Source organism: Neovison vison, chromosome 2 (genome assembly GCF_020171115.1).
Source record: "Neovison vison isolate M4711 chromosome 2, ASM_NN_V1, whole genome shotgun sequence".
Taxonomy (NCBI): Eukaryota; Metazoa; Chordata; class Mammalia; order Carnivora; family Mustelidae; genus Neogale; species Neogale vison.
Genome location: NC_058092.1, coordinates 31726719 through 31787666, shown reverse-complemented (window position 1 = coordinate 31787666; position 60948 = coordinate 31726719). Strand labels below are relative to the sequence as shown.

The 60948-nt window shown below is 50.7% G+C and overlaps 2 protein-coding genes and 1 pseudogene across 4 annotated transcripts; 1 reads left to right on the top strand and 2 right to left on the bottom strand.

Moving 5' to 3' along the window:
• The first annotated feature begins 2782 nt into the window (after positions 1–2782).
• Positions 2783–6495, top strand: SLFNL1 (schlafen like 1). The gene is made up of 4 exons (XM_044236376.1): positions 2783–3166; positions 4909–5379; positions 5603–5746; positions 6373–6495. The coding sequence occupies exons 1-4, from the start codon at positions 2783–2785 to the stop codon at positions 6493–6495; spliced, it is 1122 nt and encodes a 373-aa protein (XP_044092311.1).
• A 3144-nt stretch (positions 6496–9639) lies between these two features.
• Positions 9640–40412, bottom strand: CTPS1 (CTP synthase 1). Of its 3 annotated transcripts, XM_044237952.1 has the most exons (19): positions 40216–40412; positions 35723–35901; positions 34695–34865; positions 32146–32246; positions 31304–31420; positions 28802–28885; positions 27918–27998; positions 23612–23763; positions 22191–22323; positions 19205–19293; positions 18378–18472; positions 17631–17693; positions 15627–15670; positions 14122–14218; positions 13059–13114; positions 12862–12958; positions 12259–12403; positions 11668–11759; positions 9640–10531 (listed from the first exon to the last, which is right to left on the bottom strand). In XM_044237952.1, the coding sequence occupies exons 2-18, from the start codon at positions 35886–35888 to the stop codon at positions 11675–11677; spliced, it is 1776 nt and encodes a 591-aa protein (XP_044093887.1). In that variant the 5' UTR covers positions 35889–35901; positions 40216–40412; the 3' UTR covers positions 9640–10531; positions 11668–11674. The 3 variants fall into 3 exon arrangements, with proteins under 3 accessions (XP_044093887.1, XP_044093889.1, XP_044093888.1); XM_044237954.1 differs by lacking the exons at positions 34695–34865; positions 35723–35901 and having other exon boundaries at positions 40216–40383; XM_044237953.1 differs by lacking the exons at positions 34695–34865; positions 40216–40412.
• Positions 37740–38367, bottom strand: LOC122899826 (annotated as a pseudogene).
• Positions 40413–60948: the final 20536 nt, after the last annotated feature.

Genomic DNA, 60948 nt, shown 5'->3' with positions numbered 1-60948 from the left:
GCCTGGGTGGCTCAGTGGTTAAAGCCTCTGCTTTCAGCTCGGGTCATGATCCCAGGGTCCTGGGATCGGGCCCCACGTCGGGCTCTCTGCTCAGCGGGGAGCCTGCTTCCTCCTCTCTCTGCCTGCCTGCCTCTCTGCCTACTTCTACTTGTGATCTCTCTCTCTGTCAAATGAATAAATCTTTAAAAAAAAAAATTCTTAACTTGAAGTTCGAGAGTTGTTTCCCTCTGGTGCAAAGCAGAATTTGTCAGAAAGGTCACGGGCATCCAGTGAGGGGATAAAGGGACTGCTTACCCCATAACACTGAGCCTGTGTCTGCCCCTGCCCAGCGGCCTGTTAGAAAGCCCAATGCCCTAAATAACCCAGTTACACTGCAGTACGTTTCAGTATTTGAAATATTGTGTAAACGTATTTGGTGCCCCTCCAGTGACCGTTTCCACCCCTCCCCACGGAAGGAAGGGGAACTAACGTGCATTTCAACATGTGCTGGTTACAGGTCCCAGGGAAACATGCAATTCGGGGGTTTGAGGACACCCCCAATAGGAGTGGGAGGAGTGTGGGCGGTCAGATCAGCGTGGAAAGCCTGGTGCACAAGGCGGCCAGACAGCAAGGCCTCAAGAAGGGAGTCCTGTTCTCTGGGGGTGCTTACATGCCTGGTCTGTTGGGGCCCCTCTCCTGACCGGCCATTTCGGGGCAACTCAGCCCAATTGCACTCCACCTGTCTTCTTGGGCAGCTACAGCCCCCGCCTTGGGGTAGTCCTGAGAGCGGCCCATGATGGCCGGGGCTGGACAGGCCTGAAGAGGGGTGGGGGAAATGCATGGGGAGCTCGCAGCCCTCCTCCTCCTCACTGCCTCTCCCAGAGCTGCACACCCCAGTCCAGGCTCTCTCTGCCTCGTCCCTAAGGGCAACAAAACTCCCTTGGCCTCTGCAGGTTGGCTGCCCAGAGGAGGGGGCAGCTCCCACGGCCCAGCAGCTTCCCCAGCCTGAAGCATCTGCCTCTGCCCTCCCTCCTCCCTCCCCACCTCAGGACTTCCAGAAGGACCCGAGCCCCCTGCATCTCCCTAAGGAAAGCATTTCTCCTAGCCCCTTACCCCACCCAAGAAAGGATTTCTGTGTTAACAAAGGCTGTGTATCACCCATGTCCCGTCCCTGTTAAACAGCAGGCAACAGCCCTGTCCTTGAAAAGGGATGGCAGCTCTTGACTGAGCTCTGGCCAGCAACTTCCGTGGCGGGTACTCAGCCAGGCCTACTGCCCAGGGCACCCCCGAGTCCAGCCATGTGTGCTCAGATTCATCCTGGGAGTGTCCGGGCTGTCAGTGCTCAGCGGAGCCTGGGTTTGGTGACCGAAGGGGAAGGCGGGGATTTGTGGCACCAGAGGCCTTGTGTGGCCACGAGGGCCAGGAGAGACATTACAGAAGAAGGAAGTGTGTCCTTGGCCCCTTGACTCTGGAGCAGCCCAGAGGGAGCCACACAGCCAAGCTGTAGTGTGTGTCTCTACCTTGGGGTAGGAATAGGAATAGGATTGACTTCCCAGCCCTGGGCCTCAACCCAGCCAAGAAGGCATTGTTGACACCCGTGAGATCACAGAGGTGGTTGCACAGGCCCCGCCCACTTCTCCCGCAGCTTCGGTTCCCCTGCCCAGCCCCCAGGGGACACCCCCCACGCCCCCCTTCTAGGGAGCTGCTGGTCAAGGGTCAGGGGTCTATGGGAGCTGAGGGCTGGCATCTCCCACGCTCCCTCAGCAACCATCAGGATATGAGGGTCACAGGCCTCCCCTTTCCTCCTGTTCCTGCTTGTCCGGAAGGCCCCCACCCCGGCTGTGCTGGTCCCCAGGCCCTGACTATCTCAAGGAGCCAAACTGAAAAGATGCAGGCCGGTGGTCACTGCCCCACAGAGCGGAGGCCGGGTGTGTGGGGGTGAGTGGAGGGGCCGCTGGTTGCCAAGGGCACACAGTCAGGCATGAGGCCCCGGCGGAAGTGGGCGTACTAAAGGGCCCTGGCTTGGCACTTCCTCACTTCTGCTCTCTGGACTCTGTCTAGACCAGACCATGAGCCTCCTCAAATTAGCTGTAGACGTGCGAAGGACATTTTTCTGGGGGAGGGGCCGAAGCCTTCATCTGTCAGGGGGCCTCTGTTCTAAAACTCTCCGGCCCAGCCCTGCCTGGTTCAAAGCCTCCACTAGGCTCGCACCAGCTCGGACCGGGTGAGAAGCAGCAGCAGAGTGACCGCTGCCAGTCCTAAGAGCCCTAGGTGACACCTTCCTCACCAAAGACCCCTAAAAAAGGCTTCCCTGGGGCCTGGAGGCAGCAGTCATCTCTGATGGACAGGAAATCCAAAGTGTTTCCTCCCACCTGTGGACTGGTCAGGGGGGATGACAGGAGGCCTGAGGCCCAGAAAGGGAAGTGGCAGGGCCCTCAGACCTGAGTCCTGGGCCCCTCTTCCCCTCTTGAGACACATTCCCCTCGGTCTTCTCTTCTGTGGAATGGAGGGGCAGGCCCCCACCTCAGCACTGACTCCCCTCTTCCCTGCCCTAGGCCTTGGGTTGGTGGCAGGTGCCTTCGGCTAGCCCTCTACTCTCCCTCCCTCTCTCTGGCCCTGCCCAGACCCTGCCCATCTGTGAACCTCCCAGGAGCCTCAGCACCCCCTGAGCCCCCTGGGAGGCCCCGGGAGGAACAGGCGGCCGTGAGAACTCCCAGAAGCCCTTCTGAGGGAGACCTCTGCAGAGACCCCGAGGAAGAGATCCCGGCAAACCCAGGTGCAGGAGCCCCTCATGGAGCCTCCCATGGAGCCCCCCATGGAGCCCCCAGGCAAGCAGCCCCCGCAAGAGAGCCCACCCGAGGACCCAGCCCCTGAGGCCGCCCCCAGTGCGCACATTCTCTACGTGGACCACTTGAACCCCCAGTTCTCGGTGCCCGTGCTCGCCTGCCTGCTGCGGGACATGCTAGAGCGGCTGGAGCTGCCAGTGGCACGCGAGCACATCGAGGTGGTGAGGCGCCCACGGAAGGCCTACGCGCTGGTGCAGGTGACGGCCCACGAGGCCACTCTGGCCGCCCTCCCCTGGCGCCTGCAAGCGGCCCTGGAGGAGCACCAGATCCCCAAGGAGCTGGTGGCCCGCGGGAAGGAGCTGGTGCTGGGTGAGGGCCCAGGGCCCTCGAGCGGCAAGGAGGTAAGTGAGGCTGGCCCGGAGCACCCTGGCCAGCGAGCCCCAGAGCCTCGGGGAGCGGGATAAGCCTGGGCCAGGATGGCCTGTGCTGGGGTTGCAGGGTAGGGGCAGAGGTGTGTGTCTGAGGGCTCCGGAACAGATGGGCAGACTGGCCAGCAGCTGCTGACTGCTGTCCGCTCACTCCCAGAAGCAGCTGCCGCTTACGGTTCGCCTCCAGGCTGGAAGCTCAGGAAGAAAGGCCAAACTGTGGGGCGTCCTCCCTGGGTCCTTCTGAATCCCATCCTCCGGGTCTGGGCCAGCCGGGGCCTTTCCTCCCCGGCCCCCCTCATTCCTGCAGTTGACAACATCGGTATCCACTCCGGGCCAGGCAGCAAAGTGGAGAGCAAAGGCTTGGCCGTGCCCTTGGGGGGTCCGGCTCTCTGGACAGAGCCAGGCACAGCCAGTCACTAAGCTGCGGGCTGCGGGGACAACCGCACAGAAGAGCTGAAATCCCAGCTGGGATTTAGGGAGTGGAAGGATGTTCTAGGCAGGGGGAGATGGTGAGGGGGGTGACGGCCCATCTGCAGAAGGTCAAGCCATTTGGGGGCCCTGGAGTTCCAGCTGAAGGCTGCTGAGGAGCTAAGGAAAAAAGCTGGGCCAGAGGGCAGGGTCCAGGCCCCCAAGGGCCGCAAGACCAAAGCAAAGCAGGGAGGGTGTTGGAGGGGGCCAGTGTGGTGGCCTCCATGGGGGATGGGAGAGAGCACCAACTCACTGCGGCTATGGCTGGGCCCTCCGTGAGACAGGTGGTCTTGGTTTTCCTTTTCTTTCGGGATGAAAACTCTGTGGTGTTCAAATTGTTGCAGAACTGAGCAGCTCTGTGACTGACATTTCAAGACCTGTGAGCCTGACTTCATGTTTGTGTGACCATTTCCTCATGTTTCTGATAAACTGTCTTCTCTGGGAGGCATGGGGCGCTTAGGGATGGGCCCCTCGCCACCGTGCATCAGCCCTCATGGCACCCCCAGCCCCCACAGTGCCCCCAGCTGCAGAAGCCACTGCTGGAGACGGGGAGACAGCAAAGAGCCTGGGACAGCTGCAGAAAGCCCAGTAAAGGGGGGAGTGAGCGTCATCCTGTCTCCAGGGTCAGCGAGGAGTGTGGATGGGATGGGAGGAGCCTGGAGGTGGGGAGGCAGTGATGAGGCCCAGATTCGGCCCCCATGGCCACGAGTCTGCTCATGCGCAAAGCCCAGCAACAGAGCAGAAGCCATGGAAGGGGTCTCAGGAGGGCTGGAAGAGGGTTGAGATTCAGGAGGACTGGTCAGTGGTCTAGAAAGCGACAGGCAGGCGTTTCAGGGAGACCAGGAATGGCATGGGTTTCTGGAATCACGCCTCATGATTCAGAGACCTGTCACGGGCAACCTCAGGTGCTGAGATACGTCCTGTTGTGAGCTGGCCCCGGGACTCAGAGGCCTGCCTGTAACTAAAAGGGAAGACATTGGCCACAGCAGCTCCAGCTCCCAGCTCGGGGAAGGAGAGCGAGTCAGACCCGCCAAGCTTCCCACCACCGGGCAGGAGGGTGCAGTGGCGGTTGAAGCCCTTGGCTCGGCGGGTTTACCGCACTGGCCCAGGACGACGGGCAGAATTAGGCCCCTCCCCTGGGCGGGGCATCGGGGTGCCTGAGTGTGTGGGCCCCGGGCGGAAGGAGGTGTCCTGTCCCTCTAGCTGCCAGGTTCGGGGCTTCTGACTCTCGGTCCCCGTCCCGGCAGGAGGAGGACAGCGGCCCAAGTCCCCGCTCCTACCCCAGCCCCGCCCACAGCACCCCAGCGCGGGCCCGGCGGGCGTCCCGGGGCCAGCCCGGCGGCACGCGCTCCGACAGCGCCATCGTGCGCCAGGAGATCGAGGGTCAGGAGCGCCTCTTCCAGGGCGCCTTCCTGGGCAATGAGACGCGCAGCGTGGAGTTCAAGCGAGGGGGCGGCGAGTACCTGAGCCTGGCCTTCAAGCACCACCTGCGGCGCTACGTGTGCGCCTTCCTCAACAGCGAGGGCGGCAGCCTGTTCGTGGGCGTCGAGGACAGCGGCCTGGTGCAGGGCGTCCGCTGCGGCCACCGCGACGAGGACCGCGTGCGCCTGCTAGTGGACTCCATCCTGCAGGGCTTCCAGCCCCAGGTCTTCCCCGACGCCTACACGCTCTCCTTCATTCCGGTGGTCAGCGCCTCGGCCGGCAGCACGCCCCTCAAGGTGAGCCGCCGGGACGGTCTCGGGTCTGTCTGGTCCCGGCGCTCAGCGAGGGACGGCCAGCCGCTCCTCCTCCGAGCAGGGATGGGCGGGGCCGGGGTAGGGGCACTGGGGGGAGCTCTCTGAGGAGAGGCGGGAAGCCCCCTCGCCAGGCTGCCCCCTGGAGTGAGTGACTTGGGATGTGGGGGCCATGGTGCCTGCCAGAGCCGCTGTCGCCCTTACCAAGGTGATCCGCCTGAGCGTGCACGCCCCCAAGGCCCAGGCTGAGCCGCAGCTCTATGAGACCGACCAGGGGGAGGTGTTCCTGCGGCGGGACGGGAGCATCCAGGGCCCGCTGTCCGGCCACGCCATCCAGGAGTGGTGCAGGCAGGTGAGTGCCCCGGGCTGGGGTCACTCACTGCGCGATCCGGGGGCATGCCATCAGCTCCCCACCCCACCACGTCCCCACCGCCCGCTGTACTCCATCACCGGGGAGAACACCCCCGAGGCTGTGAGTCCGCCCCCACCCCCACGCAGCTGGGGGACTGGGAGAGGACTGTATGGGGAAGGTTGAAGACTTTGAGGGGAGCCCCTTACGATGCGGAGGCAGTTAGCGCTAGACACGGTCCCAAGAAAAAGCCTCTTACAGAGGGCCACACCAGGTGGCCCAGAAGCAGGGCAGGGCAAGGACGCTGCGAGGCAGCAGCCAACCCGCCAACCCGGGTCTGCCCCGGAACTCGAGGAGGCGGCAGAGGATGGTTCAGCCCGGGGCTCTGGGATGCAGGCGGGCCTCAGGTCAGCCGGCTTCCCTCAAGACCCGGGGCTGACTGACTTGTCAGGGGCGGCCATACAGCCGGGGGCCTGGCTCCCATTGGCCTTGAGTAGCCCCCTCTCCCAGGCCCTCCTGCGTCTAGTCCTTCTCGGTGGATTGGACGGGGGGGAGGGGTCGTGGCTCCGGGCAGAGGGGCGCGGCCTGGGCGGCCCCAGCGTGGACCTCTGCCTCTGTGGTCCCGGCAGAAGTGGGCGGCAGAGCTGAGCAAGCTGGAGCAGAGACTGACGGCGCTGACCGCGGAGAAGGAGCAGCTCCAGCAGCAGCTGCAGCAGCGCGCGCCGGTCTCCTGCACCTGCTGCGTCCTGTGAGCGCCCGGTGAGTGTGCGGGCCTGAGGGCTGGCTCCACCCGGCAAACATGGGACCTGCCTCTTTTTGAGCCCAAGGTGTCCCTTCAGAGCTGTGTGCGCTGCTCGGAGGCAGATGCGAGCAGTACATCCGTCCTCACTTCTTCAACAACTGCTAGTGTGCGGGCTTCGATCCCGAGCAGGCCCCGGTCTATGGAGCTGAGAAACGGCTCTTAGCCTGATCCCCCAGGAACCTTACTTCCAGAAAGAACTGGTAAAAGCTCGGCCAGAGCCCTCCTAGGGCCGAGCTGTCAGGGACTGCTCTACTTCCTCAGATGCCCATTTTGCCCAGGCTGGGGTCTCTGACCCAGTGGCGAGACAGGCCAGAGAGGAATGTGTCCTCTTGGGAAAGCGCTTCTGCAGATGGCCAGACACACTCAGGCCACTGTGGCTATGGGGCAGACAGGCCACCACCCTGCAAAACCCACCCTGGGCTTGCCGGAATTTATGATTGTCAATAAATTACATGCACCTGGGGCAAGGAAGGTTCTTTCTAGGCCTCTTGGTCAGCCAGCTGGATGCAGTTGAGTCCTGAGTCCCATGCCCAGCCCATCTCTCTGTCCAGGAGGCTGAGCCAGCCAGAGGTTCCTCCCACCCAGAGCTGTGGGGCCCAGACAGTTGCACTCTGTTCTAGCTCGGCCTTAAAGACCAGGTCCCTTGGGGGCAAACTGCTACCTTTTTGTTCAGTTCTTTGTCTAGGAGACAGTGAAATGGACAGGAAGCAGGGGCACTTGGTCATCATCACCCTGACACCGTGTCTCCCCAGCACCCACCAGCACCTGCACAGGGTGTGACCTCCAGCCCAAGCACCCTCCAGCCACTGGTGAGGACTTCTGTTCTGGCCATTCCCCTCATCTCTACCAGAGAAACAGACACACTTGAGCCAGTGTCTGATCATGCCATACTGGGCTCAAAGCCCTGCAAGAGCTCCCCATTTCACCAGTGGCAAATTCCGAACAGCAGCCTACACAGTTCTGCACAATCTGGCCCATCTGACCTCAGCCCCTTCTGCCCCTTGAGCGGGTGTGCCCCGCTACAGTGACCCTTTGTCTCCTGGACACACCTGCCGCAGGGCCTTTGCACTGGTTGCTTCCCTACCTGGAAGGCCGCTCCCCCAGAGCTGCAGGATGGTTTCTTCTGGGCTCCACCTCTGAGTGGAGGGGATAGTCAGTTCTCTACCCGCCCTACTGCACATAACACCTCTCTCCCCTACTTTCCTGCTTCCAGCTTTGCCACACTCCATAGCTTTCCTTGCTGTGCCCTCCCTGCAGTAGAATGTACCCTTCCAGGGGTAGGGATTTGGGTCTATTTTGCTCATTGTTGACATTCAGAACCAAAACATGACTGGCAGGTCGTAGATACCCAACAGCTAACTGCTAGGGAAACAAGCAGGGACACTCAGCTTCAGGTCTGAGCCACTAGAAAACCGTGGAACCTGGTCAAATGGGGCTTTTCCCGGGAGGGTCCACAACACACCTGCGCATACCTACTCTCCCTCGTTGGTCTAGAGGCCCTTGGCCGTATCCATGGAGTAGATGGAACAGCTCCAGCCCCACAGCCCCTGGTTCGTCAGCCAAGAGACCCCGCCTGTGTGTCTCAGCTGCTTGGCGACTCGCTCATCCCACTTACCCACAAGCTAATCAGGGCGGCCTGTCTCACGACACGTTACCTACCAAAGTTCTGCTCCTCGTCCACTGGGCCCCTCAGTCACCCAAACATAGGGCCCGAACCAAGTTTTCAGAGGCTCCGTGAGAACCTCACAGAGGATGTGCTGCTGAGGCGGTCCGAGGGGGGTCAATTGTGGGCAATTTCCATGTGCCCAGCATAGGCCAGATGCTGGTCTGGGCAGTATAGTCCTCGGAAGTGCCCTTCCTGGGACACAGCCGATGGTGACAAAGAGCAGCCATGTTGCTGAGCTGCTCCAGGCTGCTAAGCCTGGCCCGGACCAGCTGGCTTGAAGGGCTCTGGGCCCCCTGCCACAGCTCTGGGTGGTCAGGGCCGCTCAGGCTCCACCAGCCCAGGAGAGCCAGCAGGGTCCCTTCTCCACAAGGTCATCCAAGTGGCCAGCACTGAGCAACAGGTCAGCTGAAGCCACTGGACATCCGCAAACCATCCCACACACAACCAAGTCCTCACTGTTGTAGGGAGCGCGGCTATTGCCCTCCTCAGTGCCCTGTTTGGGGAATGGCTCATACAGAAACGATTCAGACCGTGTGACCAGCCGGGAACGGTGATTAGAACCCACCCCATTAGCCGCATTCCAGGTAGCAAGACAGGCATGAAGAGCCCTGCGAGGGACCCATTTTACTTCGGTCCACGAGAAGCGGAGACAAAGGGGGCTCGCTCGCTCTTGCTGGGTCAGGGCAGGCACCCCAGCTTCTGGGCCCCAGTGCGGATGGCGGCCTTGAGCCACGAGCACAGGCACACAGGGAAGCCCGCTTCTTCTCCGGATCCCCCTGACAGGAAAGCTGGGCTAAATCCTGAGAAAGAAACATTTTTCTCCCCTCCCTGGTTTCTCGAATGTCCGTGAGGAAAGGCAGTTGACCACGGACAGACAACCCAGCCTGAGCCTCCACCTTGGACTGAACGGAGCTGGCTCACGAGGAGGCGAGCTTGGCGGCCGGAGGGTGGGTGGGTGTCCACGGCAGCAACGGGCCCCTCACTCTGGGGAGAAAGCCCTCGGGACCCCTCGACACACAAGGCCGGGGGATGGGAGGACCAGCGGTGGAGAAAGTGGTCCTGCTGGCTGACAGCGGTTGGTCTGCCACTCCTGGGTCACATGTATGAGGGGCCACATCCATGGCCAGCAGAGGGAGGGACCCCCATGAATAACACGCGCCACCCCCCCACCTCCCAAGACCAAGCAGCCCCCATGCTTCTTTGCATCTCTATATGTTGGGAATCTGAATTTGAAGCCTTCAGGGGGAAACTGGTTTCCCACAAAAAAAGGCTCCTCTCAGGTTCTGTGCAGATGGTCAGCTCATGCACTTCAGGCCGTCCCACCAAGGACAGCCGGGTGCTGGCCACTGAGGTGACGCAGGCACGTCCCGGACTGCACTGACATTGCCCACCCAGCTGCGACATCAAGAGCACGACACACAGAGCATGTCTCGTTCTGCGTTATTTATTTCTTAAGTTAGAGGATACACGGAGTCTCGGCCAGAGGAGAGCGGGCCCAGGGCAGTGCCTGCGGTGACACCACGGTAAGAAAATAGCTTTTCAGGTTGCATTTCAACTGCAGTAACACCATTCTGGAAGGACACACTGGCCTCGAGCAAAGCGGTCTGTATAGCAGAGGCTTTGAGAGGCAGTTTCCCCAAAAGATTCTTTGTTCTTTTTTTTTTAAGCAACCCCTTGATACAAGGAGTACTTCCCAGCCCAGGGAGGGACGCGTGGCTGAGGACAGGCATTCTGAAACCACACTGCAAAGGGACAGACTAGTCACCATTCACGGACACCAAACGAACTGTTCCCTTTGGCCACCACATCCCCACCGCCTGTGGGCAGCGAGGGGCCCTGGGGAGTGGACCCGTGCCGAGGCTGCTTCTGGTCTCACCGCTCCTGGTGGCAGGCAGTGCCCTCGGGTTCCCAGCACCAAGCGTCGCCGGCTCTAACACGACCCCTCCTCGCATGTGGTCCATGGGGCACATGTCCTCCAGGAGGAGCGATGGGCTGCACGCTTGAATCCACGATGACGGGAGGTAGTTGGAGATGACCGACGGGCGCTCCCCCGGCGTGCGCATCCCCCACCCCCACCCACAGGCCCCCCTCCCTGGCATGGTGCCACGGGGACCACGTGGGGTGTCGACACAGGGCGGCACCGGGTAGGCGCCAGCACACGGGATGGGACATGTGAGTCACAAAGTCTTCCAGATACCTTTCCCCCATAATAAAATAATCTTAATAAAAACATAATTTAAAGGAAGTGTCAAAAGCTGAGTGTAAAATCAAAGCTGTAAACTCTCAAAGTCCGAAGGCTCTCCTGAAGAGTCACAGGTACCTGTTTAGGAAAAGCAAACAACACGGAGCAGTTACAGGAGGTATAGGCAAGTGGGGGAAGTTAGAGTGTGTAGTCGGCTGCGACCACAAACGAGGCCACTTTCCTGGGAACACCAGCAGGAGGACCCGAACAGGATTAGAAGCTAACTTTGTAGCTCCTGCACAATCCTACACTTTCCAGACCAAACAAGGCTTCTTCCCCCACCCTGTTGTTGTCAGTGCACCCAGCGTCTTCAGTGCACCCAGGGCTCCCGGCAGGGTGAGACTTCAGACTTCACCGACTACCCGGGCCGATGGGAACGTTTGCTTTCTCTTCCGGGCGCTTGCTCAGACTAGGAGGCGGCCGGCAGCAACAGGAGAGATGGAGGAGGGCATCCGTGCTCGCACACCACCACGGCCCTCCTCCAGGCGGGAACCCACATCTCCCACCAGCCTGCTGGGGCCCCCGCCTATGGGATCACACCACATCCCCGGGTCTCCTTTTGGACCCCAAAGATTGGACCCCCCCACCCTCCCTCGACACTGGCATCAGCAGGAGGTGAACACAGTTCACTCAGTGATCACAGTCCTACTGAATGTCATTTAAAAAGTTAGCGCCCGCAGCCCTGTGCCGCGTCATAACATACAGACATTATTACTGTCAGGACTGACATTCCAAGTTTGCCCGAGAACTGCTCGGAAATTAGGGGATTTCCAGAATAAACAGCAATCAACACAACAGTTGTACACTGTGTCCGTTTTAAAGCACTTCCTGATGAAAGCCTGCGTTTCTGCAAATGTGACCATGTTGTCACACAGGTCACCTTCAAGATCTCAAGTTTATGGCTGCATGAGATAACAGGGTCTGAGAGCCCAGCTCCCCCAGAGGCAGTCAGACTGGCTCCTGAATGTCGCAATCGGCGACAAGACAACTGCCCCGTGGCTGGTGTCCCCTGCGTCCTGTACTGGAGGTCCCGAGGCCCGGGGACACCGATGTAACTCAGGGCCCTGTCCACTGGGGGCCACACTGACCTTACCACTTACACACTCCGGCACATAAAATCCTCAACGTCAGACTTCCCTGCTATCTTACAATTCTAGTGTAATTGCCATTAAAACACACGAACAAAAATACAAGAACCGAGAAACGCCACTTACATTCCCATCAGTCGTGATTTATTGACGGGAACTTCAGTTCGGTGATTTCAGAGTCCGGGGAACTGCTTCCACTCCTGTCACTGTAGGTGTCCCTGTGGAATTCGGATGCTTTATTCATTGTCTCCCACCACAGACCCACTTTCCTTCTCTGTGTTCCTAGCCACCATCACCACAGGACCCTTGTCCGCACACAGCAGGAACAAGAGATGCTATCCTGCCTTATGAACTGAGCACAGAGCCCTAGAGGGATTTTCTTCTTCCAGTTAGAAAGGATATAGGTTCGCTTTATACTTCACTCCTGGAACTCTAACCCCCAGCGCAGAGTGAGGAACTGGCTCCAGAGGAAGGCAGCGGCGAGGCAGGGACACACTGGGCCTGTAACCACCAGCCTGTGAAAGCCAGCGCCCCACAGACCCAGGGCCCCACTGTCACATACGAGCCCAGGGTCAGGTGCTGCAGTGAGGGCTCAGCCCCCGCACTGGGGAAGGTCCTGGCGGCACACAGGCAGCCTGAGGGGACCCCAGGAAGGAGCGCATGCCCACTGCGATGAGCCGGGGGGCTCCCCGACGGACTAGAGAGGAGTGACCGCACCTGGGCGAGAGCCTGCAGCCCTTCTGGAGGTAATGCGGGAGCCTCCCCACGGAGGCCAGCAGGAGGCCAAAGTACGGAGGCGAAGGCTTGATGGGCCGGGACAGGAACTCAGGGTGGTACTGAACCCCAACAAAAAAGGGATGGTCTGAAACAGAAACAAAAAGCAGTACTTTGGTCATATGCATAAAATAAAGAAGAGCACACCCTGTCAGGTGTTTCATGTTTCTATAAACCCTAAAATTCTCACAAAATAGCATCTTAACCAGAACCCAGGTTAAGGCAGCCCCAAAGCTAGGGGGAGGAGATGCCCTTGCCCCACAAGCTGTCACCCAGCTAGGCCTCCTCCAGGGTTCCCGCCTGGCCAGCCCTGCTCCCCAGCTTCCCCAGATCAGAAACAGGGCTCAAAGACCAAGGGCGAGCCCTCATTCTGGAAAATGAGGACCAAGGCCAGAAGGGCGGCGCTGCCCGCAGGAAGAGGGGCTCCCAGGGCTCCAGGTTCCTGTTCCCCAAGAGCACCCCCAGCAGGGCAGGGATGCTTCCTCCGGCCACCAGGTCAGCGCTCCCAGCCGCCCCCCTGCACCCCCACAGCTGCCCTGCGCTCACCCTCCAGCTCCACGATCTCCATCCTCTCGCCCCCAACGTCCTGGCCGACGAACTTCAGGCCCTGCTCCTCCAAACACTTCTTTAGGACTGGATTCACCTGCGGACACGCCAAGAATAAGGCAGCTGACCTCCCAGCTTGCTGCGATTCCAGAGTCGCCAGCAGACAGGGTGAAAGGTCACTGAGCTCAACTGCTCACCTCAAATCTGTGGCGGTGCCTCTCTTCCAGGTAATCTGGATCTCCATAGAGTTTCCCTGGCAAAAGAAAGCAGACTGATGCAAAGAATTCTGATTGCTTCCCAGTGTACTGTGCAGTGCCGCCGCGGCCCTGCCCTCTGAGGGCAAGCTCTGGGTTCTCCTGCCAACCAGGGCCACTGGCAGCAGCAGCATAGCACAGACTCGTCCCTGGGCTCTGAGTTTTCTGACCATGCCAGGGAAGACCGTCACAGAGACAAATGTTTCCATCCCACCCCCCACCCCCCGCTCCCCACAATTACTGCAGTACAAAGCACTGGAAACTGCCCTGGAAAACCCACCAGGACACACGGAACAGGTGAACGGAAAAGGACACTTGAAGAGCTAGGGAGCTGGCCCATGGTGGGGAGCCGTGCAGTTAAGTCACGGTCAGCAGAGCGCGCCGCAGCCCCCACGCTGCCAGGGGAGGGGGGCCCCCAAGTCCACAGAATACAGAGCTGGGAGCACTGCACGGTCACCTACTCAACTGACTCAAACAACGAGACACGAGGGGCCCCCGCTTCTACAAAGAATTTTCCCCGGTGAACAAGAGAATGAGACTAACCGCAATCATTCTCCTCGGGATTTTCCTGCCCCAACTTTCCCTAAATCTGCAGTACCTGTTAGTACCTTCAGAGTAAAACCTATCTAGGTTGGGCCGCACAAAACTGCCTTCCTGGGGACAGTGCCGACACCGGCAGTCTAATCTAGTTCACCCGAGCGGCCTAGGGGAAAGGCCAGGCTGCGGGAGACTGCATGTCCTGGCCTCCTCCTGGGGAGCCACCCACCCCCGAGGCCCCCGGGCCCCCCACCACTGACTACACAGCCTGGGGCCCAAGAGCCACACTGCTTCTTGGGCTATCCTGGCGCATCCTGAAAGAACGTGAGCAGGAAGGGGGAAAAAACTTGAAAGCAAGAATGAAACCCAAAAGGCCAGCCCGGCCCTTCGGAGCCCCAGGAGTAGCCCAGGACGGGCTTCCGGACGAGCCGTGCTGTGCCACTGGGGGGCTGGAAGCGGCAGCTCTTACTCATGACGGAGTTCTTGGTCTGGAACAGGGTTCTCCTCTTGCCCAGCCTCATGGTTCCGCCCATCTGCCCAGGGTTGTGTTCCGGCATGTCTATGACCTGGAGGTGTTGGGAAACAAGCACGCGCTACCACACGCTGCGTCCGTTAGCAGAAGGATCGCCAGCGCTGCGGGACGAGGGCCCGTGAGAAGCTCTAACCCTGGCCCTTGCTCAGAGGGGATGGTCACCACTGAGCAACGGCCTTCCTCTCGTCGTTGAGAGTCCGTGCTGGGTAGGGCCTCGGGCCCTCGCCTTTGGCCGGTCATCCTGAGCCGCGGGAACAGCTGCCCCCAGCACTCTGGATCATGAGGGCTGCCAGACCCCAGCACCTTCTGGAGACTGACACAGCAGCGTGGATGCAAGACGAGAAAGGCCATGATGTGTGTCCCCCGCCCCAGACTGAGGGGCTGCTCAAAGGAAACGGATGCTTCTCAGGGTTTGCCTGGTACACGTGTGGGCTGCAGAGAGGCAGAGGCCCCGAGCCACGAGAGCCCAGCGCACCGCTCAGTCCCCGGCTCCTCTGAGCACCTCCTGGCCTCAAGGACCATCTCAGGGCCCTGCTTTCCCACCACAGAGAGGAGGCGCCCCTCCAGCCCTTCACTCCTCTCCTCCTGAGCAAAGTTCAGTTTCAAGTCAACAAGCATACACTGATGCTGTTCAAATGCCCTGGGATCAAGAGCTGGGTCCACCCTGTTTATCACAGCGTCTCTGGTATCGAGAACAGACCTGTCACCCCCGGGCAGGAGAGCTGAAGATGAATAAAGGCGCCGTGCCTCCCCAGGAGTCACATTCCTCTGACAGGAGACACCACACGAGGGACATGGGCCTCCACAAGCTTTGGTTACTATTAAACACGTTCGTTCAATACCCATGTTCCACGGGTCCTGAAGAACAAGCCCATGTCCCCGGGATGCTGGGGAGGAAATGAACGAGCATCTGTAAAGGGGTGAGGACAGCACGTGGTGCGCAGCAGGGGCCGTCAGTGTTTCCCGTCAGCAGTGGGACGGCGCTCCTGGGGACTGAGGGGAGCGCGGAGAGAGAATGATGCTAAGCGGGAACCACCCTGGCTGGCTGGGGTAAGGCCTGTCTTAAACATTTTCTGTTGCAAACTGGGAAGAGAAGTGAGAAGTTACACAATGAAAAATAAAAGCTCTTCCCATGGGGTGCCTGGTGGCTCAGTGGGTTAAGTCTCTGCCTTTGGCTCAGGTCATGATCTCAGGGTCCTGGGATGGAGCCCCACATCGGCCTCTCTGTTCAGTGGGGAGCCTGCTTCCCCCTCATTCTGCCTGCTGCTCTGCCTACTTGTGATCTTTCTCTCTCTGTCAAATAAAATAAATAAAGTCTTTAAAAAAAAAAGTTCTTCCCATGCTATGGGTCTGAGGGACCCGTGGACAGACCCAGTGGTCTCCCTGAGTCCAAGCCCTGAGCGCCCTCCTCAGCCCTGGGAAGGCTCCAACACTGGACTCACCACAGGATGGTTGGTCTTAGGGTCAAACTCTGTAGAATTGGCATCTGAAAAATGGAAATACTTAGGTTAAGAAAACAGTCACAAACAACACTGATTATTTTCAAGTGTCGTCGTTCTTAAGCTCTTAATCACAATTTCCCTCCCCAGTTCAAAGTGACCGTTCGGTGATTCGAACAAAAGCCAGGAGTCACATTAATACGAGGTACTCGGTGCACACACACGGCTGAGTGTTTTCCATGTGCGAGCACCGGGAAGCCAAGCCGTGGAAAATGGGGGAATTGAAACCAGGGGCACCACCTCATCTTTAGCTCGATACTGCCTCCTCGTGACAGCTCACACGCTGCTGCCTCAACTCCCCCTTTCTTGCTTCAGAGTGTGTCTCTCCAGGACGGGCAACACATTGTTCTCATCCTCGGCATCTTCTGTGTCGCCCTGCCCAACCGCTTCGCACAGCCGCTAAGTCAGGAATTCGCTTATCTCAAGACCCGTACAGCCTTCCTCTCGCTCACTGCACAGATGGTCCAGCCATAAGCAAAACCACTGAAGACTAAAAGGAAAAGAACCCTGTTCCTGGTACCATCCTGTTCCTGGTACCATCCGGCTCCCTATGCGTGATAGGCCTGGTACCTTCCCTCCTGGGCCTGACCAGAGCCAGGTCCCAGCTGAAGGCAGACTTGTCGTCAGGTCACCCACCCACCTGGGGACCCCATCGGGTGACGGGTAGTGGCTGGGAGAGGGTCCAGGGTGCCCAGAGGGCCAGCTCCAGGGTCATGGGCAGCTAGGACAGTGCCTGGCAGGGCTCAGGGACCAAAACTAAAGGGCATGCGGCCCACAGAGCAGCTTGAGTGCTGAGTGGGAGGTGAGTGGGTGAATGAGCAGGAGGTGACCTCTCAGAAACACGTCCAAGGAGCCTAGCCCTAACAGTAAGCTGGCCACGGGAGGGCCACTCGTCCCTCATGGAGCCAGGCCGCTTTCACATGCCTCAGGATGCTCGGCTTCTTCTTCCTACAACTTCTGAGGTCTTCTTAAAAACGTGATGTTTGTCAGCTGGGCTACAGAGTCAAGACGCGCTGTGTGGGCTCTGCCATCAGGGGTCCCAGGGAGCCTCGCCCCCACCGTCGCACTGTACGCTCCCCTCCCCCACCAGCTGTGCAGGCCTCGGGACACGAGCAAGCTTGTTCAGTGTCCGCACACTGGGCCTGTCATTCTGGGAGGTCGCCTGCTGTGAGACGCCTCAACTGAAGTAGTGAATGATGAGCCTTGCTCCAGGGAGAGAACCATCTCGATGTCCCTGCTGGGCAGAGCTGAACGCATAGCAGGGAGATCTGATACACCACAGGGAGCAGAAAGCCAGCCAACCGGGTCCACAAGCCCCACAGCACTCCAAGATGTGGTAAAACCCTGCTGGGAGCCACGGAGTGTCCAGGTAGTCTGGACAGCAAGGCACGGAGAATTTCCTACTGGCCAGGCACCACACTGGGACTATTTACAAGCATAATTTCATTCGATTCGCACAACCAGGAGAAGCAGGTACCATCATCACCCCATTTTATAGAAGAAACAGAAGCCAAGAAAGGCTAAGTAACTTATCTAAAATCACCCACAATAAGGGAGGGTCAGAAGATACACCCAGGTCTGACAGGCTCCAGGGCCCAAGCTCACAGTAACTGCACAGCCTCAGGCCAGAGTTTCCTTGCTCGGCACCAGCTCAGGGATGGTGGCTACGGGGATGGGAATGCAGGCATCCCCAAACTGGAGATGCGGGGACAGAGACCCAGGAAGCCTGGCCAGCTGTGACTCCTCGATCCTGCCATCGGCACAGCTCAGAGGAGCTGTGCTTTCCCTTCGTGCACACGGCACTTCCCCCTGCTGTGCCCCCACAAGGTACCAAGAAGCCAGGCCTGGCCTTCTCCGGGGCCTCCCATCACGCAGGGGGCGCCAGGCTCCACGCCCTCCAGAAACACTTCAGCAAGAATTGTAACAAGTTTTATAACGAACACTTACCTTGCCAGCCCAGCACATTTCTTGAAAACTCAACCACTGCCAACTGCATTCCTAGGCACACACCTTGTTGATGGAAGGGAAAACACAAAGGAAGCTCCACTGAAAAGCAGCTTCTCCATTTCACACCAGCCTGCCCTGACTCTGTGTCCCCTTTGCCCACAGAACAACAATCACAAACTCTCCTGCTTTCCCTGCTACCAACAAGCACCCCCTGCTGTGTTTTATCTGTTATCAGCTTTCAAAAACTGGGTCTAAGCTTTCAAAAAAGTCCTCATATGAAGGGCCAAGTTTTGGAAGCTACTCAATTTTAGAAATACGCAGTAGCGTATTCATACTTAAAAACTCACGTTTTCCTATCCTCTCTCATTAAGTTTCCATTTACAAATGATCAAGCTGAAAATTACTAAAATTTGCAGCTCCAGGAAGCATCCAAAATCACGAGCCAATTTGAAGTGAGAGTGTGAAACTCAGCATCAGGTGTCCTGCCGAACAGCTGGCTCCAGCAAAAGGACCAAATTTCCTGATTGCTTTTCATTCTCCCCAAATTCCACGGCATCTACATGTAGATGTATACGCTCTTAAACTTTTCACACTAAGAAAGTCTGAATTTCTCCCAAACAGAACCAAAATGTCTTCTACTTGAGCTGCTATCTAGAAAGACAGCATCTGCACTTGGTTCCAGTGACCTCTCTGTTTTACTCGCAGGCTCCCACGCGGCCCTTTTCCTTGCTCTTTCCTACTACTTACCCAAAAAAGGCTTCTTCTGTTTTCGAGCCCAGGCGATGGCTTGGATTTTTCCTTCTGTCCCCCGAACACCAAATCCCCCTGGAACCAGCACTCCGCTGTCCAAGAGAACACAGCACATGGGGATTGGCCCTTCCCACCAGCCCAAGACAATGATGCCACAAAGTCACTCCCCCTATATTTTGCTACTGGGGCTATGACGGTGACTTGGGAGACTGCTGGTGAGCTGTAGTGAACACTATGGGCTCAGAAAATATGCACTAAATGCTTACAACGGGAAAAAAAAAAGATGGCACACATGGGTTCTTTCATCATTTTTAACACATGTTAACATAAATGCAACTTCTTACTTCTTGGCTTAAAGAGCTCCCTTGCGTGGGCAGGGAGCCTCTCCCTGTCAGCGGAGAGTGTCGGCTGAGCGGGGGCTTCGGTCATGGTTGTAGGACTCTAGAACATCCCACTGCTCCAGAGAGCTGGAGTTTCCTGCTGATTGTTTACTATTATAAAGAACAGCTGCCAAAAACCAACAGAGAGACTCTGCGGACGGGTCCTCATCAAACATTCCGCAAGAGAATCTTTAAATAAGCCTCATCCGTCGACGCAGGCAGCAAATGTCCGTGAAATCAGAACGTGTTTTCTTTAGATTCAACTATATTGATAAGCTGTATTTTTGTAAGTCTTAAATCTTACAGACTGTAGCCTTTCAACAATTAAAAGATCTTTAAGAAGCAGATTGCCAGCTACAGGCCCGAGAGCACAAGGCTCTGCTCAGTAACGCCTCCCCCAACCACCGAAACCCCCGGAAACCCAAGGCCGAGGGCCCTACTCACTGAGCGCTACACAGCTTCTGCCAGGCTTCGTGGTAGCGCACGGGCTCCTCCTGCAACGTGCTTGGCTCCAAGTCCGTGGAATCTATGTACTGGGGACCATTCGGGCGGGGGAGACAAGAAGCAGTCCATGACTCCAGAGCCACATTCTTCCTAATTCCTAAATGATACTATCAATGTCCCATCTTTCTTCACTTAAAAGTTTTAGGGGCTCAGATGGTTAAGCATCTGCCTCTGGCTCAGGTCATGATCCCAGGGTCCTGGGATCGAGTCCCAAGTCTGGCTCCCTGCTCCGGGGGGAGCCTGCTTCCGCCTCTGCCCTTCCTCCTTACTGCCTGTGCGCACACACATGCGCTGGCTCTCTCAGATAATAAAATCTTTAAAAAAATAAAAAATAAAGTTTCAAAATTATAATCTTCATATATTTAAACCCAATAGTTTAAAAATAAACTTTAAATTCTTTCTTATAGGGATGCCTGAATGGCTCAGTCAGTCAGTCTGCTGCCTTTGGCTCAGGTCAGGATCCCAGGGTCCTGGGATCGAGTCTCGCGTCGGGCACTTGCTCAGCAGGGAGACTGTTTCTCCCTCTGCCTCTGCCTACTTGTGCACGTGCAAGCAAGCAAATAAATAAATATTTAAAAGTAAGTAATTAAGTAAATAAATAAATAAATTCTTTCTTTTATTTTAAAATACAAGTGGTGTATTTTAAAAATCATTGGCCTCCCCAATATGGCTCTCCACTGGCTCTACCCTCAGCCTACTGGAGTCCAAAGTGTTCTCTCTGGGGCCCCTGGGTGGCTCAGCTGGTTAAGTGTCTGCCTTTGGCTCAGGTCATGATCCCAGGGTCCTGGGATTGAGCCCTGAATCGGGTTCCCTCATCAGCAGGGAGCCTGCTTCACCCTCTGCCGGTCTGAGCTCGCTCTCCCCCATCTCTCTGACAAATAAATAAAATCTTTAAAACTAAAATATAATGAAAAAAAAAAATAAAGTGTTCCCTCTGCTCAGAATGCATTTTCCTCCAGCCTGTCTGCCACCAAGACTGCTTTCCATCTTTGCCTCTTTACTGCAGTATAACTTACATGCAATAAAACCCAAGCATTTTAAGTGTACACAGATGAGTTTTGTAAAACATACACACAAAGGTGTGACCGCCTCCTCAACCAAAAATAAGGAAAATGACTGTCATCCTAAAAAAGTCCCTCTGCCCTCCCACCCCCACAAACAACCTCCTCTCGGCCTCCTGCCCCAGACACCCCGGCTCTGCTTTCTATCACCACAGATGTCCCTTTTAGAACTTGATAGAAATAAACACACAACATGCAGCTTCCGTGTCTGGCTTTTTTGGCTCGGGATGTTTCTGGGATTCATCCCTGCTGCTGTGCGTGTCACGGGTTTATTCCTTTTTGTCCCTGAGCGGTTGCCCATCGAGGAAATACAGTACAATGTGTGCATGAACTCGCGCTGGACGTGTGGATTGGTTCCAGATTCTGGCTATTAAGTATCAGTCCTCTCGTATAAAAATATTTCTTGTGGATCTATGTTTTCAGTAGGTATCAGGGAGCAGAAGGGCTGGGTCACAGAGTAAGTGTACGTTTCCCTTTGTAGGAAAGTGCCAGGCTGTGTTCTCACCAGTTGTGCCATTTCCCCAGCCCACCAGCAAGGCGCGGGGTTCCCCATCCTCTCCAGCATGCTCGGCGTCTCCAGCAGGTGTCTGGTCACAGTGTGCATGTATTTCCCTGACAAATGAAGCTGCTGCCCTCGTCTGCCTCCACATACATCAGGAGCAGCTTCGATGGACGTGTCCACTCAGATCTTCTGCCCCCATTCTTATTAGTTTGTTCGTCTTTTTCCTACTGTTTCCTGCCCAGGACCCTGCAATGGCTTCCCTGAACCTCAGGGGAAGAGCCAGCTGTGTGGCCCAGGTGACGGGATTCATGACCTCACAGGCCTGTCTCCAGACATCCTCCAATTCACACTTTCCCATCCACTGAGTTCCCAACTATTCCCCGTCTCCAAGCCCTGGGATACACTCTACCTTCTGTCCGAATGCCCTGCCCTTCTGCCTCCCCCATCTTCCCAAACTCTGCCAGAGACCCTCCTGGAGGAAGCCTGCCCTCCTCACACATCTACCCAGACAGGCTCCCCCACCCCTTCTGTGTGCTCCCCCAACACCTTCGAGACCCCACAGACTCATTCATCTCTCGGCCCCCACCATCCACCATGAAAGGCACAGACTACGGCCACATGGAGACGACAGATGAATGAGCCAAAGAACGAGCAAAAGTCAAGGAAGTGTAATAAGATCCCATAATCCTTAAAATGTATACAGTAGGTCCTTCTGTAGGAAAGTGTTCCTCAGCACAAAGCCAACTAAATTATCACGCTGAGAAACACCCGGAAGAGGAGAAGGCCACTGATGCCAACAGTGAGGACGGCCAGAATCTGAGCCCTGAATCCTCAAGACTCCAGGCATCCGCAGACAACAAGCAGGGATGAAGCCCTAACACTCCGCCAGCTCGGCGTCTGCGCGTCCCATAGTGGAGCGGAACACAAGCAGGACCGCTCACGGGTGCCGCACACGCTCCAGGCACTGGCCGGGCAACCAGACACACACTTCAGAGAAACCTCCCTGCTCTCGGAGGTGGGTATTAGCCCTCCCACCTCCCAGACAAGGTAAGAGAACAGCAGTGTGCCTCTGGCCCACCAGGGCTCCCCCATTCCCCTGGCACAATTGTACTTGGCCACCTGCTACTCAGAATCAACCATCGGCACTTCCGCAAGCACTACCCTGACCACTTCTCCCCTTCACTGTCTCCTGAAAATGCCCTACCGTTCTCTCACTAAGCCAGGAGCCAACCATGAATCCTTTCTAGTCCAAAAAAGAAACTGCGAGTTCCAGGAACATATGGCAGATATGCCTACAGCATCTATGAGACCCCAAAAGCCCTCCCTATCCAGGCCTCGCTATACCCGTGCTGCCCCTCCTTACCTTGATTTCTAACTTGTGGTTGATGGCCAGCGCAGAATGCTCCAGGGCTTTAATGACGGAGGCGTACGAGTCTGAGAACTTGGTGTATTTGCCCACAAGGGCAATAGAGCAGGTCTCCAGCAAGCGATCATATCTATCACACAAAGGCCAGGAGACACCAAATTATTTAGTACACAGATACCACCACAAGATCAAAACTGCTTTCTAAAAAGAAGAAAACCTCTCTGGGAAGCATACAATGGGAGCGGGTATGATCTGAGTTCTCTGTACACAACAGTAAAGAGGAAGCAACTTTCAAATCCATGTGGCAGGTTTTGTAAAGAAAGTAGGATTTTAGAACCTGGCATGAAGAGATGGCTTCCAAATCCCACACAAATTCTTTCTTAAAAATTAAAATCCCAGGGACGCCTGGGTGGCTCAGTGGGTTAAAGCCTCTGCCTTCGGCTCAGGTCATGATCTTAGGGTCCTGGGATTGAGCCCCTCATCGGGCTCTCTGCTCGGCAGGGAGCCTGCTTCCTCCTTTCTCTCTGCCTGCCTCTCTGCCTGTTTGTGATCTCTGTCAAATAAATAAATAAAATCTTTAAGAAAAAAAAAAATTAAAATCCCAAAGAGCTAAAAAAAAATTAACAGACCATTCTTAGGAGTTAATGTGATGAAGGGAATAGTCAAATAAACTCTAGTACATTAACACAATGGTCTATATTCACCAAAAACCTTCATCACAAAGTATAATTAGTAACAGAGCAAAAATGTTTGTAATAGCATATGAAAACGGGATCCTCGAGCTGTGTGCCATTTTCATGGCTGCCTACAGATATACGTGGAAATGCACAAAGACTGGAAGGGCCAACGGCAAAAGGAAAATGCCCCTCACAGAGCAAGGTAAGAGTGCCCCCTGCCCCGCAGAGCCAGTGCCGAGACTGCAGAAACACCTCTGAAGGGAGGTGAGAGCATTACTGAACTGTCCGGAGGAATGGGGACAGTCCTCAAAGCAAGCAGCTTCGGCAGCAGCAGTAATACTAGACCGGACACCCCGCTCATCCTCTTCTGGGCGGTGAGCGGCACATTCCCAAACAGCTCAGCTATCTGGGGGTAGGGGGGGACCTCAGGAGTGCTGGGCCACGGTCAGCCAGCAGGGCAGGCCTCGCGGGACAAGAGAGAGCTCACCCGCGGCCACTAGATGCCCGTTCGCACGGATTTCCTGGTTGAGGGGACACGAGGCCACAGGTGTGTGACCTGAGCTCAGCCCTGCCAGGACTTCCTCAGTCCTGATGCAACAAGCTGAGGGCTAAGAGCCTGTCTCTGCCTCTCTTACCACCGAGTCCTTACCTAGCATGAGCCAACAGCGTGAGCAAATTCCCTGAGACCCTCCCGAGAAGAGAAAAAGGCCCGGACTCCCAGCTCCTCATCACGAGGCAAACCTGTCTGCCATCTCTTTCCACTTCATCAGCATTTTTCGAGGCTGCCTCTCGATCGGAAGGTCAAGTCTCCGGAGAAAATAGTCTACGACCCCCTGCTCCTCTAGCAACAAGGGGACTCGGTAGATGGAGGAGACATCATGGACGCAGATCACCTGTGTAAAAACAGGCAAAGGTTATTTAATAAAAACAAAAACGAACTGGGCTGGCAGCCTCCTACTGGCTCGATCACCCTCAGAAAATAACTTCTACATCTGAAAATGGCAAGGGCAATCTTCTAGAAAAATATACATTACGAAAACTGACTCACGAACAGAATAAAAAATTAGAGGTTAATCTCTTATGAACATGACTGCAAAAATCCTTCAAAAAAGAAAAAAAAAATCAGGAGTGCCTAGGTGACTGAGTCAGTTAAGCATCGACTCTTGATTTCAGCTCAGGTCATGATCTCAGGGTCATGGGACTGATCCCCACATCAGGCTCTGCGCTCGCACTCAGCACGGAGTCACCTAGAGAGTCACTCTCTAAAATAAATAAAAAAAAAAAAAAAAAAAATCACAAACCAAACCACAAATGTAGTTTAAAAAAAGAAAATATTCACGTCCAAGTAGGACTTGTCCCGAGAATAGTAGCTGTTGAACTTGGCTGTACACTGGAGTCACCTGGGTGAGATTTTAAAAATTCACAAGCCCACACCATACCCACCACCACACGGACTAGAACCTCTGGGGGTGGCAAGCGGGGATGTCATTTTCTAGGCTGAGTCCAAAAGCCATAGTGTTAAGATATATATAACAGTGGAATACTACATGAACAGACAAAAAAAGGGAAAAAAAAAGTCACCTCAGTGGATGAAGCTAATAAAAATTCAAAACCAACCCACAGTAAAAATGCTTGGTGAATTAGGACTATTAGGAAAATGTGAAAAACATAAAGGAAAAAAAAAGCCCACAGCAAACATCATTTGGTTCTCAACATGTAATATTAACATTTAATCTTTGAAGTCTGAAACAAGGCAGAACTGGCCACTATTGTACATTCAATTCAGTGATGTATTAGAGATACTACCCATTACAATTAAATAAGAAACATATGAAATGGAAAATAAAAAGCAACTGCCAAGAACTACATTCAGAATTATTTCTCATCCACAAAAACCCCTAGAATTTACATGGAAATAAACAGAACTAGCAGAATTTCAGTGAGGCTGCCAGGCTTGAGATCAATGAGCTAAGGTCAGCAGGGCTCCTATACATGGCCATGTCTAATTAGGAAAAGTAATTTATTTTTTAAGCAGGCTCCACACCCAGCATGGAGCCCGACATGGGGCTTGAACTCACAACCCTGAGATCAAGACCTGAGCTGAGATCAAGAGTCAGGCACTCAACCGACTAAGCCACCCTGGGGCTCCTAGGAAATGTAGTTTTTAAAATTTTCCCATTCATAGAGCTACAAAAATTACGTAAACCTATAAATAAATCTAGAAAAAAAAAACTTTACAAATAAAGAAATCTTAAAAAAGCAACTTTATGAGAAAACACCAGAGATTACTGTTGAAGGATGGTCTTTCCAAGGAAAGAAGCTGGGACAACTGGCTACCCACAGGCAAAAAGACAAATTTCAATTTTACTAGAAAGTTGCTATCCATAAAAGGGAACTCACAATGGATCCCAGGCCCGAATATAAGACCTAGAATTATAAAACTTCTAGAAGAAAACGTGAAATCTTTTTGTTAAGTGGAGTTCTCGGGCAGAATACCTAAAAGCACAACCAATACAAAGAGAAATGGATACACGGAAGTTTATCAGAATGTAAAAGCTTTGGTGCTCCAAAAGATACCACTAAAAAGGTAAGATAAGCCACAGACTTGGAGAAAAATGTGCCAATCACAGATCTGAAAGGACTATTCTTCAGAAAATACAGAGAATTCCTATAACTCAGTAAGAAAAGCAACTCAATTTAAAAATAGGCAAAATATTTGAAATGCAAATTTAAATCTAGAAACACTTGTCACATTTTTAATAGCAAGTATTTTTTAATAACCTATTCTTTTTGTTTTTCATGATTATTTATTTATTTATTTGACAGAGAGAGGGAACATAAGCAGGGGGGAGTGGGAGAGGGGGAAGCAGGCTTCCTGCTGAGCAGAGAGCCCGATGTGGGCTTGATCCCAGGATCCTGGGATTATGACCTGAGCCAAAAGCAGATGCTTAACAACTGAGCCACCCAGATGCCCCTTAATAATGTATTCTATCATGGAATTTAATTACCTTCACTTGCTGGGATAGAAATACCTCAAATAAACGAAATGCGTAAGTAAGAAGGCTGCTCATAACAATGTAGTTATTCTGACGCTCTATACAGACAGCTCCTGACTTTGAGTGGTTTGACTTGATACTCTGGTTTAGGGTGGTGTGAAAACAACACACATTCAGTAGAAAAGATACTCTGCATTTTTTTTTTTTTAAAGATTTTATTTATTTATTTACAGAGAGAGATACAAGTAGGCAGAGAGGCAAGCAGAGAGAGAGAGGAGGAAGCAGGCTCCCCGCTGAGCAGAGAGCCCAATGTGGGACTCGATCCCAGGACCCTGAGATCATGACCTGAGCCGAAGGCAGCGGCTTAACCCACTGAGCCACCCAGGCGCCCCGATACTCTGCATTTTGAACTGTGATCCCCAGGCTAGCAATTGGCCGTATGTTCTCTCGTGTTGTGAGGCCACAGCAGCAAGCCACAGCTTCTAGTCAGCCCCACGGTCACGGGGTAACAACCGATATCTTACAACGGTTCTGTACCCACAACCACTGTTTCCCACTTTCAGTACAGTATTTGATGAATTATACGAGATAGTCAATACTTAACTGTAAAACAGGCTTTGTGTTAGGTGATTCTGCCCACCTGTAGGCTATATTTAAGGTAGGCTAGGTGTGTTAACACATTTTCGACTTAGGGTATTTTCTTTTTTTTTCCTTTTCAAGATTTTATTCATTTATTTATTTGACAGAGAGAGAGAGAGATCATAAGTAGGCAGAGAGGCAGGCAGAAGGAGGAGGAAGCAGACTCCCTGCTGAGCAGAGAGCCTGATGTGGGGCTCGATCCCAGAACCCCAAGATCATAACCCCAGCCGAAGGCAGAGGCTTAACCCACTGAGTCACCCAGGCACTCCAAATTAGGTATTTTCAACTTACAACAGGTTGCCTGGGATTAGCCCCTCGTTAAGTCAAGGGAGATCTGTATTTAGTAGGAAGCAGAATTCCTGACACGGAGCTCCCAGCTTGGGAACTGGGGACACTGATCTCGGGCCCCAGGCCATGCTCACAGCCGGACCCCTGAGTGCCCGCGGAGATGGGGGGTCAGAGGCTGCCCTGCTCTCTTCACTTCAACGCCAGTGACTTTGACTTTTTGACCCGCACGGCCATACTCCCTGTAGTCCTGCAAACTAACTGCTCTTTTTCCAGCGCTGCAGCTTCCTTCTCTCCCCTCTAGGCCAGCCGGGCCCTCCTGCTACACCTCTTGACCCTCAGTAACCCAGCAGCAAAGCAAACCACTCACAACCTCAACACAAATTCCTGGACCTCAACCTCCCTGCTCCTGCCCTTCAACCGGTCTGACCGCAGCCACAGCCTCAACTTACCAGCACCAGGCCTTCCCTCCTGTGCCCTACCCTGGACCTATGACAGGTCCCAGAAGTCTGAATTTCCTATTTAAGAGGTACCCTCCATAAGCACATGTAACGAAAAGACTAAATCAGGTTTAAAGCCTCCGCCACCTTAGACACCAGGCGCCAGTAATTTAAAGCTGGTTGAAGCGGTCACTGCCTTCAAGAAGCCAAGTCTATGAGTAGAGAAAACCACGGACGGATGGATGGACGGACAGACACACACACATACACTCTCTCTCTCTCTCCCCGAGGGGCAGTAGAACATGTCTCACCATGTGAGACACACAGGTCGCCTAAGAAGGGTCAACCTTGAGGCCTGAGGGGGAAGCAGCTTGACAGGTAGAGCTTCTCAGGCAATACTGGGTCCCGGGGGAGCCCTGGAGGGTGAAAATGAATAGGAGACAGCAGGGCTAGCGGGAAGGACGAGGCCATGCAGCCTGGCTGGAGCCAAAGGTACAAGGAGTGGGGAGAGAAGAGGCCAGAGAGGTCAAGTATGTCCAGAAAACCAGAGCCAACAGAATCAGTTCCAGCCAACAGACTCCTGTCTCAAACTGTGAAACAAGCAGCAAGCCTCACGAAAGCGGCTGTGACCCCTTAGGATAACTAGAACAAAAACCCGACTGATGCGGAGATGGAATTTCGACTCACTTGTTCAGGTTCAACGTGGCAGAACATTGAGATTTTCTCTTTCACTGACGTGTCCAGAGGATTTGAGCACCTGCACACAACCTGGCAGGAAACAAAGGAAGGCGTTCAGACAGAAGAGGGATGACGGAGCTGGGGTACTTTCCTGACGGACAGGAAAACAGACATCACCTCGTGAAGCCGGATGAAAATGTGAACTCCAGCCCAGTGTAGGCCAACGTGAAAATAGGACCTGTTTTCAAAACTGAATTCCTAAAGTCCCCGCTCTGGAGAAACGGGAGAGGGGGGCAGTGCAGATGAACATGCCGAAGATGAACTTCGGGAACCCAGTGGGTTTTCCTCAGGTGGAGTCTTGGGTAAGAGGGAGGGGACACTGAATAATGGGCGCAGAGGAGAGACAAGGCACAACCTCACACACGCCCATGAGGAAATCTCTGTAAAAGGCAACCCCTGCTCAAAGCACTCACCCTGTTTCCCCACCAGCATCAAAAAGCAAGCCAACAAAGCAAAGGTCTTATCTGCTGCGGAGCTGAGATTTTCTTTCTTTTTTTTTTAGCTGAACTACAGCTGACAGACGATGTTACATGGGTTTCAGGAGCACAACGTAGTAATGGGACTCTATGCCCTACGCTGTGCTCACGAGGGCAGCCGTCTGCGCCTCTCACCCCCCGGCCTTATTCTCTCCCTGACCCGAAGTCTGCGGCTCCCATTCTGCACCCGCCACCCCCTCCCCTTGGGCAACCACCAGTTTGTTCTCTCTCTTTGTGGATCTGTTTCCGCTTTTTGTCTTTCCGATTCCATATAAGTGGAGTCACATGGTACATGGAGGAGAGATTTTAAATAGATATCCAAGATCGCACTGAAACCAGGGAAACATAAAACCTTACCAGATCTGGAGAAAGCCCGAGGCCTCTGAGCTCCCGAACGCTATTCTGGGTGGGCTTAGTCTTCTGTTCCCCTGTTGAACTTGGCTATTTTACAAAAGGGGAAAAAAAGTTCATTTCTCTAGGATAAAGAATTTTCAGGCATGACTTTTCTCTGAACCCCTTTTATGGATCGGTGTCTAATTTAGTTTTTATTTTTGTCAAAGGCCCATGTGTTTGGATTTTCCACAGGGTCTGTCCTAAAAGAGGTATCAGCACCCAGACTCCTCCCCTTCCCCAAACCCCAGGGGCATCCACTCTCCCATGATCCTTCTGGTATGATTCATGCTGCTTCTTGACATGTGGCCCGAGACATTTCCTACTGATTCCCCCGTTAGACAGCGGGAACTATAGTTAGAAAGCTACGACACATGCTCCCGTCCTGTGCCTACAGCACATCTCATGATACCTCTCGACAGTTGTGTGTGTTTGAGTACTTGAATCCTGCCATCATAAACCATGCACCACACTTTTCCTTACTGTCCAAATTTGGTTTGTTTTCCTTGGTTGGTGTTTGTTTTGTTTTCTTGGCATGCTGAGTTTCCTAAGTACTAAATTAACCCTACTTCCCTCTCACACTTCACAGATTTGCTGGGTACAGTATTCTAGGCTGGAAAGCATTTTTTCCTGACCACTTGCAAAGAAACAGCTTCCCTGGGTGGGGTGCCTGGGTGGCTCAGTGGGTTAAGAAACAGCTTCCCTGTCTTCTAGCTTCTAGTATTGCTACTAAGAAAGTGTAACACCTTACAAATTTTTCGTTTTTCTCTTTACAGCCTTTTAGAGTGTCTGCCCCGTAATTAGGAAATTTCAGTGATGGGCCTTGTTGGGGGTCATGTCCCATTCAGTATGCTGGGCATTTGGTGGGTCCTTTCAATCTAGAAACTAATGTCCTGAAATCTCCTTGAATTATTTAGATCAAAGAATCGGAAAACTTTTCCTTAAAAGGCCAGGTAACGAGTACTTTAGGTTTTATGGGCCATAGAGTCTGTCACAAGGACTCGAACTCTGCTATTTCCATACAGAAGCCGCCACAGACAGCACATACAGAGGTGCGCACAGCTGTATTTCCAAAAGAGCTTTCCCGGAGAAAATGGGGTACACTGATTTGGCCTATGGGCATAGTTTGCTGACCCCTGGTTCCGATGACACATCCCTCTCCATTTCTCTATTATTTTCAGGAAACCCTAACCCTGTCCTCTCCTTCTCTTAACCCTGCTCTCCTATTTCCTCTCTCTTGATCTTCTTATGTATTTCGTACAATAGTTCCTCTATCTTCTTTCTCTCAAGTTTTTCATTCCTGCTATCCCATCTTTAATGGAAATTAATACCCCATTTTAAAATTTTCTGTTCTCTGAATGCCTCTTCCTTAGGGTATCCAATTCTTGTTTCACGGATGCAGCTGTTCTCCCCTCTGAGTCTCTGAGGACACAAGTGACACGCTATTCTAGTTCTGAAGTTTCCTGCTTCCTCCAGATCCCAAACTTCTAAGGTCCCCTATGTCCCGCTGTTTTGATTTCCTGCACATCTAGGTGCTTTCTCCACATGTCTGGTGATCACTGGCCATGGGCTGACATTTCAAAGCCAGCTGGAAGTTCTGAGTGAATAGGGTGGGCCTGTTCCCCTGGGACCCTCACTGTTTCACTGGGGAGCCCCTGAGGGTAGTGTGTTTTCTCCTGGGCTGGTCATATACCCCATCATGAACCTCACATGCACAGTTCAAGCCTGGCTGTGATGATTCTGGGAACTGAGTGGCAGAAGAAGGCAGGGTGTTCCAACAGCATCCAAGTGCACTTACCCCCCTGGTTTTACTTCCATATTACCGCTCTGAACTACTGCTACTATCTGCTCATCTAGAATCCCTCTCTGGAGAAAAAGCTTCAGCCTTCTGCCAAGGTGGGAAAGGGACTGGCACCCAAAAGTGCACATTAGGGAAGGAGATGCTGGGTTCTAGCTGCTTCTCAAATGGCAGTTACCATGAGCTGCCCCCAGCTGCCAATGCACCTGGTGCGGCCCCTTCCTGAGCCTCTAAAGAGGATTGTGCAGGGCAAACACCACTGCTTCTCAGCCGGCCCTGCTGTAGGCTCATGAGTCTGCTCTCTCACTTTCTACACGGCACCTGCTTTCTGGCTTCCTATGTTTCCTTCCCATTGACCCTTTCACATTACCTATGTGACTGTTTCTCTTTAAAAAAAAAAAAAAAAATGCCCATTACTCTAATTGTAGCAGGGCTTCACCATGTAGTAGAGACAAACGGACATTTTCAATCCATCATCTTCAAATGCACCTTCCCTGGCTAGCTTCTAAATGTTTTCCAACTGATCTTTTCAAATAGTACAATTATAATAATTTTAAATTCACAAAGATATTTATTCCCTGCACCTCACATATCTAAAACACGTAAGGGATGAAAACCATCCTCTTCTCTTTCTTCTCCATCCCCCACAAAGTAAAACTTGAGTGCCTTACCTGAGGAACAAGACTGACATGAATATTACAAAAGTTCTCTCTCTTGACCTTGAACTGGAACTGACGGAAGGCCTCAATAAAGGGCATGCTTTCTATATCTCCCACTGTTCCACCGAGCTACAAGAACAAAGTTATTATAGAAGTCAAGCACTAAATTCTCCTCTTGTGGTTTAATTTTCTAACAACCACACCTCATCATCTCAGCCCGGTGACCAGAAACAACATAATGTGGACTCTCTGAGCCCGGCTAATGTCCCTTAGCAGTAACCGACATTCCCTTATGCTGCAAAGTTACTTTTCTGGACAGGCTCTCCATTCCCCCAAGATTATAGATCTGGCCAAGAAAAAGATCAGGTGAAAGATACACTAGAAATTGTATTTGTACAATATCAGAAAGCAAAGAAACCTAAATCTTATCTACTTAGTTAGCTGTAAATAACTTTTGTATGAAAAAGTATCAGTTATAAAGAAACTGCTAGAATTTCTGAGTCCCCTATATCTGCAGGAACACAGATCCAGCAGCTAGAACCAGCAGAACATGAACGTTCCTACCAGAGGAGAGCGGAAGGTCAGCAATGTTCTCAAGGGACAGAGGAGAACGTGTCCTGCCACCATTACTGGCACAGTCCACGGTGAGTGAACGTACACAGGCTGAAGAGGAGAATGGCTCACATGGAGGACTGCTTCAGATGGTGTGGGTGTTCCATGACCGGTACTGTGCCCAGACCCGCCCCACCATGGGGAGGAGGGTCATGGGTCTCATGGAGCATGGTCTTATCAGGTGCTGCTGGCTAAGTAAGGAGGTAAGGGTGTACTCTCGGTTAGAAAAGACTCGTACGAACCTCAATAACACACACTTGAGGTTCCAGGCCATCTTCATCCACAGGTATCAGCGCCTGTCTCATGACCCACTCCTGGATTGCGTCTGTGATGTGAGGGACAACTGGAAAAGAGAAAAGAAATACATACCTTACCCTTTTCTGTCAGCCCTGCTGGGGGCAGACACGCTTACTATGACAATTAAGTCTTTGCCTGGAGTAGTGATGGGTCATAAATATATTGTTGAAATCACTCTTTTTTTTAGATTTATTAATTTATTTGAGAGAGGCAGGGAGAAAGAGCAAGAGAGAGAGAGAGAGCACGTGGGCACATGAGCAGGGGGGAGGAACAGAGGAAGAGGGAGAAACAGGCTCCTGGCTGAGCAGGGAGCCCGATGTGGGACTCGATCCCAGGACCCTGAGATTGTGACCTGAGCCGAAGGCAGACGTTTTAACTGACTGAGCCACCCAGGTGACCCCGTTGAGACCACTTTTAAACGGCATTTAATAATCTCTGGGCTCACACTTCCTGTGGCCCCCCCTCCAGGTTTCCAGGTTGTGGCTGGACGCACACAAGGGTAAGGCCAAGAATGTGTCCGGAACCCACATCAGAGCCCTTGCACCCCATGCAGAGACGACCCCGGCTGCCCCCACACATCAGATCCCGCAGCCACCTGCACTGCTAACTGCTGAAGGCAGCCACTTCACACTGGGTGCTTTCCAGGCCCCTGTTCCGGTATGTTCCAGTTCATGAAAGGATGAACAATCCACGGGTAAGAGAGAGTACGGGAGGGCAGGATGGTGAGGGAGTAGCATCCGGGGCCAGAACGTCTGGATTCAAGCCTGAGTTCCACCACTCATCAGGTACGGATCCTTGAGTGAATTACTTAACTATTCTTAAGCTCAATTTCCCTATGTGCTCAGTGGAGAGGACAGCTTCTACTGCCTCAAGCTGTGGGGAATCTCCTGTGACACCACTGGGAAAAATGCTAAGCAGCGAGCCGCACAGGCCAGTCCTCCGGAAAGCCAGCCACTGCACCGTGTGTTAAAATCCTAGTTGTAGGACTCAGGGGGCGAGCTCTTCGGGGGGCAGGGATTACTGTTCAACTCGCTCCCAATTTAACCAGCAGTGCCTCAGGCACAAGGATATTCATTATTCCACACTGTGCAGCCAACAGGACCTTTTAAAAATGCAAAACAGAGCTCCCCCGCTCCCATGTTTTAAACTCTTCAATGGCTTCCCACGGTTCTGAGTAAAATCCAAACTCCAGGGCCACCGCCCAGAAGGCCCTGTGTCACCTGGCCACAGGCTACCTCCCCCCCACTCCACGTATTGCCCTGATCACTGCGCCCGACGCCCTCTGCTCCCTGAGGACCCGGACAGAGCACCCGCAGCCCGGGCCTCTCTGTGGCCTTGCCCCCTCCTCCACAGGCCCCCCGCTGGCCTCCCAGCACAAACACCCCCTCCTGGAGACTCCCCCTAACCACCTGTCCAAACGGGCCGCCCCACGCTCTCTCCTATTCACTTCCTTCACAGCGCTCATCAGATGTCTTGCTTCAGCTGTTTGTTTGCGTGTCTCCCACACGGTAGCCTCCGTGGGGACAGAAGACTCGCTGGTCTTGCTCGTCACATAGCCCCAGCGCCAGGGAGGGTGTGACGGCCGCGGAGTATTCGAGAAACACGGGACGGCTGAAGGCATACACAGATGACTGCACTGGAGGCCTAGACCAAGAGACTGTGATCAAGTCTGATTCCTAACTGATCCCCTTCCTTTGTGTCGGGAACTCAGAGAGACTTTCTCGCCCTCCTGACAACCACGAAAGGCAGGAAGTTAACTCCGTTTGACAGAAAAGGGAACCAGATCCCAAAGAGGTTCAGTAATCTGTGTTCACAAAGCTGTAAGTGGCAGGGCTACGCTTTAAATGACCCCGTGCCCGGACAGCCCCAGACGAGAGCTGACTGTCGGCATGACCCTCGGCTCTCAGTTCAGCAAAGTCTTAAGCCAAGAGTGGGAAGTTTCTCAAATGCATGTGGTGGGGAACCCCCAGGGCAGCAGACAGACACAAGTGAAGCTGGCTGGCGAAGGTGCAGGAGGACGGGAGCCCCACGTCTCCGGCTCCCCCAGCCCATGGGTGCCCTTGACCCGCCAGCAGGCCGCACAGGGGACATTCTCTTCCTGCTCCCATCGAAGTCAACCCCAGATGCACGACAGACACACAACACGGGGCTCGCTGCCCTGACCTGGCTGCCTTCATCAATCTACATTCATCCCTGCAAAAGGACAAGAGCCCTCTGGACTCACACCCTGCCAGGGGCCCAGGGAGCTTCAGTGCCTTTCATGGGGTCACAGGCGCTTCTTCATGCGCTCCTTTAAGCCAACAGCTGTACAGCTCTGAACTTTCGACCAAGGGCGCATGTCAGTAACAATAACTTGACACTTTCAGGCTGAAATTGCATAGAAAGTAAATTTCTGTACTTTCAGGCTGAAATTGCATAGAAAGTAAATTTCTGTACTCCAAAGAAAGCAAGCTGGTTAAGATTCTTTAGACTTTGAAGGCAAATCCAGTTCTACCTTGGACGGTTTTCCCCAAGTAATCGCCTTTGCGTTCCTTGTTAATGACATACTGATAGATCTTTCCCGTGGTCAGATTATTATCCTTGGTGAGGCGGATGTCAAGGAAGCGCTCGTAGTTCCCCAGGTCAAGGTCGACTTCCCCACCATCATCCAGCACAAAAACCTCACCTGTGACGAACAGCAGACATGGTCAGGGAAAGCAGAAAACCTAAGTGAGGGCAAACTTGAGTCTCAAAATGTAAACACTCGCATAGAATGAAGTCTGCGTTACCTTGATATGAAGCAGAGACATTTATTTCTAAAGAACTGAGTATGACACAAAAGAAAGATAAATCACCAACCATTCTCTAAAAGGTAGTAACACACGTCCAGCCTCTCCACAAGCTCAGTGTGGATCAGGAAGCAATGAGAGAGCATGCAGTGGAAGGAAATCATGGCCTCAGGGCACAGGGAGCTTTATAGGTGTCCTGTCTGCTGCCCAAAAAGAATTTTCAACAAAGCCTCCTAACTTGAGCAGAAAAAAGTTTCAGATGGGATAAAATCATGATTTCCTTCAGAACTCACACTGGGTATTAAAGGCCTGTTGGTTAGAAAAACCGAAGTCTGGGCTACCCTTTAGTCCTAAACAAAGTTGTGAGACTCAAAAGTTTCCCCCATTTCTCTGTTTCGCATTCATTCCTTGAGACATTATTCTTAGAAGTCTTGCCCAGGGTGGTTCGTTCTTACCATCACAATAGGAGATGAGCTCAAAAATGGGAAAGGAGAAAAGGTCTTCTTTCCCCCCTCAGAGAGAGGGTTCTATTACAGAAACCTCTGGACTCTCATCACCAAGATCACTGTCTGGATTTCTGCTCCCTCTCTGTCTAGGTGAGAAAAGTGAATTCTGCTACAACGAAGAACTTTTTAGAAGGCAGGAAATACAAGTCACGTTATACAACACACACACAAGTTCCGAGGGCTGACCTGTTCTTTCACGTACTCCACAATTACTATTTTAGTAAAAGAAAGAAATGCATTGTGCTTACCATGTTCATACGGAGAGAATGTTCCTGCATCAATGTTAATGTATGGGTCAATCTTAATTGAAGTTACGTGTAAACCACATGACTTCAATATTGTGCCCACGCTGCTGGCAATGATTCCTTTCCCGATTCCTGATATAACACCACCAGTAACTAGAATGTACTTCATTTTACTTTTTGACCTGGGAGGGGGAGAAGGAAAAATTACAAGTAAGACAGATCTCCCCAAAGCACACATATCTGGGTTCAAAGGCTAGCTCTGCCCCTTACTACCTCTGTATCCCCCAGGAGCCTGTTACCCTATCTGCTACACGACTCTAGAAGGCTATTATGTGGGACCCTAACAAATACTTCTTGCGATCACTGAATGGCTATAGTCAAACAGGAGTTGAAAAACAACTCGCTAATCAAATAATGCAGCTTTTGTTTAAAGCTCTGACAACGAACAACCTTGAGAGACAACCTAGGAAAAAAATAAAACGTAAAAATTTAAAAACAGCTCTGTTGACAGAACGCTCTGCCCCAAATGTTGGCTGATAGAACCACAGGACTCTGGAGTACGGAAGCAGGAGCCTCATTATTTTCCCTGCACAGAAAAAAAAAAAAAAAAAAGATTTCAATCTTGGGTGAGCACTCCGATTGCCCATGAAAGAGAGAATGTCTCTGGTTAGCGTACAATGTATCACCAAGAACACACAGCTTCTCCCAGTTATGGAAGACAGAATAAAAGAACTTCAACATTTAAAAGGAGTTGTAATGAAGCCGAGAAATCCTTTAATTACAGGTCATTGTCTCCTGTAATTAATAACAACTTACTCCTTGTCAGCAATCTCGCCCAGGTATGCCCCGAAGAGAAACTGTGTGTATTGGAGGAGAATATCAGATACCAAACCAGCCTGAAGCACAGAATGGGGGCAGAACACTCAAAGAGAGGACAGATTCGATTAAATCCAAAGAGCAGTGCAGCTGTGGCCAGGGAGGCAGGAAGCAGATGTGGTGAGAGATAAAGGAGTGGAAGGAGGCAGGACCAGCAGAGGGGACAGCAACAGGTTTGCCAGGGAGGACTGATCACCGGCCCCCAGCTTCAGAGGCCCAGACATATCAGCTGGTCGATAAATCCAAATGGGACCAAAATGAAAAACACAATCTCCTTTGGCATGGTCAGGCCATGTTCCTCCTCTGGGAACACTTCATGTGAAGCCAAATTATAATACAAATAAGCTAAGAAAGGAACAAGGAAACTGGAGAGTTCTGCTTCAAGCATTCCCCTGCCCTACTCCTCCCCAAGGCAGGAATGAATACACTTGGCAAAGGAAGAATGCTCAAAAGGACGTCCCCCTTGGACAGCAAGGAAGACACCAGACCATGACTTGCTCTTTCCATCCTGCTACAGCATTTCCAAGAGTGCGCTCCCTGGTTTCTGCAAAACATGTATGGGGTTCCCATAAAGCCTTTTTACAGACATATAAATCAGAGAAATGCTGTTAAACAGTGAGTTGGTTTAATGCCAGACCTCCAATAGCCTTTAATAAGCTAATGCACACTGTGATCTCCCCAAATGGGAATACAGTATACAGTTTTCCCAAACTCGTTGGACCCCAAGTCCCTAATATTGGGGGGGCGGGACACTACTCTTGTCACCTCACAGTCAAATGGCTCCTTAGGGACACATGAATATCAGACATGGCTACATTTCAGATGGGTTCTAATCAGGTATATCCCTGACACTACACCCAATCTCAGCCTCAATTTTAGATGATCCTAGAAAGTCCTCAGCCTCCCCTAGTGGGTTATGGAGCAGGTTACTTTTCCAGAAGACTCATCTCATCCATTTGCATTTGATTTGCCCCAATTTTACTTTAATAGGGTAACAGCTCTCTTGAGGGAAGATTCCTGGAGTCTCCCACAGTGCCTGGCAGTAAAGATTCCACGGTGCCCAAAGACCAGGTGGGAGAGGCTAAAACGATTCACTCACTCACACTGATGGGCAACGATCTCCTATGAAGGTACTACTGTGCTGCACACTTTGGGGACCAAACATTTTTTTTTTTTAACCTGTATCTGCATTTATTTTATGCAGAATTTACTACCAGGCCATAAGTTTTTGTTTCTTCAGTTTCTTCTGGGATATCTTTTTCTTCCATGCAACCTCCTTTTCTGGTTCAGGGACAGTCTGCTCTTTCTCAGTAAGGACCATCTCAGTATGGCAGGGAGGGCTCAGGTGTGGGTTAATCCAACCATAAGCCCTGTGACACCACATCCTGGGGACTTTGTTCACCTGGATGCGCTCAATGATGACACTGAGGGAGGACACTACTCTGTCACTCTAAACCCTTAAGTTCAGCATTACTCTCTGCATTTTTAAGCATGTGCAGTAAAAATTCAGCACTCTTCTTAGGCCACCGACCCTGTGTGCAGCCCCACTGCTGGGCCTGGGCACACCTACCAACCCCACCACTGTAGCGACAGAATGGCTAATATGGCTTCTACAAAGTGACATCCTTCAGCTACCTGGTGGCTTTTTGCACAGGCATACCCTTGATGACCTGAGCAGTTTCACATGTGTTCTTACAGTAACCATGAAGATTTGAACCTCCTGATTTGCATGATTTTGTAGGGCTTTCTGGGTCAAGTGAATAGCAAACCATTATCAGAGATCACCTCAGGCTGCTTTACAGGAAGAGCGGGGACCACAAAACGTAATCAGATCTGGGCTCATAACTCAAGCTGCTGGCAGTCCAGTTAGAGACAAAACATTTACAAATAAATGAGTAATCCAGTGATGGTGGGAAACAGGGACAACATATGAAAGGTGTACTTGAAGAAAAGAGCAGAAAGCTATCAATGACAAGACCAGGGTATATATAGATCATGGCCCAGTAAAAGGTGTGAGGAATGAAGGCAGGGAGAGGACCCAGACTGCTCCTGGTTTGCTGACCTTCAAGAACCCACTGAAAGACCTAAAGCATGGGGAAGGGAACAGAAGAACAGGAAGGTGAAGGCCAGCCACAGAAAACAGAGGTAGGGCCAAGAAAAGAGACAGGGAGGGGCACCTGGGTGGTTCAGTGGGTTAAGCCTCTGCCTTCAGCTCGGATCATGATCTCAGGGTCCTGAGACTGAGGCCCACATTGGGCTCTCTGCACAGCAGGGAGCCCGCTTCCCCCTCTCTCTCTCTGCCTGCCTACTTGTGATCTCTCTCTCCCTGTCAAATAAATAAATCTTTAAAAAGAAAATGAGATAGAGAGATGGTGAAGACAGTGGGAAATGAGTTGGAAATGTAAGCAAGGGACCACATCGTGGGGAAACTTGAGTGTCCTATTTGAACTTATTCTGAAGGCCACGGACACATCAGAAGGTTTTCAAGCACAGAAGTAACAAATTAAGACACATCAGAGGCCCCTGGATGGCTAAGTAGGTATAGCAAGCAACTCTTGATGTCCCGGTTGTGAGTTCGAGCCCCAACTTGGGTGTAAAGATTACTTAAAAATAAAATCTTTAAAAAACAACAACAAAGAATTCTTTAAAAAAAACAAAAAGAAGGTGCCCAGCTGGCTCAGTCACTGTAGCGTGTGACTCTTGATCTGGTGGTTGTTGAGCTGAAGCCCCATGCTAGGTGTACAGATTACTTAAAAATTAAAAAATCTTTTTTAAAAAAAATGCATTAGAGGAATTCAACAAAGATGGAAAGGGGGGGAAAAAAAAAAGCTTTTTTTGTTGTTAAAAATGTTCTGAGATCCACCTCCGGCCCCTACAACTTGCGTAGTGAGATCTGTCAGGTCACTCAAGCTGCCCAAAGCCTGGGTCCTGGCATCTGTAAAATGGGATGAGAATCTCCCGCATCGCCTGTCACCAGGACTGCTGAGGATTGGACATTATAATGAGTGTGGACCTAAGTGTGCCACGCAAACGTAGTGAACTTCTTTAAAACGCAGCATGCTCACTGAGGGCGGTCGGAGGGGAGCCGGCCGGCTCTGGGGCCGGAGGGGCTGCACCCGGGGCCGGCGGGCGGGCGGGCGAGCTGCAAGGCCCCTTCCGCCCACGGGAGTCGGGGCTCGCCGGAGGGGCCGTGGCCAGGCCGCCGCATCCATCCCCCACGCGGCGCCGCGTCTCGGACCTTGAGCCGCCTCCCAGCCAGGCCGTGGCCGTGCACCGAGCCCAGAGGGGTGACGGCCGAGGAAGTCCCCATGGAGCGGCGGCAGCCAGGGCTGCTCCGGGAGGTCTAAGCAGAGGGGCTCCCGCGCCTCTACGGCCCTCCCCGTCCCACGCGTCATCCCGGGCCCCCCGGCCAGCCGATCCAGGCCGCGATGAAATGGGCACTGCCGGCCCCGGCCCCGCGGCCTTTCCCGCCACCCCACGCCCCTTGAGGCCCGGCTTCCCAGCGGCGCCCGGCCACGCGGCCCCGCGCGCGGGAGCCGGCTCCTCGCCGGCCTGGCTGCCCGCCCGCCCCACTCCCGTTAGGCACTCAGCCCATTGGTCAGGCCTGCGAGCCACCTCACCCTGATTGGTGGGAATGCTGTCTGTCAGGCGGCGGTGTGGCTGTCCCGCGCCGGGCTCAGCTGGCGCTGCCGATTCCTGCACGGGAGAACAGCTCCCCCGGGATCCCTGGAGTCAGCCTACCTGAGGCCGGCTTCCAGGCCTATCGTCCGCCAAGGAGCTAGGGGTGCGACGCGCGCGCTGAGCCCAGGGCCGCCAGTGAACCAGCCCGGCCGCATGCGCCCGGCAGTCTTTCACGGAGGCGGGCTCCAGGCGGTGCGCACGCAGAGGCGGGGGGCGGGGCGGGCGCGCGGGCCCTCCCAGGGGCGGGGTCTTAGTGCGCGGGGCACAGGGCCCCGAGTGCGCAGGCGTGGGACGGACGAGTTTTCTCGTCCGGGTGGGCGGGTGTGCGGCCGTGTCCCCGTGCAGCTGACGTGTTGGAGATGGGGCAGTTCGAGACCAGGCTGGTTGCGGCCTTTCTGCCTCGCAGCTTTTGTCCGCAGTCGGTGGTCGGGGCTTCCTCTCCTGCAGTAGAGGCCATTTTTGGACTCAAGCCTGGCAAATCTGTTGTCTGACTCCAGCCCCCTTCTACAGGAGGCTAGAGACATCACAGCCTATCTCTGAACCGTCCGACCTTGTGGGCACCGCGTTTGCAGCTGCTGGTGGTGCGGTCCCAGCCAATCTCTCCCGCCATGCCCTCAGGACCGAGGGACCGCGGCAGTGTCACCCCTGGCCTCTAAATGGGAAAGCCTAGGATGGCTGGGCGCCGACTCCTTCCTCCTCTGGCTTCCTTACCCCCGCATCTCCATCCAAAGGGGCTGCTTTGGATGGAGAAGACTCCAGGAACAGAGTTTCGTCCAGCTGACACTCACTGAGCACCCCCCGCCCGTGTGTCACACGCTTTGCTGGGCTCCAGGGGACCCTATCCTGGGTGTAACGACGTCTTGGGGCAAAGTGATCAGCTAATTGCCCTTCATCGTGATTCTCTTCAGTTTTGGGGGGCTGGAGTGCCCGTGTGGGAACTGACCAAGTCTGGTGTAGATCGGGGATGCAGGCAAGAAAGTCTCGCCTGGAACACTAGTTTAAAACTGACAACTGAAATTTACTGGCAAAGAAAGGGAAGGGAGAGATTGGAAGTAAGAATGAGTGAGACAGAAAGAAAAGTCTGTGAAAGGGCTCTGAGGTCCAGAAGAGTCTAGCATAGATGAATGGGAAGGCCAGCATAGAAGAAATCACGAGATCAGGGTGGAGCGGTGGGCACGGCCATACCATGAAGAGCATTGTAGACAAAATGAAGGAATTTCTTTCTCCTGCTTACAGTGGAAAGCCATAGAAATTTTTTTGAGGAGGGGATTTGGTTTTTCTTTTGAATAGTGAATACGTGCACATAGTTAATTTTTTTTCCCTTCAGACACTACACAGGATACATTGAAAAATATCTCACCTCTCTACCCCAGTGTTCCTGTTTTCTTCCCTAGAAGCAATTTGTCACAAGCTCTTGCAGTCTTCATTGAAAGATTTAAAGGGAAGATGTGATATGATCAGGTTTGTTTTTCAGGAAAACGACTCAAACACATGGTTTCCAAGAAACCAGTTAGGAGGCTTCTGCTGTGGCCCAATGAGAGCTTCTGGCTTCTTCCAAATCTGGATCACCACTGCTCCTACCCTGCCAAGTTACCCAAGCGGCACTCAGCTCCAAATCTAAAACATGCTTGGGATGTGTTTGAAGATGTGCTATGGCCACACATTCTTTCGAGAAGCATTTGGTGTTTATCTTAGTGCTGGGACATGGTAGACACTGAGAACATACTTGCTGAAGGAATAGAGATGCTGTAGGAGACACAAGCATGAGCTAGTCAGTATTCCGATGATCATTTCACCCTTTCCTCTCTTTCTCTGAACCTCTGCCTTCTCCTCCCCCACACGCTTTCTCAGCAGTGGTCTTGCTTCCTCTTTCACTGAGAAAATAGAAGCCATCAGGAGAACTTCCTTGAGCTCCCCATGTCATATCCATCGCCTGCTTCTATCTCTGCTCACAGGCTCTGCCTTCTCCCCTGGGCTGTGGACAAAGGACCCTCATTGTTTCAAGCACCGTATCTTCTCATCAACTCAAGAATGTCCCTCTGGCAATTCTCGCCTTGAGCTTCAGTTCTCCCTTTTCTACAGATCATTTCCACTAGCATGAGGCAATTTGTCCCATCTTAAAAGCCCTCTCTTGACGGCAGGTGATTCTCTGGCTGCTCCTCATTTCTCTGTGTCCTTTTCAATACAGCTCTTAGAAGGTGCTGTTTGTACTAGTCTCCAATTCCCTCCCTCTCTCTGAAGCTCATTCTGATCAGACTGTTGCTCACACAATTCCACTGAAACTGTGCTTATCAAAAATTAAGGCTCTGTGTTCCTAGACCTCTGTGTCCCAGCCTGGTCTCACAAGTCCCAGATAAAGATGCCAGTGTGGCTATACATGCAACATGAGTGAGTGAGAGAAAGAGAGAGAGAGAGTGTATGTGTGTGTGTGTGTGTGTGTCGCACACGTGCGCGCATGCTTGGACCACTCCTCTCCCCAACCCTGAGCTCACACACACCCAGGCACACTGTCCCCAGGTCCTGCTCCTCAACTGACTACTTCCTATCAGCATTTGTCACAGCTAGTCGCTCCCTCCTTAAAGCGTGTTCTTTCCCAGGCTTCTAGAAAACCATTTTCTCTGTTTTTCTCCTCCTTCAGGGCTCTCCTTCTAGGTGCCCTTTCCTGGAGCCGTTCCTGTTTCTGACCTGTAAACATTGCTATGCCCCAGGGCTCAAAAGATCCCTTCTGCATCTATAATCATTCTCTACATGGTCTCATCCAGACTTTAAGTACCATCTCTATTCTGACGACTCCCAAATTGATATTTCCAGCCCAGACCTGTCTCCTAAACTCCAGATTTGGGGTTCTTCTAAGCTTGAACGTCCCGGCACGAATAAACAGGCACCTCCTCTCCAGGTGGGACAATTCGGCAGTGCCGGACCTGCTCTGGGGAACCCCAGGGACCAGGCCCAGGCCTACACTTGGGGGGGTGGGGGGAAGCAAACTTTTCTGAAAAGGGCCCGATAGTGAATATTTTAGGCTTTGGGGGCCCTAAGGTCACAGTTCCTCAATTCTGTCTTGGTAGCGCAAAAAGTGTAATACCTGAACAAAACACGCATCCCAGAAATAGAAATACGGATTTGATCGGAAGGCCAGAGTTTGCCAAACCCTGAACTAAACACACCTCTTGTCTGGTGTAGCTCCTTCCCTGCCCTATGCTGCTTCCCCCTTTCGGGTTTCACTTGAGAGCATTACTCAACTCTTCACTTACACAAGAACCCCATCTCTGTCCTTGTTGCTAGGAAACGTGACCCAGGACAGCGCCTCTCCTACATGTCCCTCCTGTGGTGTGCTCCCTGCCTTCCCTAAGATATTTATCACCAGGGGCTGGAATTGCAGGCCTTCTTGGGCGTCTCCGATGGTAATCTCTTTGAGATTACTTCACGTTTCGATGTCTCAGATCCCTTATCAGGGATAATTCTCGTTCACCTTTTAATAACTTTAATTCCCACTACCACCCTGGGATGCGAATACTGTGCTTATTACTATATAGCGTATGATGAAGTAAGGATTCCCTCCTGAGAGCCCCTGTGAACGTTCACTTTGAATCCTTTCTGTTACAACCTGCCCACCCCCCCTGCTTTCTGCCCATCACCAGATCTTGCTAATTGTTTCCCTGCTCAGGCTCCTTTGAGTGGTTTTCTTCACTTTCACATCACTGTGCTGTCTCCCTGGCCAGGTGTGCTAAGAGCTTCTCTGGGTGAGCCGCGGAGCAGGAAGGAGCCCATGACTACTGACTTAAAGTTGTATGTTTTGCCCAGATGGGGGCTACTTATACTAAAATTAAAAAAAAAAAATTTTAGTTTTTAACAAATACGTTAATGGTACAAAATTCAGAAGGTAAAAGGGAAAACACAGGGGCGCCTGGGTGGCTCAGTCGGTTAAGCGTCTGCCCACAGCTCAGATCATGATCCCAGGATCCTACGATCGAGTCCCAAGTCGGCCTCACTGCTCAGCGAGAAGTCTGCTTCTCCCTCTCCCTCTGCCCCTCGCCCTGCTGTGCTTTCTCGAACTATCTCTGTCAAATAAATAAATATAATCTTAAAGAAACACACACACACACACACACACACACACACACGGTAAAAACTTTCCAAATGTATCTATTCCCCAGCCAGAGGCAACCAGTATTACCAGTTTCTTGTTTGTCTTTCAAGAGATACTCTGTGTGTGCACAGTCTGTATCCTCTCTTATTGGTTATGTATTATTTAAGGACGAATACGTTAAACTGGGCTTGCCTCATTTGAGCCAGTTTTCTTTAATGCTGTTTACTGAATTAGTTCGTTATACCCTCACTTGGACATGAGAGGATTGAAAGGGGTGTGTGTGTGTGTGTGTGTGTGTGTAAAATATGATAGCAAAAATGAGCCAAAGCAAAAATTGGGGTAGGAACTTTTTCTCCTCAATGACACTCCACTGCCTTCAGGATAAACTCAAAACCACAATTGGATTTAAGAGGTTATACACCAACTGGCCTGAGTTTGCTCCTCTAGACATATGACACCCCCTATGTTCTAGCCCCACCAGACTCTTCCAGTTGCCTAAACATGCCTTTTGTTCTCTTTCCCACATCTGGATCTTCGCGCAGACCTCAGTTGGAAAACCCCTTTCCCTTTGTCTTCCTAACGTCACGTTTCAGCTTGGCCTTCACTTGCCCCTAGTAACTTTCCTGGACAGCCTTCCCGGGCCTTAGCACCTGTCCTTCATTCCTCTGTTGCTGCCTGGACTTCAAGCACAGCACTCACAAGTTGTGTTTTGACGGCTCATTTCCCTGTCCAGATCTCGCCCTTATCTCTAAGCTCTGTGAGGTGTAGGACCAGTTTATCTGATTTACTGGTGTATACCCAGTACCTAGCTGGTCCCGGCACACAGTGCACATTGGGAAAATATTTTTCCTCTGCAAATAAATAAATCCAGAAATTAAACTAAATCCCAAATCCTATAAGCTTTCTAGAGGTGAGTCACAAATTTTACTTTTAACTTCCTAGCAGCCAAAGTGAGAAGGACCACAGAAAACTGTGTAATAGTTGCTCAGAAGAAATATCATTTCTTCAAATAACCCTTCGCTCACCCCCTAGAGCCCCTTATTGGCACTCTTAAGTGCCCCCCACACACACACTATTTTTCCTTGGTCGTATTTATCAAAGCTGTAACAATGAATGGGGTGATTCGTTATTTGATGTCTGTCTTCTCTACCACATTGTATTTCGTTTATGAGTGTACCCCAGCACCTCTCCCATTGCCTGTAGTTAGTGTTTACTGAATGAATTAAAAGGACCTTTATTCCTGTAACTGAGATCAGAAATCAATTTCTTCTGAGAGTCTTCCTAGAGAAGACGGAGTATATGTAATGACAGAGAATGGTCTCAGTAACACTGGTACACCAGAACTGTGTGCTCACAGGGTTCCTGTCTGGAATGATTCTCAGTAAGGGCTGGAGGCAGTGCCACACAGGGCGAATCCGGCAAAGCAGTTCTGCTGAGAGCCAACAGGATGCCGAGAGTATGCAGTGTGGGGGAGAAGCCACCAGAAGCCCGGCTTATACAGAAGCAAATTATAAGGCATCTCCTTGTGCTCGTCTATAAAGAAAGTTCTTTGGGGGCACCTGGGTGGCTCATTCGGTTAAGTGTCTGCCTTCGGCTCAGGTCACGATCCCAGGATCCTGGGATCGAGCCCCGCAAAGGGCTCTCTGTGGAGCCTGCTTTTCTCTTTCCCTCTGCACGCTGCTCCCCCTGCTTGTGCTCTCTGTCAAATCAATCAATCAATCTTTGTAAAGAAGCTTCTCTAGCCTGAGTGCTGGATAGATTGTGAAAAGTGGTGATTATTACACTCTGGGAGAGACATGGAATAAAACTATTCACGTTACATTCAAAGGCTTTCAACAGTTGTTGGAGCTTGGGGCAAAATTCGTATGTCATCTCAGAATTAATTGATGTCCCTCACCAGAACATGATGGGATGTTAGAATAATCTAAGAGAGACATCTGTCTCATGGAGGGCATATACTAATGTGCATTATTAGTATGATATATGGTCCTATGCAATAATCATACACTAGTACCTCAATAACACATTGAAGGAAAACACATAGTAAAAGACAAAGAATAAAAACACTGTATTAAAAACATGTTATTATGCAAGCATAAATGAATTCTTTGATGAATTATATCTAACATCACCACCTATCCCAGATTCAGGGGGACGGTTCTGATTTCTTGGAATTTTACTCTTTTTAATAAAAGTAATATATTTCATATATAACTAAATGTCATTTTGTTATTATTCTCGTGTAAGACTTTTAATGCAAATAAACAGGCAGATGAGAAAGTGATTACTTTTCAGATCATATATTTTGACTTTTGGGTTCAGAAAACCTGGCAAACAGGACTCATTTCCAGTAGCCTTGGAATTAAGAAGCCCTCCCGGCTTTCCATGCTAGTTAACTATTAACGCCTCTGATCTACAGAGCATTCTCTCATTCATCTGTTCCAGCACTTTCTGCATTAGGTTGAGATTACCTGGATTTGCTTCTCTCTAGACTGAGAGAAAGAACGGCCTTTCTTCAGTGCCAGTAACTTTAAGAAGGGGTCGCAAAGCCTCTCTCAAACGTCACAAGCCCCCCAGAACCACCGCAAATGTCTCATCTTCCTAAAAACTCTGCATTCCTGGGCGCCTGGGTGGCTCAGTGGGTTAAGCCGCTGCCTTCGGCTCAGGTCCTGATCTCAGGGTCCTGGGATCGAGTCCCGTATCGGGCTCTCTGCTCAGCGGGGAGCCTGCTTCCCTCTCTCTCTCTCTGCCTGCCTCTCCGTCTGCTTGTGATTTCTCTCTGTCAAATAAATAAATAAAATCTTAAAAAAAATAATTAAAAAAAAAAAAACAAAAAAACTCTGCATTCCTTGTGCAAACAGCTTCAGGACAAGCTCCCACTGCTTGCTTCCAACCAAACGGTGGCCCCTCTACCCTTCCCGTATGAAAATCCCAGACGCAGAGCATTCTGTCCATGCCTAGCACAGTGCTTGGCCTACAACAAGCCCTCGATAGATATTTGATGAACCAGATTAAGACAATGAAATTAACCTTGTAATGTTCAACTTTCTCGTGGTGTGGCTTTTTCCACCTATTTCTCCAAGCAAGGCAAACAAGTGTTGTTTCAAGAAAACCAATTGTGGGGTGCCTGGGTGGCTCAGTGGGTTAAAGCCTCTGCCTCCAGCTCGGGTCATGATCTCAAGGTCCTGGGATGGAGACCCACATCGGGTTCTCTGCTCAGCGGGGAGCTTGCTTCCTCCTCTCTCTTTCTGCCTGCCTCTGTGCCTACTTGTGATCTCTCTCTCTCTGTGTCAAATAAATAAATAAAATCTTAAAAAAAAAAAAAAGAAAGAAAGAAAACCAATTGTATTTCAGTTGAGAAGACACCACGAAAGCAATCCTTACTTCAGCCCAACTCAGTAATCTGAGGGACTCTAATGTTTCCCGACAATGTTTTCTCAGGGTGATTTGTGGACTGAGGATCACCGGGGAGTCAGTATGTCAGTATTCTCCGGGCCCCCAGTAGGCATCTAGCATTCTCCCAGCTGCCACAGGGTTGTGTGACCTAACCAATTGGCACAAAGAGGATGAACCGTCAGGAGATTGAGAGATTTGGAAAGATTTGCCTCTGGGCAGCACTCCGTGGAGCCAGGGATGTCTATAAAACCCCACAGTTATCATTTCAAATTCTGGGGCCAGGCTCCAGACATCTGTATCCCGGATCTCTCTCAGAGATCTATTTCAGTCTCCAAGAACGACTCATACTCCTGCCATTACTGCCACGATCACTTGAAAGTCACCTTTTAAACCTGGGGAGAAGTAGGGACAACTTGTGTGAGATCTCCAACAACTCCCACATTTGCATAATTAGCCCCTCAATTCCTGTCGCCCATGATTAGAGCGTTCAAAATGACTCAACCTTTTAAAATACCTGCATCCAACACATAGTTAACTAATCTGATCTCAAGGCCCTACGGGGAAAACACCCATCTGTTTGCAGGTTTAAATAACTGGAAAGCTCGATGAGGATGATAGGGTAGAGGTGACGATATTCTGGACGAAGTGGTCTAAGGCTGGATTTTTGTTTGCCTTGAAAAATCAGATTTGGGGACGCTTGGCTGGTTCGGTCTGAAGAGCATGTGACTCTTGATCTCAGGGTCATGAGTTCAAGCCCTACGTTGGGTATAGAGATTACTTAAATCAATAACACCTTTAAAAATCTTTTCAAGGGCACCTGGGTGGCTCAGTGGGTTAAAGCCTCTGCCTTCGGCTCAGATCATGATCTCAGGTCCTGGGATCGAGCCCAACAACAGGCTCTTTGCTCAGTGGGGAGCCTGCTGCCCCCTTTCTTTCTCTGCCTGACTCTCTGCCTCCTTGTGATCTCTCTCTCTTTCTCTGTCAAATAGATAAATAAAATATTTTAAAGATCTTTTCAAAATTATATTTTGTAAACCTTTTTTGAAATGTAACATCCCTCAAAAAATTGTAAACATTTTAAATGCACAACATGATGTATTTTTACCTATTGACCACACCCAGGAAAGTAGCACCCAGACTAAGAAACAGAACATTACCAGCACCCCAGAGGGCCCCTCGTTCCCTTCTAGCTACCACTTATACACCCCCCCACACCTCCCTCCATTTAACCACCGCCCTGACTTTTGGCAAGGTAGATTCGTTTCCTCAAGGCTCTTTTTAAAGAATAATAGGGTCATCAAAGCTCTTCTTTCTTTCAAGAACAACATTTTATTTGGCTCCTTTAAATTGTAGCTGTCTCCTCTCTCCCCTCTCCATGCCAGATCCTCTTCCTTTTTAGGTAAATAAGTCATCTTCTTCTGTTGCCTTGTATGCACACAAAGCAAAAGGGTCAGCGAAATGGGTATCTATTTCATTCATTCAGTGACATAACATGTCTTGGTCTCCCACCCACCCCCGACCCCGTGCCAGGCACTGTCCCAGGCGCCTGGGTCACAAAGACAATTACCCTACTGAGGTCAGTATAAGACTAGGGGGAAAGGGGAGGGATGCCTTGAAACCCCCAAGAGGGGCACCTAATGCAGCCAGAGAGTGTCCTTAAGGATGGACAGACTGGCAAAGTGGGGGACAGAAGGGGTTGGAGGAGGGGTTCATGTGCTGAGTTACAGATCCTGGTAGGAAGCTGTCAGCGGTCCCTGAGACCTCAGTAGGGAGAAAACCTCTGCGTTACACTGCTAGATTGAACAAACACACCAAACTGACTCTCCCCACTGAAACTTCATCAAAACTATAATAACGAGATATTTTTTAAAAACATGTTAATCCAGGGGCATCTGTATGGCTCAGTTGGTTACGGATCTGACTCTTGATTTCAACTCAGGTCATGATCTCAGGGTCCTGAGATGGAGCCCAGCATGGGGCTTTGCACTCAGCGGGGAGTCTTCTTCAAAATTCTGTCCCTCTCCCCCACCCCCTGCGCTCGCACGTGCTCTCCCTCTCAGATAAATACATAAATCTGTAAAAATAAAAATAAAAGCATGCTAATCCGTATAAAGTCAGGAGAGCAGGAGAGATGGCAGGAGTAAAGACTTGGGCAGTAAGAAATTGGGTGATCGAGTGAAACTGAGACTCAAAGAAGCCAAAAGCCCGGCCAGCATGGGGAGCACCGAGAGCCACCTTGACTTGCTGAGGCACGAGGGATGTATTACGGTAATTAAACTGTGCACAAGTGTGGGAGTCGCTGAGGAAGTGAAGGCCTGGGGTGGGGAGATGGGGATCAGAGAAAGGTCATTAACAAATCCTTGTGAAAACCCATCAAGGTGGACGCCAGGGAGTGGCTGGGGTGTTGAGAAGCCGGCCATGCCCAGCCACGGGGAAGGGCTGTGGGAGGTCTGGCAGCGCCCCCTCAGGGGCCCAGGCCTCTGATGGAGCACCCAGGGGGCCACCGTGGTCAACAGGGCCAGTCCTGGAGCAGAGACGCTGGCTGAGGAGCACAGGACAAGTGGGAAGCCACTCAGCACATTGGCATCCCTCGGTCACCAGAACTTCCTTCAAAGAACAGTGGCCATCGCTTTGCTTCCGCTGCCAGGTCTTCAAAGGAGGTCCTCTGGCGGCCACCCTTGCAGAACCCTACAGGGAAAGGGGTGCAGTTCAACCAAGTTGAAAGTAAACCCTGGAGCTCAGAGTGCAGGGGAGCAACAAATCAGACAAAGGCCAGACTCTGGCTCCTGGGAGCACGATTCCAGCCCCCCACTGCTCAGGCCTGCATGACCGAGTGAAGGACATTCTACCTTGGGCCAACTCCTGAGGCTCTGGGCTCTTGGCTCTTCAGCGGAACGCACAGCCCAGAGAAAACACCCCTGCTTCTCCACTTGGAATTGTCACTTTAAATGTCATCTTCCTCCAGGCTGTGGATCTGCTAACTGCCTCGTTGTCTTTCCCAGGCCCTGGTTGGCCGCCTCCACAGCCACTCATGGTCCAAGGAGAGCCTTGCCCCCGCTCACTGTCAACCCCCTTCCCCCATGGCCTTTCCTCCAGGCAGAAGAGAAACTGCCGCCCCTGTAGAGGTCCTCTTTCTTCTATGGGAGCCCAGCCCGCCTTTCTTGCTTTCTTGCTTCTTCCCACGCTGGTCTCAGTCTGCACTTTGCCCTGCAGACTCCCAGCTCTGGCAGAGCTCCCTCACCCCAGAGAACACCTGCTTTCCCTTAGAGACCTCCTTCCCCGCCAGCTGGCCAGTTGTGTGAAAGCTTTCAAGGGCTCCATCAGCCCTGGAGTGCCCTTTGTGGGTTCTCTTGTCTTAATCGGAGGCTACCTTGCCCCAGAGCTCAGGGCAAACTAATTGCCCAGGACAGAAAACCCAAAATGTGTGGCTTCCATAAGATTCATGTTTATCTCTCACCATGTAATGCCCTTAGGGTGAGTGGTCCTGGCTGACAGGCCGGCCATCCTAGACCCAGGTTCCTTCTATCTTGTTGCTCTGCCTTCCCGCAAGGCCAAGCCTGGCTTCTTGCCGTGTCTGTATTCACACCGCCACAGGAGTAGAGAGAGAAAGGAAGTGAGAGAAAACGATTTCCTTTAAGGCAATAACGAAGATGTTGCCTGCACCCCTTCTGTGCCATTCTACGGATCAGAATGGAGCCAGAGGGCCACGTGTGGGATGCAGGGGAGGCTGGGGAATGTAGTCTCAAGCAGGTGACCATCTGCACAGGGAAGCTCTTATTACTAAGGAAGAAGCAGAGAATAGATCTGAGGTGGGGGGAGGGGTGGGTGGGAAGTAGACAACCATAAGTCCATCACGGCCAGGCTGCCCCCTAAGGCCTAGAGGATAATTACTGCTCACTTCTTGTAACATTCTTTCTCCATTCCAGGAAGAATGTAGGGTCCACGCAGACATTTTCCTCTAAAAACATAAAAAAGGCAACATCCAGTATAGCGGATGTTGTCATCACCCTGCCCATGTGCTTAGCACTTCTTGGCACGTTACCCTGACTTCCAACTGTCCTCTTCCAAAAATCCTCACCTAGATCTTCTTGTGGTTGCTGGAGCCTCTGTGCACCCAGGGCAGACCTGAGGTGCTGGAGCTTTAGCGTCCTTCCCCTGAGCTCGGTTCTGTCCTACTCATCTCAACCAACGCTGAGCCAGACCCACCTGTTCGAGGCTCTGTGCTGGATACCAGGGGTACAGACAAATCCTGAGCCCCATCAGCCTGCGCTTTCCACCAGATGCAACACTGAGTGCTTGTCCCCCCTTCCTCATCTAATTCTCCTGGCAGCCCTTTGAGGTTCATTCTCTTCTCCCCATTTTACGGATGAGGAAACTGAGCCTTGGGAAGGATAAGTACCTGTCCAAGTCCCCAGCTTGTAATCAGCAGAGATGAGGTTTGAACACATGTCTGTCTGGCTCTAAGATGCTTCATTCAATGAGAGATGCTCCCTGCCCCGAAAGCCTGTGGTCAGGAGGGGAACAGGGCAGGTGGGAAGATTACTGACATCCCCTAATGAATGCAACAACGACGAAGGTAAAACTTATACCTTCTTACTGGCCGGTATGTGTTCAAGTGATGACCCAAGGAGCCAACATAGCATCCCGGACTGCTTACCTTGGAACTGTTACCAGACGGGGCAGTACAACTCTGTATTTTTTTAAATTTATTTATTTATTTGAGAGAGCGAGCTTGCATGTGTATGGTGCATGCAGAGGAAGAGAGAATCCCAAGCAGACTACAAGCTGAGCTTGGAGCCCGCCGTGGGACTTGATCCCAGGACCTTCAGATCACTAAGATCGACCTGAGCCAAAACCAAGAGTCAGTCACTTAACCAACTGAACCACCCAGGTGCCCCTACAATTCTGTATTTTTAAGCCCCCATAATTTGAATCTTTTTACAGCAAACTCTTTTAACTCAGTGCTTTCCAAACATGTTCCTCATTATGGGACCTGTAGGAAATGGCCGTATTTATATGGCATATTAGAATATACTCGAAATTTGGGGCTGTCTGCATAGAACTTGGTAAAACTACTAATTATACTCTCTTTCTCATACATAATTATGAAAGGAAACAAAATACAAAGTCTTTAGGCAAATAGTAAATACTGAACTAGAATAAAACTTCCAAATAACCTCTTTTCAAATGTCTGATAGAAAATTTGCTTGCTCTCATGAACATTTTAGACTAGATTCTAGCTCGGAAATGGCCACAATACTTCCGATTATGTTTTTCCAATTACGCACCCTTCAAATTCATGATCCTCACCACCGACAAGAAATAGTTCACAAGTAGATACTGTGAATGGCACAATATCCACCATTTTCCCCCTCCAGCTGTCAGAAACTCCTTTCTTATTCTTAGTAGAATTAGAATCCTTTGGATTTTACTGTGATGAGACCATTGTTCTCAAACACTAACAGTTCTGTTTTTTCTTTCATGGACAACACGTAAGGTTGAAATTTCCAAATAGAAAGGGTTTTAGAATGCCATTGTACTTTTCTCAAGTCGGGTGTTTTGAAGTTATGATGAAATTTTCTCCCAACATACAGAGGCATTGGTGTCTGTCAGCCTCCACAGTTTCTTTTCAGGATTCAAATCATAACTCCAAGTTAGTTCACTGGTAATTTCACTTCTCCAAAGGCAAATTTTTTCTTTGTCCCTAAGTGTTGGTAACATGTATTAATACTGGGAGGCTAATCCCAAGACCGCCCCTAGGCTCTGATTTGCCAGGGGATTCATAGAAGGAAATCAATGAGGGGAAAAAAAGGTGCTTGGGTGGAGAAGTTCAGGAGAAACTAGGCACAAGCTTCTAACTGTCCTGTGATGGAGTCACCCAGAAAGGCCCTAATTCTGCCAGCAATGGTATGTGAACTTGGCTACTTCCTCTCCAGGTCCCCAAATAGTAAACTAAAGCCTCACAGTCCATAGCCTAAGGGCTCAGAGGTCATCTTCCAAGAGCTGGTCAAGGGCTAGTCCTGAATATCTTTGGAATGTGCAGAGTTTGGGCAACCCAGGCTTTGGTTAACCCTGAGTTAACTCATGACTATGCAAATGTACTTTTGCCTAATTCTCCCAACTTCTGTTCAAGTTCATGGAGACTCAAGAAATGTCAACTAAGTAAGTCAGATTTTGAAGCCACTTACAATCCTCCCCCCCCAAAAAAAATTGCAAAATGAGACTGGTTCACAATTCTTACATTTTATTTTTGTTTTTAAGCTCATAAACTCTTGACATAACCTTCTTTAGGAGAGTCGATGCATTTCTGAACTAAACAACAGAGAGTCATTTTATTGTCCTGTTTCTTCACATGAAGCTGAAAATGCACAGGGCTGACAGGCTTGGGGGTCTTTTTTGGTTTTTGGTTTTAGTTTTAAGGCTCCATGGCCAGCATGGAGCCCAAGGCAGGGCTCGAACTCATGACCCTGAGTTCAAGACCTGAAGAGTTGGACGCTCAACTGACTGGGCCTCCCAGGCGGCGCAGGGCTTGAGTTTTGATTTATCATTTTGATCCCATTATTTCTTGAGGAATTCAGATCTTTACACGTAGTAGCTTTTTGTGAACAAAAGAACATATTTTTCAAGTCTCGGGATTTGGGGGACGAACTTGTGAAGTCAAGTGTCTACGTCCTGTTGCAGCGACCACCCCAGGAGAACACAACCCAGGGCGCTTGTTTACCCCTGACTCCCCACTGGCTCCTCACTGGCTTCCGAGAACTCTGCTTGCTGCTGCTTCTGGCTGAACACCACTGCTGATGACTGGAACTTCAGCACCTGCAATGGAAGGTTTTTGATCTTCTAGAATAGCTCTGGTTCTGTAGTCCCTGAGATGGCTTCAGTGAGTCCTGAGGGTTGTTTGGATGAGGCAACTTTTCTAGACACTTCTCTTTCTTTTTTTCTTTCAAAAGAATTTTATTTTTTTTAAGATTTTATTTATTTATTTGAGAGAGAGAGAGAGAGACCATGCAAGGGGAGAGGTCAGAGGGAGAAGCAGACTACCGCCCCCCAGAGCAGGGAGCCCAACGTGGGACTCCAGAATCATGACCTGAGCCAAAGGCAGCTGCCCAACCAACTGAGCCACCCAAGTGCCCCTCTTTCTTTCAAAAGAATTTTTAAAAGTACAATTTGAAGGAACCAATGTGACATTGGAATAACCTTGAATTAACAGGAGGGAAAAAAAACCCAAATAATCCTTTACCTGCATCTCGATAAAAGGGCAGGGAAATTTAGGATTATTCAGGAGAAAAGATGTAGCAGGCACATTGAGCAAACATATGCGTAAGGTATATTCCCATGTTTACTTCGGGGCAGAGACTTGACATCAGAATGAGGTGAAATGTAGTCCCTGATGTCAGGAGGTTATCTTAGGACAAGGAGAAGGGCCTATGGGCCTGCTTGAAGAGCTGGTCTAACATGGACGGGGTCTGAGGCTTGTTGTCTCAGGTAAGGAATGCAGGTCCTTGTTTGTTCATCGCCTGGAACCATATCAGCTGATCTTGAGTTCAAGCTTCTGCAGAGCCTTGAGTGAGTGAGTGGGCTCTGGTAAGGCTGTTGGGAACTCCTTAAGTGAGGTATCAGGCCGACATTTCCAAGGGCCTTCCTTGGCTCCATGAAGTCAACCTTATTCCCTTAAAGCTGTCTGGGTCATATCTGATTCAATGCGTGTTTCTCTCAAACACGTCATTCTATAGAGAAGGCTTTGGTAATACGGACAACATTTCCAATGGTGTCCTCTGTGAACAAGGATTCCTCCTCCAAAGCCGGGGGGTTTCAATGACTGAAACCAAACCTCTATTTGCTTTTTCAGCCCCAAGCTCAGTACTGATAATTTTCATGTGGACTGGTGAGATGAGTGATTGTGCACATGGGTGAGATATTTTGACTTTGGCTATTAAGTGCAGGAACTTGTAAACTGTTTCTTGAAACTATTGTAACAGAGCTTATAAAAGGACTTTGTTTCTTGCTTTGGACTGACAGACATTTACCAAAATCAATTATTTTCCTGCAGTAGCTGAATGGTTCACAGTCAGGTGTAGGCAAGGAAGGCCTGACCACCTTGCGTCACGTGATGACTTTTCCAGAACATTAGACTTCTGGGTCAAGGAATAAAGCTGGAGGGTCCCGGAGTCCAAAGGGAGGGTATCTTTGTCTATTTATTGACTACTGAATGACAAACATTTTTTGTAACTACTGTGTATAGTGATCCTGATGGGATCCTGATCCCAGTTTTTTTTTTTTTTCCCCCAAAGATTCATCTATTTCTTTTAGAGAGAGACAGAACATCAGAGCTGGGGCAGAGGGAGGGGGAGAGGGAGAGAGAGAGTATGAAGCAGACTCTCAGTGGAGCCCGATGCCAGGGCTGGACCCCACAACCACGAGATCATGACCTGAGCCAAAACCAAGAGTCTGATGTTCAACCGACTGAGCCACCCAGGCTCCGATGACATCCCAGTTTTAATTAAAAAGTTTTTCATTATAATGGGAAAATAATTATCCATAAAAATTACACAATGAGATACCACCTCCGATAGCCATCAGAATGGCTAAAATTAACAACTCAGGAAACAACAGGTGTTGGTGAGGATGCGGAGAAAGGGGAACCCTCACATTCTTTGTTGGTGGGAATGCAAACTGGTGCAGCCACTCTGGGAAACAAAGTGGAGGTTCCTCAAAACATTGAAAATAAAGCTACCCTACAATCCAGCAATTGCTCTGCTAGGTATTTATCCAAAAGATACAAACATAGTGATTCGAAGGGGCACCTGCACCCCAATGGCTATAGCAGCAATGTCCACAATAGCCCAAATATGGAAAGTGCCCAGATGTCCATCAACAGATGAATGGATCAAGAAGATGTGGCATATATATACACAATGAATACTATGCAGCCATCAAAAGAAATGAAATCTTGCCATTTGCAACAACGTGGATGGAACTAGAGGATCTTATGCTAACTGAAATAAGTCAGAGAAAGACAATTATCATATGATCTCACCCATGTGTGGAATTTAAGAAACAAAACAGATGAACATAGGGGAAGGGAAGGAAAACTAAAATAATGTGAAAACAGAGGGGGAAGCAAACCATAAGAGACTCATAACTCTAGGAATCAAACAGGGTTGCTAGAGAGGAGGTGTGTGGGAAGATGGGATAATTGGGTGACAGGCATTAAGGAGAGCACTTGAAGTAGTGAGCACTGGGTGCTGTATGCAAGTGATGAATCCCTAAATTCTCCTCTGAAACCAATAATACAGTATATGTTAATTAAATTGAATTTAAATAATTTTTAAGTTATATCTATTTAAATAAAAGGTAGTTAAGGTAGTTAAATCTCTCACGTTTGAGAGATTCAGCCTTGTTGTGTTCCCATAATTACTGGGTCCCATAATCACTGGGTGGCTCAGTGAGTTGAAGCCTCTGCCTTCGGCTCAGGTCATGATCTCAGGGTCTTGGGATCGAGCCCCACATCAGGCTTTCTGCTCAGTGGGGAGCCTGCTTCCTCCTCTCTCTGCCTGCTTCTCTGCCTACTTGTGATCTCTGTCAAATAAATAAATAAAATCTTTAAAAAAAAAAAGGTAGTTGGGCCCCTGGGTGGCTCAGTGGGTTAAAGCCGCTGCCTTCGGCTCAGGTCATGATCTCAGGGTCCTGGGATTGAGTCCCGCATCGGGCTCTCTGCTCAGCAGGGAGCCTGCTTCCTTCTCTCTCTCTGCCTGCTCTCTGCCTACTTGTGATCTGCGTCTGTCAAATAAATAAATAAAATATTTTTAAAAAATGCTCTAAAAAAAAAAAAAAGGTAGTTAAGGTTACTAGAGGCCTCTATGCCTATATGTCTTCTGCAACTCTAAGAATGTTAAATACACATGGCATTAAATTTTTAAAAAAGAATTCAGCAGGCAAAATAGGAAGTACTAAAATGTTCGTTTTCATTTAATTTAGTAATTAAATTTCTGAAAATTCATAACATTAAGATGTTACTCCTATTCAAGCATAATGAAAATATTTTGAAAATCAGTCTTCTGGTACCATAACATCTGGGTATTTTAAATAATTGATTTGATTTTTTTCAATTACTTTCATTTCTAGACATAACATTTTTATTGTTTCTTTTACATTATTTTTATTGAGCTTCAATGCATAGAGTGAGGTGGGTGGGTGAAGTACACACACCTAGAGGACACACTTGCGGTATCTTTCTTTTTTTTTTAAGATTTTATTTATTTATTTGATAGACAGAGATCACAAGTAGGCAGAGAGGCAGGCAGAGAGAGAAGGGGAAGCAGGCTCCCCGCTGAGCAGAGAGCCCGATGCAGGGCTCGGTCCCAGGAACCTGAGATCATGACCTGAGCCGAAGGCAGAGGCTTAACCCACTGAGCCACCCAGGCACCCCACACTTGGTGTATCTTTCCAACTCTGTGTGCCAGCTCCAGATAGAGACAACTGCCATCCTTCCAGGAGGCAGCCTCCTCCCTTCCCAGGAAAGACCTGATCTGATTTCTAGCCCCATAGGTTACACTGGTCTGTTCAAGGACTTTAAGTAAATGGAATCATATGGTGGGTGCTCTTTCAGCCGGCTCTTTAACTCAGTATCACGTTTGAGAGATTCAGCCTTGTTGTGGGGATATACCACAATTTCTTCATTTATCTGTTGATGAACATTTGGGCTGTTTCCAGTTTGTGGCTATTACGAACACAGCTGCTAGGAGCCTGCTCATGCAAGTCTCCTCCTGGACGCGTGCTCTTCCTGCCGTTGGATCAATCAGTCCTGAAGACTAGAAGCACGGGGACCCAGCAGGTTATGTTTATCTTTAGATGAGTTTTCTTGTCTTGAAAAGCCAACCACAACAAAAAATAAAAATAAAATCCAATAACAATTCATTCTGAAATTCCACCAAGAATCAGACTGTGTTAAACATTCGTGCTAGAAATCAATAGTCATTCACTCAGTCAAGAAATGACAAGTGAGGGGCGCCTGGGTGGCTCAATGGGTTAAGCCTCTGTCTTCAGCTCAGGTCATGATCCCAGGGTCCTGGGATCGAGCCCCACATCGGGCTCTGCTCAGCGGGGAGCCTGCTTCCTCCTCTCTCTCTCTCTCTGCCTGCTTGTGATCTCTCCTGTCAAATAAATAAAATTAAAAAAAAAAAAAGAAATGACAAGTGAGAAAACACGATGTTATTTTTATTATGGAAACACCATTATTAAATAATCATATCCATACTTCCACATGAGCAACATATGACAAATAAGAAAATTAAAGCTATGTCAATATTTTCTAGAGCCTCATAAAATAATGTTGGAGGTGCTAAGCAAACAGAAACTAGAGCGATAATGAGCCTATCTGAGATGACTTTCTGTGCACCTCCGGGGGCGCTGTGGCACAATGTGGCCCAGACAGAGCCTTGCTGACAGCAAGGACTTCACATAAAATCTTGGCCACAAAAATAATTATTTCCAATTACAGAGGGAGCCATCTGATAGCGTTCAAACACGTTTTCAGCTGCAGCCACTTTCTGAGAGGTCGAACAGATCAACATGCCCACAGCCCATTCGTGGCAAACTAGTTGGAATGCTCTGTCCTAACTAATAGCAAAAGGAATTCCAAGACCGAACATGTTCTGTGGTTATTTTTAGAGGATTCTATGCTAGAGTTAAGCTCCGGATTTAATACGACAAGAATTTTCAGAGCCTTTAAGATGCCATGCCCAGCGTGAGTTCTTTGGGGTCCCCAAACAAAAACAGGCAAAGCACAAAGCATGCAGTTCGTGTAAACATAAACATTCAGTAAACATATAAAAACCTTCAGCTCTACTCATAGTTAAATAAATGCACAATAAAACAAGATAGGATTAGTCACACAGAAGATCTGAAAAAGCTTTACAACATCCACCGTACTTGGGTGGGAACAGGCGATCTCACAGAAGGTAAGAGGCTGTGTAGACTCACAAACTGATTGGAGGTGGTGTCACTTAGGGATGACGCTCAGCGGCACATAATAGAAAGCCAATGACTTTACCAAATAGGAATTTATTATCCTCTTCCCGAAAAAGTTCAGAGATAGGCATCTAGGGCTGTGCAGTCACACTGCCACAGCCCCAACAACTCAGACCCCTTCTGTTTATTTGCTCCACCATCCTTAGCGTGAAGCTTTTATTATCACATTTGCATCATTATGACCTCTTGGTTACAAGGTGGCTGCTGGACCTCCAGTCGCAGGTTCACATTCCAGGTAAGAAGAAGGGAACAGCAAGGTGGAAGAAGTGGTGCTTCCATTAGGAAATCAGTGCTTTCTCAGAAGCCTTCAGCATACTTCTACTTAGATCTGTGTCTTGAACTGACCACCTTTAGATACAAGAAAGGCTAGGAAGTATAGATTTTTAGCTTGGCACTTTGCCTCATTGAGCAAAATCAGATATTGGTTTACCTAATCTGGCCTTAGCCAACTCTTGGATCTCATTTCATAATTCATCCCCTTGGCTTCTGTTCTTCAGCCTCATTGACTACAACAGATAATGTTAGTGTTCCACTAATAATGTTCGATAATTTTGGGATTGCTTCAGATAACCCCCTTTCCTCTCATTGTGTGTATTCTCCAACTTTGGTACACTTTTGTTTTCAACACTCAGTACTCATGGCTCTTTGCGGGGCAAGGCTGCCCTCAAGCTACTGGAGTCCACTTTGCCTGCATGAAGTGTCTGAGCATTTACATCTCCCTGGGGTGGCCCTAAATCAAGGGCTGGTGGGAGTATGAAAGTCTCAGCAACCTTCCCTTAGCTTTGGACAAACTCTAAGGCATAACTCATGCACCAGATCTCCCTGCAGAATCAGGCTGAGCCCACCCCCTGCAGCATTCTGCCTGAAGTCACATCTTTGCTTGGACTCTTCTCAGCCTTGCCTTCCCCATGGCCTTGGGGCTCACCCAAAAGGAACACCTAATAAGTCACTTGTGCATATCCTCATCCTAGAGTTTGCACCTGAAATTACCAACTTAAGACACTGGTCTTCTTGCTGTTCCTAGAATATGTCACAGGGCCTTTGCATGTCATCAGGAATGTCTTTTCTCAGATATATGCATGGTTCAGAGTTTCATTTTGCTCATGTCTTTGCTCAAATATCATCTCATCAGTGAGACTCTTTAACCACACTACCTAAA

Bases quoted from the DNA above. Each gene is read 5' to 3' on its own strand.
- CTPS1 (XM_044237952.1), bottom strand. From the start codon at position 35,888: ATGAAGTACATTCTAGTTACTGGTGGTGTTATATCAGGAATCGGGAAA. The intron at 22,324-23,611 runs GTTTGCCTCGTG...TTTGTGTGATAG, and splicing joins TGGAAAGAGATGGCAGACAG to ATATGATCGCTTGCTGGAGA. The intron at 11,760-12,258 runs GTGCGGTCACTC...CGAATTCCACAG, and splicing joins GGCTGCAGGCTCTCGCCCAG to GGACACCTACAGTGACAGGA.
- SLFNL1 (XM_044236376.1), top strand. From the start codon at position 2,783: ATGGAGCCCCCCATGGAGCCCCCAGGCAAGCAGCCCCCGCAAGAGAGC. The intron at 5,380-5,602 runs GTGAGCCGCCGG...GCCCTTACCAAG, and splicing joins CCGGCAGCACGCCCCTCAAG to GTGATCCGCCTGAGCGTGCA. The intron at 5,747-6,372 runs GTGAGTGCCCCG...TGGTCCCGGCAG, and splicing joins TCCAGGAGTGGTGCAGGCAG to AAGTGGGCGGCAGAGCTGAG.